Genomic DNA, 72,089 nt, shown 5'->3' with positions numbered 1-72,089 from the left:
CTCCTGCAGCCCAATATTCATTGAATATATCATGTGATATACTCAAGCTCCCACTAGCACATCATTGTTGCACTATGCTCACATCCTCTACAGCACACAGGCATTTGGTATATATACCCAACAGCCCTGTGCCCTATTGCAGATTCAAAACCCTTTGTAGCTATGTCATAACAGCACCTCATCATTAGTATTTGTGCACTTGTATTCTTCCACCATATCATGATACCTTCCTCATAAGTATCCTTCATTTTCACAAGATATAATACCTTCGGCAAATATATGTGGATTTATATTTAGCCCAAGGCATAGCATATGTCTCTCTCATGTATATTTCTATTATATGCATATGCGTGCATTCTCTCATTAATAGGGGTGCATCTATACATGCATTTTTCACGTTCGTGTAAATATAGCATTTTTGTACATATCTCATCTGGCGATAGGCCTATGAGTTTTGACCTAACATTTTTCACTGTCTCCTATATTCTACATTCACGTGCTAAACCTGTTTTGCAGGACAATATTGTTTCCTTCCTTAGCTTAGAATTATAATTTCAATTTCAATTTCAAGAATTGTAATAGTTAGATATCAATGAGAATTTATATTTCCTGTTTTAGATATAATGAATGAGCATTGTAAATTGCTTATTTTCATGCTTTTCACCTTTATTTTCCAAAATCTCACAAATGGAAACACGAATGGCACGTGCACCATTTCGTAGGAGGTAAATTAATCCTAAGTTGATGATTTACATCAACGGCCATAGTCGGGATGTAAACAAGACTTAGGATTTTTATCTTTTACAAAATAACACTGGATCCACACTGGATCCGTTTTCAAAATTCATCATATTTCCTCAAATATTTTCTTCTTTTATCAGAATTTAACTTAAAATTAATTCAACATATATACCAATGGCCATAGTCAGGGTATATTGAGAGTTATTTTCATTTTAAATTCTATAAAAGCACCAAATGTATTTCATTCTTCTCTTGAATCTAAAATATAGATTATTATATAATACATTCAATGACCATAGTCAAGGATGTATTATATTTTCAATCTTATTTTTAATTCATCAAAAGAATGAAATAGCTTTTCAAAATCCAATTTCAAATTCTTTAAATTCATTCATCATTTAGGATAGAATTGCATCATATTTTCAAAATTTTCTTTTTCAAAAATTCCAAGTGATGTAAATATTTTCCTCAATCTATCTATTCTTATAAAATCGAATCCATCCTTTCATTTTTTTTAAATTCTATTTCATTTTCAATCTCAAAGTTCAAATTAACTTTGATTTCAAATTCATTTTGTATTCAAAATTCAAATCAGATATCAAAGTTCAAATTAAACTTTGAGATTTCAAATTCATCTTATATTCAAAACTCCAATCAAACTCAAAGTTCAATTTAACTTTGAGATTCTTGACTGATTTTCTAAAGTTCCAAATTCTAAATTCAAAAGTCCAATTTTGACTTTGAAATCCATTTGTATATCCAAAATTCGAACTCTAACTTCAAGTTCAAAGTCCAAATTGACTTTTATATCCAAAATTCCAAATCCAAATGAAATTTCAAAGTTCAAATTAACTTTGAAACTTCTTATTCATCTTCAAATTTTAAAACCAAGTTCATCTTCTCAAATCCAAAATCAGATCAATTTGGATCCAGTCTTCTAAAATACAATTCTACTTTTGGATCCACTTTCTTCAGATCCAAATTCACTTAGGATCTAGAATCCAATTCTACTTTCTTCAGACCCAATTTCCTTATATAATCCAGAATCCAATTTCACCTTGGATCTCAGACTTCAGATCCAAAACTATCTTAGGATTCAGGGTCCAACTCTACATTGGATTTCAGACTTCAGATCCACAATCTATCTTAGGATCCAGAACCCAACTCTATATTGGATCTCAGACTTCAGATCCACAATCTATCTTAGGATCCAGAACCCAACTCTACATTGGATCTCAGACTTCAGATCCACAATCTATCTTAGGATCCAGAACCCAACTCTACATTGAATCTCAGATTTCAGATCCATTCCATTTTCGGATCCAGAACCCAAAAATCCATCTTAGACTCTAAAACCTTGGATCCCATTCTTTTTAGGATTCAGAATCCAATTCCAATTCTAGATTTCAATTCCATTTTCGGATCTAATCCGGATTTCTTAAATCCATTTCCATTATTAAATACCATTTGATTTTCTCAGACCCATTCTAAGATTCAAAGCTAATATCACTTTAAAATTTCATCTTCTCCTCCTAAATCCAAAGTTCAAATTCAAAGTCCCTTTCTGACTTTAAAATTTCATTTTCAAAAGTTCAAATCATTCTTTCTCATTTATTCTTTCAACTCTGATTTACTTCAAAAACTTAGAACTTCTCTGATCTATCTCAAGTTCTAAAGTTAAGATTCAAACATTTCTTCACTCCTTTACCAGGTTCATCTCAGAATACTTGGAATCTCTAAATCAATTTTCAAAAGAGCATATATACATTGCACAAGCATGATTCTTTGTGCATCTAGAGTTAGAATAAATTTTTAGATTATGTTTAAGCAAAGCAAAAGGCATAGATTCGATCCTTGGTTCGATTACCCCTGGTAAAGGCGCCAGGAACGGTTGATCCTCGTACCGACGAGCGAATCCCGTCTCTCCATTTTTCCCACGAATTTTCAAAACGGAGTTGAGTAATTTTCTAAATGTTTTCAAATAAAGGTCAAGTGAAAACCGCGCAAAAGAGTTCCTCTTCTCTTTCTTTCTCTCCTTTTCTCTTCTCTCTTTCTTTTTTTCTTTCTTTTATTCTTCTCCCTTCAAAAAGGAGGAGAATAGAGGTTAGAAAAGGGAAAAGAGAAGGAAGAGAGAGAAACCAATAAGAGAGAAAAAATTTTGCGATGATCACAGTTTTGGCGACCGTGATGGGACTTGTCTTTGTCCGGTCGAATTTGTGCCTTTGCTTTGCCTTTATATAATCTAAGTTTTTATTCTAACATATGTCAGCTACATTTTCATGCAAACCTTAGGAAGCCTAGATTTTGTCCTAAGCTGACATCATTGCATATAGGATCTAAGTATGGTTTGGTAGGACCATATTGAGGAGATTATCCATGTTCACATTAGACTTAGGTCTTAAATACAACTCTCCTCAATTTTAGGGATTGAATGCAAAACAATGTATGCAAGTGTATGCTTCTCTTTATTTAAATCTATCTCTTTAGGACCTGCATTAGAGCCTTCTGGTTTTATTTGCATGATTGATCATATTTTGAAAAATATCCCTACCTATATTATCCCGGTCTTCACGTTGCTGGGTTGTCTCACTGAACCATAGTTCGGGAGAGAGCCTCACAACTGGACCACTTATTTGGGTTCACGCCCCCCTACCACGTACCTAAGGGCCATAGTCTGAGGTATATCGGTAGGTGCTCAAGGATGTTGGGAAGCCTTTTACCTTAGAACCGAAGAGATATCTTATATGCCATGTACTTCGAGCTTCGGCTTGAGTATATCGGCGTACCTTGATTGGAATCAGATGATCTAAATCATAGAGTTAGGATTAAGGTCCTATCAGCCATTTCAAATATTACATATAGAGTCAGCCTTAGGGAATGTTGCTTGTACATCCTTGTTTGTATATCTGTGATTGTGTGATATTTTATATCTTCCTTATATTTTCCAAAACCCTGGGTATATGTTTCAAAATGTCCTCTTTATTTTTAAAACTCAGGTGTATTTTTCTTCTTCTTCTTCTAAAAATTCTTCCAAATTCTTCTGATCCTGCCTGCAATTCTTCAAATTTTTCTTTAAATACCCTCTTTCAAATTCTTTTGTGATAAAATAAATTTTTTCAGGATATGTCCCTTTCAAAATTAGATATTTGTTTATCCTTTTTTAGAAAAACAATGTGGTTGTCACAAACGTTTGGGTGACAACCCAATCCCTCGTAATGGGATATTTTCATCATCAAACCTTAATTTCTTTCTTTATCATATTTTCCTCCAAAAATTTTCTAAATATCCCATTCTTACCTTCAGAGAGGACATTGACATTTCATCATGGCTCGGGCAAGGACTGGAAAGGAAACAATGCCCCAACAAAGCGATAGTGAAGGAGAGGAAATGAACTCCATCAGGTCATCCAAGCAGCAGGGCCAAGAAGCAGAAAGCAATATCGATTCAGCTACATACAAGTTATTTCAGAAAGTGATGGCCAAAATGATGTCTGAACAGGTTGAGGAAAATCCTAAGAAGATATCTTCTAAAAACAAAGCCAAGGGAAAAGGCAGCAAGAAGCAGGTTCAGTATGATAGCACTTCAGAGTCAGCAGAGGAGGAGTTAGAGGAAGAGGAGCCGACATATTTTCACAATCCCTTGTATCGACCCAAGAAAGTCAATGAGGGGCACCAGTCAGCAAGCAAAGCCAAAGGTCAGATCCCAACAGAAGATCCGATGCAGGAGCAAATGAGAGAAATGACTCGTGCGATCAAAGACTTACAAACCCAGGACAAAGGCAAAAAGGTCTACACCGGCACAGATTTTTATGACGGCCTAGAAGGAGATGATAACTGGGAAGATCTTCCTCGTAAATTCATAAAATTTGATGGGACCGGCAACCCCAAGGCTCATCTGGCCACATTTTTCGCCGAGTGCAACCGATTCAGAAAGAACAATAGGGCTTTATTCTTATGCTTTCCACGCAGTCTAGAGGGAGTTGCAGCAAGATGGTATGCCGACCACATCAACCCGATTGAACTGCGAGAATTTGACAAAGTCATCAACTTGTTCATTGAAAGGTTTCTCTTCAATACCGAGGCTCCGCCTACCCTCAACCATATTTTCAACCTAAAGCAAAATGACAATGAGAGGGCAAAGGATTTCATTCATAGATGGAGATCCACCTGCAACAGGATGAAGGATCCAATATCAGAGGGGCATGCACTCTTAATAATTTTGAACAATTTCTCTCAACCTCTGAAGGGCCTGATCTCTACTTCTCCGTCTAAATCTTTCATCAAGTTAATAGAGCGAGTCGAATGGCTCGAAATTGGATTGGAGAATGGAACCTATCATGGCCTCACCTTGGCAGGAGGCAGTCAAGATGTGAAAAAGAAAACCAACTTTACATTTTCTACCAGTTCCTCCAACAACAATGGCAAAAACAAAAGAGGTGGCAGAAAGAACCACACTGGCGGGTCAGGCAGAGATGATTGTTTCAGTCAAAAGAGTGAGATCAGCAGGCAGAATGGCAACCCTCCCTCGAGCATCCAGTTAGAGTCTAAGCCCCAAGGGAAGCCGAAGCATGACGGTTGGGGATATGACCACGAGTTTACCCCCTTAGAGAAAACACTTGAGGAAGTTCTTGAGTATATGACAACAAAAGAGATGGTTAAACTCCCCAAGGTGGCAGATCCTCCTGTGACTATGGGAAGATTCAAAGATCAGTTCTGCAAATTCCATCGGGCGATGGGGCACGACATCGAGCACTGCTTTGTTTTCAAAAACATCGTCCAAGACTGCATTGATAAACATCTGCTGGTGGAAGATCGAAAAGAAGAGTAGCTACCCGTCCTGGCTTAGCTTCCTGAACCATGTCAATGTTTCTTTTTCTGCTTTCTCTCTTTTTTTTTTCAGTCACCTAATAGGGACAACTCAGTCCTAGTCTTTTGTGGACTTTGGTCAACAAGCTTGTAAATATTTCAGTCATTGTTATCAATGTTTTCCTATCAATGAAAATGTCAAAATTTTCTTCATACCTGTTGATATCAAATACCTCTATCCTTTGCCACGATGGGGCATTTATTTTAGAAAAATTTGTATTTCTCCTATTCTTTTAAATTAAGGGACAATCCTAAAAACATCATCATGAGAGAAATGATATTACCTATGAGGATTTTCAAAATCCTAAAAATCTTGAGAATTTCTGTAAAAACCTCTTCATGATCACCAAAAATTCAATATTTTGATCAAATCTTCTTCAAAATAAACTATTACATTGATGGGTTTTTTAAACCATTATCTTCAAAATTAACCCTCATGATGATCTCTCATGATGATTCTTTTTAAAAGGATCAGATCTCACACTGATCATTTTCCTTACAATGGACTTTCCCCCCAAAAATGATTTCTCACTTATCTTTTAAATAAACATTTTTTTTTTCAGATCCCATATGCAGGCAGGATCAGAAAAACTCCTTTTTCTCTTAAATCTTATAAATTTTCAGTTAAATTTAATATTTATATCAGTTTCATTCATTTTATTCATATTTTTATCAAGTTTATATCGATTTTATCAAGTTTTATCAAGTTTAGCAATATTTCCTCAATTCTATTAAAAAAAAATTCTATTCTTTACCCTTTCAGGTTAAGGGATAAATCTGATGCCTCTTTCTCATGAGGTATTTCCTTTATTCTTATTTTTCCCCCTCAGGTTAAGGGATAAACCTGACCCTCATTGTCCGAGGTGTTCCCATTCAGGATAAGGGATAATCCTGAGACCCCTCGTAGGAGCAATAACGCTACCTATGAGGATTCTTTTGTAAATACAAGTTTCGTAAACCTTCATTTGATTTTCTAAATTTATATCAATTTTTCTTCATTTAAATTCCTTAAATTCTTTTTCCCATTCAGGATAAGGGATAATCCTGACACCCCTTGTAGGAGCAATAACGCTATCTATGAGAATTCTTGTGTAAATACACGTTTTGCCAATCTTTATTGATTCTTTATAGATTTATATCAATTTTCCTTCATTGAATTTTCTTAAATTTTATTCTTTTTCCCACTCAGGATAAGGGATGATCCTGAGACCTCTCATAGGGGTAATGATGTTACCTATGAGAATTCTTTTTGCAAATACAAGTTTCATTAAATTGATTTTCTAAATTTATATTTTCTTAAATTCTATCCTTTTCCCTTTCAGGATAAGAGATAAAACCTGAACCTCGACATTCGAGGCATTCTTTCTCAGGGCAAGGGATAATCCTGAGAACACTCATGAGAGCAATAATGCTACTCGTGAGAATTCTCTTTACAACATAAATTTTCTCAAATTTTCTCCATTTTTGTTAATCTTTCATTAAATTCTATCTCCTATCTTCTTAAATTTTATTCCTTCTTTTTCCCGTTCAGGACACGGAGTTAATCCTGAAAATTGGACCGCACACAACCAAATGTGTTGGTCCGTCTAAATCCTAAATCCTAAATCATAAATCTTGTCTTCAAGTCTCAAGTATATCCTCAAAAATCTCCCTCTTCCCTTTCAGGTTAAGGGATAAAACCTGAATCATTGTCTATTATATCTTAAATTCTCACCAAATGTCTATCAATTTCATCAAATGTCTTTTATTATCAGGCCTTCGGGTTACAATTACATCAAATGTATATCCTTTTTCAAAGCCTTCGGGTTACAATTTCATCAAATGTATATCCTTTTCAAAGCCTTCGGGTTACAATTTCATCAATGTATATCCTTTTCAAAGCCTTCAGGTTACAATTTCATCAATGTATATCCTTTTCAAACCTTCGGGTTACAATTTCATCAATGTATATCCTACTCAAACCTTCGGGTCACAACTCTATCAATGTCAATCATTCTTCAAAAAATCCTGCTTTCGAGCTGGTCGGGCAAACAAATCCTGCTTTCGAGCTGGTACTTCCAAAAAATCCTGCTTTCGAGCTGGTCGGGCAAACAAATCCTGCTTTCGAGCTGGTACTTCCAAAAATCCTGCTTTTGAGCTGGTCGGTCAAACAAATCCTGCTTTCAAGCTGGTCGGTCAATTAAATCCTGCTTTCGAGCTGGTCGGTCAAACAAATCCTGCTTTCAAGCTGGTCGGGCAATCAAATCCTACTTTTGAGCTGGTCGGGCAACCAAAATCCTGCTTTCGAGCTGGTCGGGCAAACAAATCCTGCTTTCGAGCTGGTACTTCCAAAAAATCTTGCTTTCGAGCTGGTCGGGCAAACAAATCCTGCTTTCGAGCTGGTACTTCCAAAAATCCTGCTTTCGAGCTGGTCGGTCAAACAAATCCTTCTTTCGAGCTGGTCGGTCAATCAAATGTTGCTTTCGAGCTGGTCGGTCAAACAAATCCTGCTTTCGAGCTGGTCGGGCAATCAAATCCTGCTTTCGAGCTGGTCGGGCAACCAAAATCCTGCTTTCGAGCTGGTACTTCCATCAAAGTCCTGCTTTCGAGCTGGTCGGGCAATCAAATCCTGCTTTCGAGCTGGTCGGGCAACCAAAATCCTGCTTTCGAGCTGGTACTTCCAAAAAATCCTGCTTTCGAGCTGGTCGGTCAAACAAATTCTGCTTTCGAGCTGGTCGGTCAATCAAATCCTGCTTTCGAGCTGATCGGTCAAACAAATCCTGCTTTCGAGCTGGTCGGGCAATCAAATCCTGCTTTCGAGCTGGTCGGGCAACCAAAATCCTGCTTTTGAGCTGGTCGGGCAACCAAAATCCTGCTTTCGAGCTGGTGCTTCCAAAAAATCCTGCTTTCGAGCTGGTCGGGCAATCAAATCCTGCTTTTGAGCTGGTCGGGCAACCAAAATCCTGCTTTCGAGCTGGTGCTTCCAAAAAAAATCCTGCTTTCGAGCTGGTCGGTCAAAACAAAATCCTAAATATTCCTTCCCGAGTTTCAACTTAAGGTCGCATCAAAATCTATATTGAGTAATTATTTCACAAAGGATGCTCGAAAACCTTGCCAATTTGATAAAAATACTTGTTGATTCCAATATTCTTACTGCACAAGAGAATTACCTCGAATTACCTCTAGTATTTTCTTCATAAAAAGTAAAACTCTTTGCGAAAAAGAGGTAAAATTCAAATCTTTTTCCTGTTGATCAACCAAAAGGATGAAAGAAATATCCTTGGTATGATTAGTGAAATAAATATTCAATGATGTTGAAAAGCCAGAAACGAATTGATATTGATCATGGCTATGACACATGTTTAAAGACGGCTATCTGGCAATCAGGTAGCGGAAATATCCCGAGCGATAAAAAAGAATCCACTCAATCCATATCTCCTTATCCATTTTTTGAGCTGCAATCAAATATCGGCAAAGGGATCTCTCAATTGTCGTCAAGATGAAGGCGAATTAAGCGAGTAGACCCCCGGGGCCAAAAAAGATTTGAAACATCTCCAAGATGACGAAGTTTGTGACGGATCCTTCCAGGGAAAGTTTAGATCACCGTCGAGATGAAGGCGAGTGTGATGGACCTACCGACAAACCCTAAAAGATATTTGATTTCTGCTATCATCTAAAGACCTTTTGAGCCAACATCATCAATAGAATCCCTAAGATATAAGAAGGATCGAAACATCTCTAAGATGAAGGAGTTTGTGACGTACCCTTCCCTGAAGAAGAGAGAAAAGTCAGGACATCTCCAAAATGAAGGATGGTGTAAAGAACCCGAAAAAAACCCAATGACTCAAAAAGAGTGCAAAAGATCAACACTCAGATATCAAACTGCCTAAATTGCCAGAAGTCATCCTTTCTTATGCAAAATATCTGTTATCAATATCTTTTCTTTACTTGCTTTTATGAAATTGAGAATATTTCTTCTTTTCTCATGTCAAGGAAATGGATAGCTTCCTTGAAGAAAATTATCAGCGCTAAAATTTTGAATTTAACTCTTAAAACCAAGGAGTTGACCTCGTTGGAGGAAATACTCTAGGTAAAAGAGGGAATATCTTTGCACACATGTACACATTTTCAAGCGTTGAAGTCAACTATAAATTTATCTTATTTGCAAAATTTTCTAGATATTCTGAGGATGAAATAATTAGTCAATATCCTTTTTTTTTATGCAACCTAGCGTTGTTCATATCTTCCAGAAGAGTTACCCCATTCAGTTGAAGTATCTCTCCTGTCCCATCACGGTTTCAAGAAATCCGTATGGTTGTTCCCACTCAGGTTAAGGGTCAAAACCTGTACTCCCTGCGAGAGGTCATTAAATTCAAAAGTTGATTTAGTCTCAGCAATGAGACGTCCAAGTTCATCCCTTTTTCAAAAGCTTTAGGGAACCTCATTTCCTTCCTCCTTTCGCAAACCCCTTTCGGATTTGTTCATCCAAACTCCGAAGGTCCCATCATGGTCTCTTCACTCGAGGATTCCATATGGTCGTCCCCTTCAGGTTAAGGGTTAAGCCTGAACCTCGTACCTCGAGGTATCTTCCTTCTTCAGGTTTGGGTTAAACCTGAGTCTCGTTACGACGAGGTGTTTCTTCCTCCAGTCCCATCATGGTTCCTCTCATCAAGGAATCCATGCTTTGTATATCCATCCATAATAAAATCCTACTTGAGCTTCATCTCATGAGGTGTTTTCTCAAAAAATGTCCCATCAAGGTCATCATATGTTCCCTCCCCCATTCAGGTTATCTTGAGATATCTTCGTCCCATCCAGGTTAAGGGCTAAGCCTGAGTCATTCCAAAAAAAATTGATCTCGCCTCATTCATGAGACTTGATCGAAATCCTTTCATCATTTCGGGATCTTCACCCAAAGTCCCATCACGATTTCCTCATCTCTATCATTCAGTCATATCATTGCCAAGGATTTCGCCCCCCCCAAGCCATTCAAGGATAAAGTTTTAAATCTGAGAAACATGTCTTTTAAATCAAATTCTTCCACACCCAGTTCAGATCTGCTGACTGTGGCATTTTTCAAAATTTGGAGTGTTTTCTTTGCCACTAAGCTCAGCTTTCAATCAGCTTAGTAGCAAAGAGGGGCATCTGTGAACACCCCAAATTTTTCAAAATCTTTTAAATATTCCCCTTTTGCCCCTAAATTCATTTTTTGAGTAAATAAGTCACTTTAAATCTAAATTCCAGTTCATTTCTCAAGTTTTACTGAAATTAAATTCATTTTATATGATTACATTGATTTCGGATCTGGATCCATTGTCCAGATCCAAATCTGAGTCTCATAGTTCAAATTTTAAATTAAAATTATAGAAAATACCAAAAATAGCCTTTAAATAGCTCGGATAGTCCGTTTGACATCCGTTTGGGTCCATCACATTGTATTTCTCGATTCGAGTGTCAAAACTAGAACATTTTCTCAAAACCTGGGTCAAAAACCTATTCTTCTGAAGAAATTTCCCCGAAATGGTCTAAAATTCTCAGAAAAATACTTTTGTAAATATTCCTCAGAAAAATACAAAAATTTAGTGTTTAAAACTTTGTTTTCTTTTAAAACCTTAGTTTTCTACTATAAAAATACAAAAAATGGAAAAAGCAATATAAAACTAAAAAAAATTGAGGAAGGTAAATGGTTTTAAAACTTGAAAAATTGAATTTTTGCCAAAAACCTCCTTTTTAACCATTTTTTAAGAAAATTTCTAAAAAGGAGCCCCCCCCCTGGGAATTTTAGAAAATTTTCCAACACCTTCTCCCTCAATCGCACTCTCAAACCCTCTCACAATCTCAAACCCCTTTTGCCACCAAAACCCTTAACCGCAGGCAGCCATCTCCCGAACTCCTTCATGAAGCTTCCGCCGAACACCCCCATGTGCGATCTCTCTCTCCTTCGTCCATCTGCAACAAACCTCCATCTCTTCATCTTCAGCCTCTCATCCCCCAACTGAAACCTCCCTCTTTCCCTTTAAAAGAGACACACCGGGAACCCTAAATCCACCGCTTCTTCACCTCCCCATTTTCTTCTTCCCGATCCCTCTCCTTCTTCCTTCAGAACCACACAAAATAGAGGTAAGTCGCCCCTCACCTTCCCTCCTCTCGTTCATTGTCTATTCCCAAATTTTCTTTGATTTTTATAGGTTTTAGGGTATGTTTATAGTTTGATTTTTCAATCTTCCTCTGTATCTATCTTTTTTTTTTTTTTTTTTCTTTCTTTTTGCTGCTTTTAACCCCCATTAACGCACCTTCAATGGTATTGAGTTGCCGATAGCATCCTCAATCCAACTTCGTGCAACAGAAAATGAGTAACCCCAACATTTTATTGCTATGCTTCATCTTAACCGATCTCCTTAGTTTATGTAGGCGCAAACATCTTCAGATTCAATGCTCTTTTACTGTTTATAGTATCACTTTTCCCTTTGTTTTCTTTTTTTTTTTCTTCTTTCTTCCATTTTCATGTCTCCGGCTTAGTGTTTCACGATGCACAGCCAGTTCTTCACCACGCTCTGCACAGCATTCAATCCTCTGCATTTGTTCATTGACAATTTTAATCTGTCATCAGCAATTTTTTTGTTTTATTTAACATTATCGGCACCAAGGAAATGATCACTAAGTCGCCCCCCTGAAGTTCATGGTTGTTTCTTTACGATCTCCATCAACGAGAGTGGAGAGGATGACGATAGAACCGTTGTCTCAGAGGTTGATTTGATAAATGATTCTCCCTTTGTGATTCAAAAATTTAAGTCTGTCTTGAGGTATATAGAAGTCTATATCTGTTCATCTCTTAGGAAAATGGTGCAAGCTGAAGAAACCCTCCCTTGTTGGCTATATCATTGACGGTTAAAACCAGTCAGATAAAAAAAAAATGTTTGGGATTAACTTAGTATGCGCAGGGGTTCTGTTACCAGATTTCCACAAGTCATTTTAAAAACCACCATTAAGAAAAGTGGCATTGAAGACTCTTTGACGTGTTGACGCTCATAGATCAAGTAATTTCGAGGAAACTCCTTGTGAGGTCCATCGGTGTTGGTGATCTTTTAAGAACCTCGGTTGAGGGCTCAGCAGAATGATGGATGGCTCCTTGGCTTGCAACCTTTACATGTGAAAGTGAGGATGATGGAAAACTGTGTTTTAACAGAATCCAATGCTTTCAAACACATTGATTGCTGTATCTCCAAGTTTCTCCTCTCAATCTTCATCGGATCTTGACGCAGTGAAGTGTTTTCTTGGTCCTGGCATCATTTCATTACAACATATGCTCCTGCATTAACCTCACGGCCGCAGGTATCTCAGTATCCTCATCTGCGTATATATGCACATCCCTACAGTCAGGTTGATAGCAGCCCAAAGACGCCATTGAGAAATTTTCAATCAAGGATACAAAGCTCCTATTGTTATGAACAACAGTAAGTTTTATCGATGAGGTTGCCTTTCTGGAGGTCAGAAAATTCCTTTTCTCAAGTTTCCTTTTGGTTAAAAGAGAAGTATATATACATCGCCCATCCGCAAAACAGAGATACTCAGTTATCCTTGTCTAGAACTGTTGTTGCTAGATTCTTGCTCTTGTTGGAGATATACTTTCACTGATATCCGCTCCTCTGCACACTGTCCTGATCATCGGTCACCACCTCCCAGCCAGGTATGTTTGCTAGTTATGATTTTATATCTGTGTACAGGGTCATGGTAATCAGTCATTCTCAGGCCCTATACCTAAGTCATACCATGTTGTTTTAATCAAGTTTTACATCATTTTTCCATTAAGATTTCACTGCTATGGATCCTCTGAGAAGATGGGGGATCAGTCTCTAGCAAGTCATATGAAATTATGCTACTCAGATTCTAGTAAATGATTTTGATCTTCCAAAAGCAAGGAATATCCAGGCACCTATACATAAATGTTAATAGTCATGTTGGCAGATGTTCAACTCAGCTTGAATAATGAACAGTCCGGATCCAATTTGTTCAGGTAGCCAATAAGCTTTGTATAACTTATCTCAGCTTTGTATAATTTATCTTAGCAAAAAAAAAAAAAACTGAATTCAGGAGGCATTAAATAGTGGATGGGTCGGTCCCTGTCAAATAGACTGTACTTACATGAGTATGTGTTGATAGTTCATCCAGCACCAGTAAGTATCCATTGTTATCAAAAACCTGTATTGATGTTATCAAACCTTGTTAAGGTCATAAGCTATCGGTTAGCATGGGTATTGATAGTTAGCATTGAGCATGTCTAAGCATTTGGTATATATCGGCTCATTTCCCACATCCTTATGCACTCATCCTGCACTATACAACACTTGTACATTGCCACTTACCTACAATATTCATACTTACCTCCTGCAGCCCAATATTCATTGAATATATCATGTGATATACTCAAGCTCCCACTAGCACATCATTGCTGCACTATGCTCACATCCTCTACAGCACACAGGCATTTGGTATATATACCCAACAGCCCAGCGCCCTATTGCAGATTCAAAACCCTTTGTAGCTATGTCATAACAGCACCTCATCATTAGTATTTGTGCACTTGTATTCTTCCACCATATCATGATACCTTCCTCATAAGTATCCTTCATTTTCACAAGATATAATACCTTCGGCAAATATATGTGGATTTATATTTAGCCCAAAGCATAGCATATGTCTCTCTCATGTATATTTCTATTATATGCATATGCGTGCATTCTCTCATTAATAGGGGTGCATCTATACATGCATTTTTCACGTTCGTGTAAATATAGCATTTTTGTACATATCTCATCTGGCGATAGGCCTATGAGTTTTGACCTAACATTTTTCACTGTCTCCTATATTCTACATTCACGTGCTAAACCTGTTTTGCAGGACAATATTGTTTCCTTCCTTAGCTTAGAATTATAATTTCAATTTCAATTTCAAGAATTGTAATAGTTAGATATCAATGAGAATTTATATTTCCTGTTTTAGATATAATGAATGAGCATTGTAAATTGCTTATTTTCATGCTTTTCACCTTTATTTTCCAAAATCTCACAAATGGAAACACGAATGGCACGTGCACCATTTCGTAGGAGGTAAATTAATCCTAAGTTGATGATTTACATCAACGGCCATAGTCAGGATGTAAACAAGACTTAGGATTTTTATCTTTTACAAAATAACACTGGATCCACACTGAATCCGTTTTCAAAATTCATCATATTTCCTCAAATATTTTCTTCTTTTATCAGAATTTAACTTAAAATTAATTCAACATATATACCAATGGCCATAGGCAGGGTATATTGAGAGTTAATTTCATTTTAAATTCTATAAAAGCACCAAATGTATTTAATTCTTCTCTTGAATCTAAAATATAGATTATTATATAATACATTCAATGACCATAGTCAAGGATGTATTATATTTTCAATCTTATTTTTAATTCATCTAAAGAATGAAATAGCTTTTCAAAATCCAATTTCAAATTCTTTAAATTCATTCATCATTTAGGATAGAATTGCATCATATTTTCAAAATTTCCTTTTTCAAAAATTCCAAGTGATGTAAATATTTTCCTCAATCTATCTATTCTTATAAAATCCAATCCATCCTTTCATTTTTTTTAAATTCTATTTCATTTTCAATCTCAAAGTTCAAATTAACTTTGATTTCAAATTCATTTTGTATTCAAAATTCAAATCAGATATCAAAGTTCAAATTAAACTTTGAGATTTCAAATTCATCTTATATTCAAAACTCCAATCAAACTCAAAGTTCAATTTAACTTTGAGATTCTTGACTGATTTTCTAAAGTTCCAAATTCTAAATTCAAAAGTCCAATTTTGACTTTGAAATCCATTTGTATATCCAAAATTCGAACTCTAACTTCAAGTTCAAAGTCCAAATTGACTTTTATATCCAAAATTCCAAATCCAAATGAAATTTCAAAGTTCAAATTAACTTTGAAACTTCTTATTCATCTTCAAATTTTAAAACCAAGTTCATCTTCTCAAATCCAAAATCAGATCAATTTGGATCCAGTCTTCTAAAATACAATTCTACTTTTGGATCCACTTTCTTCAGATCCAAATTCACTTAGGATCTAGAATCCAATTCTACTTTCTTCAGACCCAATTTTCTTATATAATCCAGAATCCAATTTCACCTTGGATCTCAGACTTCAGATCCAAAACTATCTTAGGATCCAGGGTCCAACTCTACATTGGATTTCAGACTTCAGATCCACAATCTATCTTAGGATCCAGAACCCAACTCTACATTGGATCTCAGACTTCAGATCCACAATCTATCTTAGGATCCAGAACCCAAAAATCCATCTTAGACTCTAAAACCTTGGATCCCATTCTTTTTAGGATTCAGAATCCAATTCCAATTCTAGATTTCAATTCCATTTTCGGATCTAATCCGGATTTCTTAAATCCATTTCCATTATTAAATACCATTTGATTTTTTCAGACCCATTCTAAGATTCAAAGCCAATATCACTTTAAAATTTCATCTTCCCCTCCTAAATCCAAAGTTCAAATTCAAAGTCCCTTTCTGACTTTAAATTTTCATTTTCAAAAGTTCAAATCATTCTTTCTCATTTATTCTTCCAACTCTGATTTACTTCAAAAACTTAGAACTTCTCTGATCTATCTCAAGTTCTAAAGTTAAGATTCAAACATTTCTTCACTCCTTTACCAGGTTCATCTCAGAATACTTGGAATCTCTAAATCAATTTTCAAAAGAGCATATATACATTGCACAAGCATGATTCTTTGTGCATCTAGAGTTAGAATAAATTTTTAGATTATGTTTAAGCAAAGCAAAAGGCATAGATTCGATCCTTGGTTCGATTACCCCTGGTAAAGGCGCCAGGAACGGTTGATCCTCGTACCGACGAGCGAATCCCGTCTCTCCATTTTTCCCGCGAATTTTCAAAATGGAGGCGAGTAATTTTCTAAATGTTTTCAAATAAAGGTCAAGTGAAAACCGCGCAAAAGAGTTCCTCTTCTCTTTCTTTCTCTCCTTTTCTCTTCTCTCTTTCTTTTTTTCTTTCTTTTATTCTTCTCCCTTCAAAAAGGAGGAGAATAGAGGTTAGAAAAGGGAAAAGAGAAGGAAGAGAGAGAAACCAATAAGAGAGAATTTTTTTTGCGATGATCACACTCTTGATGCAGTTTCTCGATCAAAGCTCAACACTGAATGGCTGACTTCGGCTGCTTACTGTTGAATCTGAAAGAACTGGCCTTCGAAGGAACGTGTCGCAGGAACCACGACTGCAGGGCATAAGTGCATCCTTCTACCAGAATGGTCTCCTCAAGAGCAAATCGAGCCAAGCCTCTGTAAAGAAAGGCTAATGCAGCCATGGAGACTGAAAGCTGACGAGTCTGCTTACTTCTCCATCTTCGAAAGAGCTGGGCGACTTTGACATCTATGAAATTCTGACCATCTTGGAAGAAAGCTAACCCCACTGTGCACAGGATCATGGCATGCTAAATGCTGTCTTTCGCTGCTCAAGACAGAGTGCCAACCTCTTTGTAGGCTCCATACTTGTGATATAGTTCATATAGGTCGATGAATTGATTCCCACCAATTTCAATGAGAGGCCAGGATCTGCTCCCTGTTGCTCTGGCCAAGGCTTCTCGAATATCCACTCCTTTGATGTTGATCAAAAACTGCTGCTCGACAGGATTATCTGGCTGACCAGCTGGTTCGGGCAATCCCATAATATCATTGAATTCATCCATCAGTAGAGTCATCTCTCCCCAAGGAAACCAGAATGTGTAGGTATGTGGATTCCACCGTTCTGCCATGGCCTGGATCAGAGCTCTGTTGATAGTTCACTGGCCTGCCGCCGATGCCATTTTCAACCCACAATCATCCAAGTGGTCTGGGAACATATGTGAGAAGGTGGCGAACCAAGAATAATACCACCTAGGGAAGAAAGGACGAGACTGGATGACCCGCAGATCCGGGGATCCATCCTGAATCTGATAGAAGACATGATCTCGGGGAAAGACAGCATTGAGAGAATCAGACGCCATTGAAATGATACTGGGGCACAAGAAGAAATAAGGAGAATTAGATAGAATGCAGGACTTACGGATAGACTCTTTTAAAGAATCAAACCTGAAAATTTTGAAAAAGGTGGATAAAATTTTAAAGGAACTTTCCAGGGTTTTTAAAGAAAAATTTGATCTAAAAGAGAAGAAATGTAGGTAGATAGAAATATACGCCTGGGGTTTTTTGAAAATAGGGGTAGGTTTTGAATAATACACCCAGGGTTTTTGAAAAGGGTTTGATACATATATATGAAAGAATAAGAGAATTATCATACAACTAAAGCTGCACAAACAAGGATGCGTACATAGCACTCCCTAAAGGCTTACTCTAAATGCAATAGTTGAAATAGCTTGTAGGACCTTAATCCTAACTCTAGGGTTCAGATCATCTGATTCCAATCAAGATATGTCGATATACTCAAGCTGAGGCTCGAAGTACGTGGCATAGAAATATTTTTCCGGTTCTAAGGTAAGGGTTTCCCAACATCCTTGAGCACCTACCGATATACCTCGGACTATGGCCCTTAGGTACGTGGTAGGGGGGCGCGAACCCAAATAAGTGGTCCAGTTGTGAGGCTCTTTCCCAAACTATGGTTCAGTGAGACAACCCAGCAACGTGAAGACCGGGACAATATAGGTAAGGGATGTTTTTGAAAACATGTTCAACATGCAAGATAAATCAAATGGCTCTAATGCAAGTCCTAAAGAGATATATTAAAATGAAGAGAAGCATACACTTGCATATATTGTTTTGCATTCAATCCCTAAAATTGAGGAGAGTTGTATTTCAGACCTAAGTCTAATGTGAACATGGGATAATCTCCTCAATATGGTCCTACCAAACCATACTTAAATCCTATATGCAATGATGTCAGCTTTAGTACAGAGTCTAGGCTCCTAAGGTTTGCATGGAAATGAAGCTGACATATGTAGAATAAAGACTTAGATAATATCAAAGCAAAGTAAAAGGCATAAATTCGACCGGACGGAGATGAGTCCCATCACGGTCGCCAAAAACTATGATCATCGCAAAAATTTTCCTCTCTTGTGGGTTCTCTCTTCCTTCTCTTTTCCTTTTCTAACCTCTATTTTCCTCCTTTTTGAAGGGAGAAAAGATAAAAGAAAGAAAAAGAAGAGAGGAGAGAAAAGAAAAGAGAAGAGAAGAGAAGAGGAACTCTTTTGCGGGGTCCCACTTGACCTTAATTTTGAAAATATTTATGAAAATAACTCGCCTCCGTTTTTGAAATATTTGCGGGAAAACTGGGAGACAGGATCCGCTCGTCGGTACGAGGTTCGACCGTTCCTAGCGCCTTTACCAGGGGTAATCGAACAAAGGGTCGAATTAATGCCTTTTGCTTTGCTAAGAAATTATCTAAGAATTTATCCTAAGATCTAAATGCACAAAGAATCATGCTTGTGCAATGCAAAGATGTATGCTCTCTTTTGAAAAAAATAATTTTGAAATTTTCCAAGTGTTTCTGAGATGAAGATAGAGTGAAAAAATGGTTTTTAACTCAGAACTTAAGATTTAAAGTTCTAAGTTTTTGGAATAATCAAGAGCTTGGGAAAATAAATCTGAACTTTGAAAGGAAGGATCTTGAAATTGAGATAAAAAGGAGGAAAAAGGAAACTTCAAAGTTGTAGATGGACTTTGAATCAGAATATAGATGAAATGGAATTGAATTCTAACTTTTGAAGTTTGAAATCAGAATGAAATATGGGAAATCAAAGTAGAATTGAGAAGTAAGATTGATTTGAAAGTTGGGAATTCAAGGTAGAATTTGAATCCAAAGTCTGGATTTTAAATCGAGATCAAAATTTGAATTCTGGATTTGAAAATGGGGATTGGACTTGAATTTTGGGGTAAAATGGATTTGGATTTTAGAATTGGGATCCAAGATGGAATTTGGATCTGAAATTTTGAATGGAATTGGATTCAAGATTTGGAATCTAAGATGGAATTTGGATCTGAAATCTGAGATCCAAGATAGAATTGGACTCTGGACCCTAAGATGGAATTGGATCTGAAGTCTGAGATCCAAAGTAGAATAGGGATCTAGATCCTAAATGGAATTAGGATATGTAAGTTGAGATCCAAAGTAGAATGGGGATTTGGATCCTAAATGGATTTGGATCTGAAGCCTGAGATCCAAAGTAGAATTGGGTTCTGGATCCTAGAATGGATTTGGATCTGAAGTCTGAGATCCAAAGTAGAATTGGGTTCTGGATCCTAAGATGGATTTGGATCTGAAATCTGAGATCCAATGTAGAATTGGGTTCTGGATCCTAGAATGGATTTGGATCTGAAGCCTGAGATCCAAAGTAGAATTGGGTTCTGGATCCTAGAATGGATTTGATCCAAGATTTGGAATCCAAGATGAAATGTGGATCTGAGGTCTTAGATCCAAAGGGGAAGTTGGATTTATACTTGGAAATCTGGATCCAAGTTGAGATTTAACTTTGGATTTGGGCTTTGAAAGTCCAAATGGGACTTTTGAATATGGATCTGAGTTTTGAAAACCCAGATTGAATTTAAAATTTAGGAAAGGTCAAGCTTTTGAGATTCAGAATCAATCTCAAACTGTGGTTTTTGAATTTTGAAGATAAGAAGATGAACTTGATTTTGAGAATGAATCAAGAATTTCAAAGTTTAAATGGAACTTTGAAATTGAATTTTTAAATTGAATTGGAATTTTGGAGTTTGAATAAAATGGTTTTGAAATTCCAAAGTCAAATTGGACTTTGAAATTGAGATAGAATTGGAATAGAAATAGAAGCTTGAGGAAAGATGTTTCAAAATCACTTGGGTTTTTAAAAGGAAATTTTGAAAATATTGATGCAATTCTATCCTAAATGATGAATGAATTTAAATAACTTTGAAAGTGGATTTGAAAAGCTATTCCATTCCCCAGACGAATTAAAATAAGATTGAAGATATAATACATCCTTGACTATGGTCATTGAATGTATTATATAATAATCTATATTTAAATCCGGGTGAAGAATAAAACATATTTTTGTGCTTTTATAGAGTTTAAAATGGAATTAACTCTCAATATACCCTGACTATGGCCATTTGTATATATATTGAATTAATTCTAAGTTAAGCTCTGATAAAAGGTGAAATATTTGAAAATATGATGATTTTTTAAAAAGGATCCAGTGTGGATCCAGTGTTATTTCATAAAAGATAAAAATACTAAGTTTTGTTTACATTCTGACTATGGCCATTGATGTAAATCATCAACTTAGGATTAATTACCTCTTATGAAATGGTGCACGTGCCATTCGTGTTGCCATTTGTGAGAATTTGAGAAATAAAGGTAAAAAAAATGCATGAAAAACAAGCAATTCGTGATGTTTACAATGCTCATTCATTCAAACTAAAGCGGGAAATGTAAATTCTCATTCAAATCTAGCTATTACAACGAATAAAATTGAATTTACAACTCCAAATAATGACTTTATCTGCATATTTCCTGCAAAACACTTGATTAGTAGAAGAAAATATCGCTTTATTATTAAAGATGCGAAATGAAATGCTCATATGGACATATGACAAGTGATATCTGCCTATATACATATCTGTATATACATGCATATACATATATATGCGTGTATATACACATATATATAGGTATATAATGTATATATATATGGCCTAAATGTAGATGAAATGTGCCAATCATGCATATAATATAATCAAATGGCTAAGAAATCATGCAGAAGATTTTCAAGATGATGTCTACAACAATACAGTGGAGGGTGTATAGTGCATCATCATCAGAAAATTGATCCATAGTCTATAAATAGCAATGTTGGTAAGCTGCTGTAAATTAATTTCAGCAAACTAATCTGCCGCAAGGTTGATGAATCACTTGGTAATGAATTGGTCTATAATGAATGTGAGATGAAGGGTGTGGTGTCAATATATTGTTGTTGTGAAAGCAACACATAGATATGTTGTGCTTGACAAATGTAGTGCAGAAACTGAAGTAATAATGAATAGGCTGTGAGTGCAGAACAGATGGATGCTGCCGGTAATACACAATAGGGAAGGTACTGGTACTGATGGAAGATAGTGATATTTTGAAGGGGTGGATGGTAACTATGTGCTTGACAGTAAAGGGCTGCCATGGATCCATTGGTGAGAGGGTGATGCTATTACAAATTATGAGGATCAGACTGTAAGCAGCAACACCAAACGTGGTGGTGAGCCTTGACAGACGGGCAGGGACATGATGTGACCTTAAAGGAGCATGTGATAACAGAATATAGGGGAAACAGCAATACCAAACATTGCCACAAGTGGTTGCAGCGATGTAAAGTGTCGCTACAGTTGTTTATAGCCATACAAAATACTATTGTGAGTGCTTAGGTGGGAATATACAATAGAGGCTAGAAGCTAGTTATAGGATCGATCTATCAAGAGTAAGGATATACACCTATGTTGTAGCAAAGTAGAATCAGCTTCAAATTATTCTGAATCTAGGACCAGGAAAAAGGAATAGGGGAAATGGGAGCGGCGGATGATGATGTTAGTGTATGGACGATGCAATGATATGTACCAGCACAGTGATGAAATGAATTTTCAGAACATTAATGACATAACCCACGTCATGGAATCAACGAGAATGGGACTACCTAAAAGAACAAAACCCAAGTTACAGTAGCAGAATGTATAGCAAACTTTAAAGCAGAGAGCCCAACCTAGAAAACAAAGGCTATGAATGGATACACAGGATGATGTATAGATGTAATAATATGCATGGCATATATATGATGTTATGGTGGTGTTGTGGTAATGGTGCCGTGAGCTATGATGAGACTTCCAGCTAACATATAGTGGAGGCGCAAGGTTGCATATGATGACATGCGTGGGATCAATGACAGCATGGGAGGCACAAATTATGCAGGGGGATGAAGGATGCACAGTGAAGGCTGAAAGCAGTCAATAAAATTTCAGGTGATGCAACTTTAGATGAAGAATCACCAGATTTCAAAAGACCAGCAACTTCCAAAAGATACTTTATGGAAACAACCTGCATAAAAAAAAATCAGTGAACTTTGCAGGAAATTCGGAATGGTGAACGGAATTGAATCATTCTTTAAATAATCATTAGTGGATTAACGTCCCTATGCACTTTCTTCCCTTTTTTGAATCATTCTTTTACCCCCCCCATTGAAGAAGTATGTGATCTTACACATCATGAATATGAATTCAAGACATTCACTTCCTCATCAGGAGCTTTTCTCTCAAAATACACAGAAATATCAGTAGCCTTTCTTATACCATCGACCAATGGTAGGCAAGCTGTCGTGGGACGAAGCAACATAAGCAAATGTTCAGATCTCCAAATATGTGGAGGACTAATGTTAACAACGTGGCCATCTGCACTGTAGATGACCACCCTGAGGTTCATTACCTTTATAGAACTATTGCCTTATAAAGTTAGTATGTTATGGGCAACAAAAGCATTATTGTGGGAGATGGTGTAATCACATGATATCAGTCACCTGACAACACTACCATAAGAATGTTTACAACCCATATTTCTAAAGGAAAACATATAAAAAAATGGGTTTTCACAGATATAGGAACCTGAAGCAAACCCATGGCAGCATTGTGCAATACAATCCGACCAACTTGATGCAGAGGATTTCAAGTGATAACCTGTTCTTGTGATAAGTCCTTAACATTCCTAATGATACAGCAAATACCAAAGTAATGCTCTCAGAGAAATAGCACGGTAGACCCCATTTACCATAACTCTAATATAGGAAGGAAGAAAGAGGGATTCTACAGTGTTTAGAATGTAAACTGCTCTCAGTATGAATCTGATCTACATACATATACCCCTTTTTTTTTTAAAAAATTAAATGACAAACAAACCCAGACCCTTCCCTAGAAAATAGTGGGGGTTTCAGGTTGAATTCCGGAAATAAAGGTGATAAGAAGAAAAAAAAAATCTAAATTGTCTTTTGACAATAAAAGGAAAGGAAAGTTTGCATACATTCAAGGAAGAAGCTCAGTTCAAAACAACAGGGTAGTCATAAAATTTGAGAGCCGAGCATTGCTCAACCTGTAGGTATGTGAATGGAGTTAATGCACAAGATGCAGTAGAGGTGAATAAACTACCATGGACAGAAATGATACATATCGTAAAACCATATGCACAGACGATATGAGAAGTAAATGGGGAAACAAACACGTGATCCCCACCAAGTAATATGGTAATAAACAGGAGACTATTTGGATGAAAACTCATGAGCATCGTCATGACATATGCTACCAATAGCAAGAGACTGGAGGTCACCAAAACAGTGAATAGCAGAACTGATTAACTAGGAGGTTTTAGTGGGTCGTATCTCTCTTTTTCTTTTTCTTTTTTTTGAATGGGAGGTATGAAACATAGAACAACCTGATGACAATGTAAGCCACGCACGATTGACGATGAAATGTCAAATTGTAAAAAAAAAACGTGGAATATATCCTTGGTTCAGATGCAGCAGGATGTAATTGAAATGCTGGGATCCAGCGTGATATTAAATGAGGGATAGAAATGTAGGGCAAGCAAAGTATAATTGAACACCTTTGAAATGAGAATGTCTTGCAATTAAGATCAACAAAAGCAAAACAGAACGCTATGGAATATAATTGAAACGAGAAATCAACAAAAACAAAAAAAAATGAGATCGACAGAGAAATTGAAATCACACAAAATGCAGCAAACGCATGACGAAATATACCATATGCCTTGATGATGAAACAATGCTGATAAAAGGCGTTAAGGTTCCCCTTCTTTTTTTTTGCAACAAGTATCATTGAAGTCATTAAGAGACAGAGTGATGATACAAATATGTGTTCAGAAAATAGGGGTTATGTTCACATTAAAATGGAGATAATAGGGAGATATGTGACGGAAAAACCCAGAGGAAAACATGTGATTACAGAAATAAAATGTTGGAATCTGGAAGAATCCCATTTATTATCGCACGATAGGTGACCCGATCTTGCTTCAAGCAACATCAGGGTCACAGAAGTGCTTTGTTTAAGGAGGATAATAACAACAAAAGGAATCAAAGTAAATGAAAAGCTCAAAATTACAAAAGGAAATGAAAGGAGCTCTTACCGAGTTACCGGAAATTTCTGCAGCGAGATATATTTTCTTCCGTCGGTTGGAGAAAAGACTAGGGAAGATATCAATGTACACCGAATGAGGAATGTTCAGAAGTCGATTGCTGCAGGGGCTTGACAGACCTCCTTCGGTGTGAGCGTGGCTCTGCTTGATGATCGAAGGGACGTAAAATGATCAATGTGAAGTCCTTGATTAATGATGGTTGAAATGATTGATGGAAGGGTTTAATGGATGTTTGATCGATCCTCCAGAAGGAAAACCTGATGATCGATGGAGGAAATTGGTGGATAACGGATATCAAAGAAGAAGGACTGGATGATCAACCAAGGCGGATATTGCCTCTCGATGGAGGGAATTGATGGATACTTGAAGTGAAAAACCGATCTCAAGAAAAAAAAATGGATGCCGAGAAGAAGATTGGAGGCCTCTTCTTAAAGGGGAAATGGAAGCCTCGAGAGGGGAAAATCCGTTGAGGATTGAGGGTGGAGATGAGAGGGATTTGTTGGAGATTGAAGGTGGGGAGCCATCCTACGAACGAAGCTTTCAGAGGAGGAAATGCGCGGGAGGGGGCCGTTTGCATTTTCCTTTTTTTCCAAAAAGAGGATTCTTTTAAAGAAACTTTTTGAAAAATGGTTAAAAAAATGTGGTTTTCGGCAAAGTGGCTTCAAAAAGCTTAAAAATCCTTCGTTCTTCTTGTAGTTTTTCCCAATTCTTTGGTTTTTAGTTTATTTTTCCATTTTTTTTTGCATTTTTAGAATAAAATCCTAAAAGCTTACGAGAAGACGAAGATTAAAACTAATTTTTTTGTGTTTTTGCAAAAATATTTACAAAAGGGAATTTTTCTGAGAATTTGAAAGCTATTTTGAGAAAATTTCTTCAGAAATGGGTTTTAATCCGAATTTTGAAGAAATATGGATTTAAAACACTGGGTTCGGACCCGAAATTGAATTTGAATACATTAATATGGAATTTAATTCAGAAAATCTAAAGAATGACTGAAATTTGGCTTTGAAATTACTTTTATCTTCTCAGAGAATGAGGGCCAGGGCAAAAAGGTCATTTTTACAAATTTTTGAAAAATTTGGGGTGTTCACACGCGCACACTTCGTACATGTCGTCACGTGTCAAACTATGGAGTTATCAGATTAATTAGAACCCGCGTCATAAGCGTACATACAACCCCATAGGCTGCAGCCCAGAGGTCTGCTAACAAAGCTTAAAGCACTGCGAATGGAGGTAAATCCAGCTGCTGGGCGGAAGTCTGTCCAAAACAGACTCACCAACCGACCCGCCACTCGGTGCCAGGGGGCACCACGCGCACACAGCAGGCCCGATTGAGCAGCACTGCTGAACCGAAAGGTGAATACAGCAGGCTATGCTATCACACGATGCCAACCTAACCCTGTTACAAGTGCTGGAGCCCTTGACTAGGTGTGTCGAGTCTGGGGAAAAGTCTGCACACACACACACAGAGGTTGCGACTACTGTGAAAAATTGCCCAGGTTTGGACCGACTGGTCCAGACCAACTAATGGGCTGCTCTAACCTGAGCAGGGTCTGGACCTAATGTCCAGACCTGAGTTGGGCTTCAGCCCACAATGAAGGGAGGGGTGCAGGCCCACCTGCCTCCACACGGTTGCAGCCCACTGGCTGTAACCCGGTGCAGTAACCCCCACAAGGTGCCAGCTCCAGGTGGGCCCAAAGGCGAAGTAGCCTTAACCAAACTGAGTTCGGCCAAGGCCTCTGACAGGTCTGGACTAGATTCGGTCCAGACCACGTCAGGCCGACAGAAAAACCCCAGCTACCGGAAATGGACGCTGGCATGGGTTTGTGCAAAACCGAAGTGGGAAGAGAGAGAGAGAGAGGGACGCCCCAACCGAACCTTGTTCGGAACAGGCCTTTGACAGGTCTGGACCATATTCGGTCCAGACCATGTCAGGTCAGAGGTAAACCGGCCCACACGCACCCGAGTTGGTGGGTTCGGCCAAGGTTCACGCTGAACCAAAAGGGGAAAAGGGAGAGGCACCCAGGCTGACCCGTTTGTGGTCGTTCTGAAACGCACCTGCTGGTCACGTCCAGCAGGCTGGACTGGTCCAATCGAACAACAATAAAAGCAAATGGCTCATGGCGTCCATGGCCCAATGAACAGAAAAATGAATAAACTGAAAGGGAGAAACGGATGGTACATTGCATCATGGCTCGGCCTGCCTTTCCCAGACCAGCAGCTCCCGAACCCAAGAGGGTTGACCCAGCTGGGTATGGCTGTTGAGCATGGGGTCGGTGTAAGGCCTCCTTGCCACATGAGCATAATCTTGGCAGCACGGGTTCACTGCCATAACAGGGCAAAATCGTGGCTGCCATGAATCAAGCCACTGACCCTTAATTAGGGGACAATCTATATAAATATAATATAAACTTACCCTTAAATTTTTAGAAGTCAATTCGTTCAAAATTGGGCTCTTCTTACTCATGTACTGTACTTACGCGATTTCGGGTCGCGCGCATAAAGCAGAAATACAAGCATAATCAAATTTCATCTAATTACGTGTTATAACCTCATAAACACGCTAAAGCATACACTTCAACTATAAGCAAACAGTGAATTTCTCAAAAAAAATTGCGGGTCTTACAAAAAGCAAAAAGTATATTTTGTTCTTTTGAGTGATTATTCTGCTTATTTTTTAAAGAGAACATTCTGTGAGAATCTTCTAAAAGCGTGATATTTCATACGTGCATTCATCTTTTGCATATCATTTTGAAGGTTCTATAGGAAAGTGTTGTAACTTTCTATTGTAATATTGTTGCCTTCATGTAATTAAGAAGAAGACCTCTAGAAAGAGGGTGTTGTTTCCTTCTCGAGAATTAAGAAGAAGACCTCTGTGTAAGAGGGTGTTATACCTCCTGGTTTGAGAAGAAGACCTCTGTGTTAGAGGGAGTTGTTGCCTTCTCTGGAATTGAGAAGTAGACCTATGTGTTAGAGGGTGTTGTTTCCTTCTCGGCTTTGAGAAGAAGACCTCTGTAAGAGGGTGCTGTTTTATTTATCCTGTAACAAGGATTAAACAGTCGAAAGCTCAAGTGGTTTTACTTGAGGACTGGACGTAGGTCAGTAACTCGACTGAACCAGTATAAATCATGTGTTTATTGTATGGTGCCTATTGTTTTAGTTTTAATTATCGATCTATGCTCATATATCACTATTCACCCCCCTCTAGTGGTATTTCATTTGGTATGTCTGTGACGCCCCAAACCCCGACCTTGTAAAAATCCTTGGTTTTTGAGCAAAAAAAAATTTTGAAGGATATACAGAGTGAAAACAACTAGCGGAAGTAAAAGAGGGAAACAGGGGTAAAGCAAAGGCCGCAAGTCTGAGCGAGCCACAGTGAGTAAACCAAACCATAGTAGACAAGTAAAATATTCTTCATTTCCACAATAGTTATAATGATACAAAAACGAGACTGGGTACAAAAAGGGACAGTCTCACAAAAAGGAGAGGTACAACCCCTCAAACCCCAAAACCAGAGTATAGTCTTAATATCAAAAGTGGTGGCAAACTGTCTGCCCACCCTCTATTTGTCTTTGAATATTACTATAAAAAAATTGCTTTTTGGGCCAAATTTTATTCTTTTATTTTGTTTTATAAATGGTCACGATTCTAGTGACGACCTCATCCCGGGTAAATGGGACATTCCTCCTACTTCTTTTCAATATTTTTTTATCATGGTTGACGACCTCGCCTAGGTAACAAGGCATATTTCTCCGTTACCATAAAATGGTAACACAATTATCACAAGTCTTGTGGTGACCCAATCTCGGGTAATGAGTTAATCTATTAAAATTGTTTACCAAAACCCTTCATTCCTTTCTCAAAAATTGTGATTTTCAAAAAGCTTCTCCATACTCTAACCATTCCCGTATTCTGCAGGAAGACTTTGACATCCCAAAATGGTTCAGACTAGAGCTGGTAAGCAGACTATTCAGCAGCACAACGACAACGAGAAAGAAGAAATGAACTCTCCCAGGTTGTCCAGGGGATATGACTCAGGAGAAGAAAGCGATGTTGATCCTGCCATGTACAGAGTGTTTCAAAAGATGATGACCAAAATGATGGCTAAGCAGGCTAAGGCTGGTCCAAAGAAAACAGCTTCTAAAAGCAAAATTAAGAAGAAGCCCATGAAAAAGCTTGTCATGATCAGTAAGCAGAAAATACAATGTGACAGTACTTCTGAGAATTCAGAAGAAGACTCTGAAGAAGAAGAGCAATTGATGTATGTCCTCAAACATCTGCGACAGTCTAAGAAGGCAATTGAAGAACATGTGCCAGTAAGCAAACCCAAGTACTGGGCCCCCGCAGAAGATCCGATCCAGGCATTGACAAAGATAGTCAAGGATCTACAAATCCGAGACAAAGGGAAAAGATCATATACCAGGCAGGACTTCTACTTGAATTGAAAGGGGATGACAATCTGGAGAACCTCCCCCAGAAATTCATTAAGTTCGATGGAACCGACGATCCCAAGGCCCATTTGGCAATGTTTTTTGCAGAATGTGCTAGGTTCAGCGAAGATAATCGTGCCCTCTTCCTATGTTTCCCCCACGGTTTGGAGGGGATAGTTGCCAAGTGGTATGCCAAGCATGTCAATCCCATTAAATTGAGGGATTTTTGACAAGGTTGTTAACATGTTCGTTTAGTGCTTTCTGTTTAATACAGAAGCTCTGCCCACACTCAATCATCTATGCAACCTCAAGCAAAAGCCCAATGAAAAGGCCAGGGATTTCATTCACAAATGGAGAAGTATTTGTAACAAGATAAGGAATCCATTTCTGATGAACATGCCTTTCAAATCATCCTCAACAACTTCTCTCAGCCTCTGAAAAACCTCATTTTCTCATACCCATCCAAGTCATTTATTGAACTGACAGAACGAGCAGAATGACTCGAAATGGGAGTAGAAAATGGAATGTATGAAGGCGTCACTCTGGCAAAGAATGTCCAGGATCCGAAGAAGAAGGCACATTTCACTTATTCAGCCAACACTCCAGGCGACAATCAGGGCAGCAGCAACAAGAACGGCAATAGCAGTGGCACGAAGCCCGAGCAGAATAGAGAAAGAAAAGGAAAGTTCTTTAAAAACAATGATAAACCTCTTCTAAGCGGTCCTCAACAAAAAAGGGATCTTCAAGAAAAGCCCAAGCATATCAATTGGAGCATGGATCGAAAATTTACTCCCTTGGACTAGCCTTTGGAAAAAGTTCTGGAATACCTATTGTCCCATGGAATGGTGAAACTTTCCAAAGTTGCAGACCCACCAGTGATCATGGAAAGATTTAAAGAGCAGTATTGCAAGTTCCACAGAGCGATGGGGCATGATACAAAGTATTGCTTCATCCTGAAACATTTGATCCAGGACTGCATTGACAAGAGCATCCTCATAGAAGATGAAGAGGAAGGAAAGATGGAAATTCTAGCAGCTCCATTCCCAAACCATTCTGCATCAACCATTTCAGAACATTCATTTTTTCCACAAAGCCACATATATCTATGCTCTAGTGAAAACATAAGTCTCCAGCATCAGGTAATGGTTCTACATCGGGACCAGCCTATATCCCAGAAAATGAACATCTTCTCATTTTTGAACCAAATGAATGCATCAGTTGAGAGCGAAACAACTCAAGTTTTCCCAAAAAGATTCCTTAAGAAGGAAGCCTGCGCAGAGGAAGCAGAAACCTCTAAGGCAGCAGAAGAGCGTGCCAATAATCTCCAGAAGCCGATCACAGCGCTCTCCAACATTTCCATTTTTGAATTGACTCATGATTCTCCCAAGCATCAAGAAATGCTAGATGATTTGTTAAGGAAGATTAAGGTGAAGCCGGGCACTATGCCAGAAGACATGGCACAGATCGTGAATCAGGCGATGACCAATGCGCCTATCACCTTTTCTGATGAGGACTTGCCAAAGCTTCATTCATTCCATAACAATGCACTATACATCGTAGTAAGGACCAGGGGCATGACTGTCCCACATATACTTTTTGATGGAGGAAGCAGTCTCAACATTTGCCCAGAAATGACAGCGAAGGCCTTAGGATTGAAAGAAGAAGAATATGTGGCTGATCCTATCACATTCTATGGCTTTGACAATCACGGGCAGACTGCAAAGGGCAAAATCTTTCTAGAAATATTCATTAACTACTCAATGCATACAGTTTTATTCCATGTCGTCAACGTGCCGCCAACTTACAATCTTCTATTGGGACGAACATGGATCCACAACGCTAATGTCGCTCCATCAACCCTCCACCAGTGCATAAAATTATCCAAGGGAGGAATGATTACCACCATTCTAAGAGAGGATCCCGAAGAAAGGTTGCCACAACCTATGATTCCCTGTCCCACATTTACAACAAATATTCAAAGCATCCGAGAAAGTGATGAAATCAACCTCAGCGGAAGCTTAGAAATGCTGAAGCTGAATGTCAAATGGCGAGGACCCTATTTCTTCAAGTTAGGGGGACGTATCATGTAAAACCCATGAATTTTAAAGAATTTTCAATGAAATAAAAATGTGTGTTTACGTGAGATAATATGGTTTATGAGATATTCAATGTGATTTTGAGGCTTGCGGGCCAGTCGAGCGAACCCAAAAATGAATACTGGAAAGGGTACTTGGATCCGGACTTTGACGAGATCCGATGATCTGACCCGGTTCACGAGTCCAAGTAAGGAAACCCGATGGTTTCGGGATGATAGCGTGAGATCCAAAGCACATTTAAAGTAACCGAGTGCAAGTTTAAAACCAATGGATGAAAAATCCACTTGAAAATGGAAGAAATCCATCAACAAAGAAAAACGCCCCAATATGACATAAAAAGATTATTTTTGCAAAAGTAAACACCAAGTGATGGTGTGGTGTTGTGGTAAGACACACGGTGTGTGATACGACAACCCAAGTTCAAAACCCCCTATGAACAAATTATTTTTTTCACAAGAAAGTGATGATTTCTACCTTGGTGAAAAGGGTAAAAACGTGGGCTCAAATTAAACCCTACCTTTTTGGTCTCTCTCCACCAAAAACGTGAGCAACTCCTCTCACCTTACCAAAGATAGAGGAGAATCCCATGCATCAAGGGATGAGGGGTACCACAATAAGGAAAAAAGAGAGTGGAAGTTGAAAAAAATGACACATGGAGTAAAGGGCAAAATCGGAAGAGATGCTATCCCAACAAAAAACGTAAGATTTGGGTGAAGATTAAATGCTTTGAAAATTTGGTAACTTCCCCCTAAATAGAGGAGTTAAATGAGAGATTTTTGGTAAGGAGTTACATTAGACGCATATCTCTCTCTCTCCCTCTCTCTCTCACGGTGGTGGTCGACCTCCATTGTTGGACTGTGTGGACCTCCCTTGCTGAACGCGTGAACATCCATTATCGACGTGGGGTGCCGCTCTAACGAAGAGAAGGGGTTGCAGCCTTGCCGTCGTGAGACTCCAAAGAGGTAAGGAGCATTGCTATTTCTATGTAAGTGGTTGATGCCTTGTTGCACATCTATGTTGCAATATCATGGAGTTTACGTGACAAGCACCACCTATATGTAGGTATGTTTAGGGCCTTGAGACCCAGGTGGCATGAGTTGAAACACCTACTCGCCAATAGGTCAATATGTAGTGGTTCAGCCAATGGTTCTCACCCTTGGCCAACGTTGGGGCACTGTGGTGTTCTTGGTAAGGGCATTATGTTCCTATGTGTATGCCTGGTGATATGTAGTACTCATATCAAAACCTACAGTTCGAATCTATGTAGGAAGATGCATATATTTTTGGTGTGGGTGTTAGCCATGACGGATTCAAGATCAAAACAAAAAATAAAGTAGGCAAATGGCGTGGAACCTTACGTATCTTGGATTATTATTCATGAAATTATTATTTGGTTGTATTTTCTTGTTCAATACACCTTTCCTACTTTGTAGATTGAATGGTTTTAATCAAGTCTGAAGTTATGTATACGTGATTGCTATTTCACATCATGGTAAAATAAAGATATATCATTCCTATTGGGTAATTCGATTGGATTCGATGTTTTTGAGTGTGGAATGCACTCATATTTATAGTTGAAAGATTCCATACATTGAGGACGAAAGGGGTGGCAAAACAGTCCATTTAAAATGATCAAAATGTTTGAAAAATAAAAAGATACGCACTTTTAAAAAGTTACAGAAAAATGGCAAAATTAGTCGACTGAGACAATAGTTAGTCGACTGATAATATGTTCAGTCGACTGATAAAAACCTTCAGTCGACTGCTGCAAAAATTTCCAGAAAAGAGACATTCTGTTCAGTCGACTGATAAAACCTTCAGTCGACTGATGCTAAAATTTTTCCAGAAAACAGGCATTCTGATCAGTCGACTGATAAAACCTTCAGTCGACTGATGCTAATTTTTTTCCAGAAAATAGACATTCTGATCAGTCGACTGATAAAACCTTCAGTCGACTGATGCTAAAATTTTTCCAGAAAATAGACATTCTGATCAGTCGACTGATAAAACCTTCAGTCGACTGATGCTAAAATTTTTCCAGAAAACAGGCATTCTGATCAGTCGACTGATAAAACCTTCAGTCGACTGATGCTAAAATTTTTTCCAGAAAATAGACATTCTGATCAGTCGACTGATAAAACCTTCAGTCGACTGATGCTAAAATTTTTCCAGAAAATAGACATTCTGATCAGTCGACTGATAAAACCTTCAGTCGACTGATGCTAAAATTTTTCCAGAAAACAGATATTCTGATCAATCGACTAATAAAACCTTCAGTCGACTGATGCTAAATTTTTTCCAGAAAACAGATATTCTGATCAGTCGACTGATAAAACCTTCAGTCGACTAATGCTAAAATTTTCAGAAAATTGATATTCTGTTCAGTCGACTGATAAACCCTTCAGTCGACTGCTGCTAAATTTTTCCAGAAAACGGGCATTCTGTCCGGTCGACTGATAAAACTTTCGGTCGACTAATTTTATGATCAGTCGACTGATAAACCCTTCAGTCGACTGCTGCTAAACTTTTCCAGAAAACAGACATTCTGTCCGGTCGACTGATAAATTCTTCGGTCGACTAATTTTACAAAAAAAATAACATTTTTCTTAGAAGATTTGAAGCCAAAAAGGTTGGTCGACCGGTGAGCCTATTGGTCGACTAATAAACATGAAAAATTGAGTAAAGAGTTCTTCTAAAATGATTTTCATGAAGTGTTCTTTTAGAAAAGTTTTCTAAAGACTTTTTAGGTGAAATGCAACTGAAATATCTATGAAAAAAAATAGTTTTGATGGTAAACTAAATATGTGATTCACATATGGACTTTAGGATTATGTCCAATACATAGAACACACATGATAAAGTTGGATAATGCCATGTTGCGGCATATCCAGTGGGGGTACGGAACGTACACTCGAGCTCATAAACAAAACTAAAAATGCCGAATGTTTAAGTACTCGACACAAAGTTGAACCAGAATTATGAGAAATTTTGGTTGGTGTCTTTGAGGCATTTGATGGGTAATGTGCATATACTAAGACCAACCTGAGTATGAATTGGGGTTTTAAAAGTCCCCTGTGGTGCAAAGCCTTGCATATAAGAATAAATACACATTAAATATGGGATTCTGGGTATACCTGAAAGATGGTATATGTTACTGGTTTTCCCAAGGTTCTGGGTACATCTGAAAGACGATGTATGTTACTGGATCCAAACAAAACAAGAATGAAAATTATGCACATATATAATAATTATGGGATTCTGGGTATACCTGAAAGACGGTATATGTTACTGGTTTCCCGGGATACTGGGTATACCTAAAAACGGTATATGTTACTGGTTTCCCAGGGTTCTGGGTACACTTAAAAGAAAGTGTATGTTACCGGACCCTTTGTAGTGCGATAGCTCGCACTTGGTTATAAAGAAAATGTAAAATGAAATATAAAACCTTCGAGACTCTGGGTATACCTGAAAGACGGTATATGTTACCGGATTCTTCGGGCTCTGGGTACACCTGAAAGATGGTGTATGTTACTGGACCCATGGTTTTCTTTGGAGAGGGTAGGTGGTACGAAGTTCGTGGACGTTCGTGTTTTCGTGAGAGCTAGGCGTCTCACCGTATGGTCTTGGTCCGCTACGAGGTCTATGCCTGTGCGTACCCACATGGTAAAAGTAAGTTAAGCATTTGATAATTTAAGTTGACTGAAACTTATCTTTGAAGAATTATATATTGTTGATTTGGCTTTAGTGAAACTTGTGGAATCTATAGCTTGTACTAATGTAGATAAATATACCTTTAGTTCAATCATCTTTTGCACTGTATCATGAATTAGAAATCATAATTATCTTCTTAGAATGATATAAACTTTCATGCTAGTTATATCTGCAGTTGTTGCACATATTTGTACACAGGACACTGAGCACCACATATAAATACATTGCTTCTTACGCAGACAGGGGAGTCTGACCCTTCTGCTTTAAATGTTTTTCAGGCAACGCATAAATGGAGCATCGTGGCGTCACATTTGGAAGTAGTCAAGAAATCTCAGATTTTCAGCGTTTTCTGTTTGAACTCTGATTAGTAGATTTACATTTTTGTAATGGGATGTAATTAATGGCATTAATGCTTTAATTAATGAATAGTATGCTTTTTGGTACTTCTCTGTTTTACCCTGTAATGCACCCGACTTGTGTTTTTCGCACTTCCGCTATTTCAAAAAAAAAAAAAATTACTCCAAATTTTTCACTATAAAAAGTTGGGGCGTTACAGCTTTGGTATCAGAGCAGGACTGAAAAATCTGAGATCTTGGTTCTTCCAGCGACCGCGATGGCTCTGTAAGTATGTAGAAATGTGGTTTTCTTAATGTAGAGATAAAAACATATAATTGCATTATATATTTTCATGGAGTTATAACTAAGGTTAGAATGGCCTTTTACTTCCCAAACGAATGGTTTGGGTAAACCGTTGCAATGATTTATGGAGATGCTACATAAACTGGCCGAAGTGGTAGGCCGACAGACTGCTGCAATGCAGCTGATGGGCGACAAATTACATCATGTAAACCATTAGAGGATACATAGAAGATGAGTGCCTCCTAAAGTATGATATATATTTTTCTAGATGGGAAACGTGGATGCACCTGAGGGCATAGCTTCCCAAGTTAGTCTCGTGTCAACTCCTGTGAGAGTTGAAGTTCTGGAGCGAAACCCAGGGATTGCTCGCGTATTCTACCTTCTTGAAACTGATTTGGTGAATCATAACAAATATCAAACTTATTATCCCAATCGCATTGGAAACGATGATTTTGTTGAAAAGAGTCATCGGACGAGGCTCTAAATTAATGTTTTTCCTTTTTCCAACTTTGTTGGAGATGTTAGTGACTCTATCATTGATGAGGGGTACCCTCTCGAATAATCTTTCGAACAGAAGGTGAAAGCCTTGTCTGTGCTTGTTAAACCTTTGAGTTCCTCGTTGGAGGATGTTGTAGATCCCCAGTCGTTCTTGGTGATGAGAACGTAAATGATGTTATATGCTTAGCAAATGGCTTCTGGGTTGCCGATGATGGCAATCGACTCCTGAGAGGGTCATTGTTGGGGACTACATAACACCAGACTTCTGGGTGTTATGGTTTTTGAAAGAGCGTTGTGGAAATTCTTGTTTCCCAACCACAGTTGAAAGGGATTGTGGTGAGTTGAGTTGGCTCAGGTGGTGATCCCGGGTAATGCCAACGTTGTCATTAGGGTGGTGATGCTCTAATGATGTCATTAGAGTGGTGATTCTCTAATGAAGGTTGCTGGAGTGGTGATTCTTCAGCGATGTCGTTAGAGTGGTGATTCTCTAACGATGCCGCTAGGGTGGTGAATCCCTAACGATGCCATTAGAGTGGTGATTCTCTAATGAAGGTTGTTGGAGTGGTGATTCTCCAGCAATGCCGTTAGAGTGGTGATTCTCTAACGATGCCGCTAGGGTGGTGATCCCTAATGATGCCATTAGAGTGGTGATTCTCTAATGAAGGTTGTTGGAGTGGTGATCTTCCAGCAATGTCGTTAGAGTGGTGATTCTCTAACGATGCCGCTAGGGTGGTGTGATCATCGCAAAAAATTTTTCCTCTCGTAATGTTCTCTCTCTTTCTTCTCTTTTCCTTTTCAACCTCTTATTTTCCTCCCTTTTGAAGGGAGAAAAGATAAAAGAACGGAAAGAAAGAGAGAAGAGAAAAGAAAGAAGAGAAGAGGAAATCTTTTGCGGGTCTCACTTGACCTTGATTTTGAAAATGTTTGAAATAACTCGCCTCCGTTTTTGAAATATTTGCGGGAAAACTGGGAGACGGGATCCGCTCGTCGGTACGAGGTTCGACCGTTCCTGGCGCCTTTACCAGGGGTAATCGAACCAAGGGTCAAATTAATGCCTTTTGTTTTGCTAAGAAAATTATCTAAGAATTTATCCTAAGTCTAAATGCATAGTGAATCATGCTTGTGCAAATGCAAAGATGTATGCTCTTTTTGAAAATGTCTTGAAGAAATCCCAAGTGAATCCGATAAAGTGAAGAAATGTTTTCTAACTTAGAACTTAAGATTAAAGTTCTAAGTTTTTTAGAATAATCAGGAGCTTGGGAAAATAAATCTGGAATTTGGAAATTGATCTTGAAGTCTTGAAATAAAAAGAGAATGAAGGAAATTTTCAAAGTCATAAATGGACTTTGAATTTAGAAGTTTGAACTTGGATGAATATTTGGAATGGAATTGGGACATGAAATTGGAGATCCAAGATAGGGTTGGGCCCTAGATCCTAAGAGGGAATTGGATCTGAAGTCTGAGATCCAAAGTAGAATTGGATTCTGGATCCTAAGAATGGATTTGGATCTGAAGTCTAAGATCCAATGTAGAGATGGACTCTGGATCCTAAGATGAAATTCGGATCTGAAGTCTGAGATCCAAAGTAGAATGGGGATCTAGATCCTAAGTGGAATTTAGATCTGTAATTCGATATCCAAAGCGAAATAAGGGTTTGGACCCTAAATGGAATTTGGATCTGTGATGGGAGATCCAGAGTAGAATAAGGATTTGAATCCTAAATGGAATTTGGATCCGTGATTGGAGATCCAAAGTGTAATGGAGTCCTATACTTGGAAATCTGGATCCAAGTTGAGACTAGGATTTGATATTTTGGATTTGGGTTTTTGAGAAGTCCAAAATAGGACATTTAAAGATGATCTGGGTTTTTGAAGATCCAGATTTGAACTTGAGAAGGTTTAGGTTTTTGAGATTCAAAGTCAATCTTAACTTTGATTCAAAACTTTGAAGAAAAACTGGATTTAGAATCAGAAGATGAATTTAGGAACTTCAAAGTTAAATTGAACTTTGACATTGAGTTTTTGAACTGAGTTTGGAAATTTGAAGTTTGAAAATGATTTTGAAATTTCAAAGTCAAATTTGGACTTTGAAATTGAATTTTTGAATATTGAAATGAGATAGAATTGGATTTGGATAAGATTTGATTTAAGAAGAAGAATCACTTGAAATTTTGAAAAGGAAGTTTTGAAAATATGATGCAATTCTATCCTATATGATGAATGAATTTAAACCTTTGAAATTGGCTTTTGAAAAGCTACTTCATTCTTTAAATGAATTAAGAATGAGATTGAAGATATAATATATCCCTGACTATGGTCATTGGATATATTATATAATAACCACATTTAAATTCAAGTGAAGAATGTAATACATTTTGGTGCTTTTATAGAGTTTAGAATGGAATTCACTCTCAATATACCCTGACTATGGCCATTGGTATATATATTGAATTAATTCTAAGTTAAACTCTAATAAAAGGTAAAATATTTGAAGAATATGATGATTTTTGAAAGAGGATCCAGTGTGGATCCAGTATTATTTCATAAAAGATAAGAATACTAAGTCTTGTTTACACCCCGACTATGGCCGTTGGTGTAAATCATCAACTTAGAATTAACTTACCTTTTATGAAATGGTGCACGTGCCATTCGTGTTTCACCATTGTGAGAATTTGAGAAATAAAGAAAAAATGCATGGAATAAACAATTCATGGTATTCTATGATGCTCATTCATTCTACCTAAAGCAAGAAATGAAAATTTCTCATTCAAATCTAGCTATTACAACATGTAAGATCAATTTTACAACCCCAAGTAATAATATCTTCTACATATTTCCTGCAAAACAACCAGATTAGTAATAAAAGAGAGGGAAAATTGCTCCTATGTTAAGATGTACGAGAAGATGAAAGAGGGATATATATATACCTATGTTCATACACATATATGTACATACGTATATCTTAGATATATACATGCATCTATACACATGATTATATACATATACATACGCATATATATATACAAGTATGTATACCTTATATATGTATATGTATATATGAGGGAACTGGTAAATACGAGGGATATATATATCTATTATTCATCGATTTCAACTGAGATAGGCAATGAATAGCTGGTAGGATCCAGCTTCAGCATGAACAGTGGTGATTTGTTCACCAAGGTTCTTATCCAAGATCCCATCAAACTGAGAGACACTCCAATTTCATAAATTAGGGCAGGATTTTCAGACTTGGTAAAATGATCAATTATACACCCAAGAACTCAACATTCTCTCAGCAAGTGGAGACATGAAGCTCAATACTTGGTTGATTTAAAATATTTACAATGGACTTGGATTGGCCAAAAACATGAACAATTTCGTCTGCAGTTTCAAAACCAGAATGACGAGGTAAAGTACCCTCAGATGGCAGCAAAAAAAATGTATCTCTAGCCTGATGTATGTTCAAATGAGAAATACTGCCAACAATGTGCAGATGTAGGCAACAATGAATATCAATGCCCATTAGATGTAGGGCCTTCTAGAAATTTTCAGAGGGTCAGACATCTTTCCCATCCAGGGAACAACGCTATGCTGGGAAGCACAGCTAATGGTAGAAAGTAGGCTTCGAAATTCCCCAGAAATTTAGAATTGAAAAATTTATAAAACAGAAAACGCGAACAGAAATATTCATGCATCTAAAACGAAAGAAAATTAACATTCAGATGTTTCTTAAAAAAAAAAAAGAATCTGGTAAAACTTGGGATAGAATACAAGAGGCTTGGAACTGATCACAAGTATTAGGTTTAGACCAAATGTTTTTTTATTGGGTATGAAAAATACACAGTAAGCCGATATCCCTAAGGCTCTCTGTTGTATCAAACCAACAGGTGTCTAAGAAAATATACATCAGAGTTGGATGATTCAAGTTGGTCAAACAAAGAGCTTTACCCCTTACTAAAGTAATATAAACAAGACTTATACAAAACACCTAAGAGACTATGTATGAAGGAATGGAAATGATGAGAAATATATGCTAAGTCAATATTTTTCGATACCCATGTGAGAATGACCATAGCTATATAATATTTTGAATAGATGGCCTTTTAGCAATCACCAAAACAACCTCTGTACCAACATCCCACCTCATTTGAGATGAACATCACTGACCAAGAAACCTCATAAGCGACTCCGATGGATTTGAATTAATTCCAGGTTGGATGTGATTCAGCTCAACATATCAGTGTTTGGCTGTTGAAAAGATGAACTCCCAGGTATGATGAACCACCAGCGTGGATCAAATAGGGTATGTAGGGATCGAGTGATCTCTTCTGTCTGCTGCAAAGAAATGGAAGGGGACAAACAAATACTATTTACATGAATACTTTCCAGCAGATGCGGGAATCTACGAAATTAACACTCAGCATTTTCTGGATTAAACCCTCACTACTACAGGAATCTGGTTTAGATGAGGGTGAGATCCTCATATGAATTTGTTGGAGAAGAAGCATGAAACGATCTCACCTTGCCAAGCTTGGTATGTGCTTAAAACGTGTCCCTCTCAGAAATATAATCAATCACCTTTAGAAAACAGTCATTAGTCACAAGTAAGACTAATCAGAGGTTCCATATCATCCTTTTGTGATTATGAGAATCACGGTATACAACATTTTTTTTTTTTACTCTTGTTCCATCAACAAGAGCTGTAGTTGGGAATTTCATCATAAACATATACCCTCTTCCAGACGGGTCTTGGTGTATCCTAATTTTGTCTTAACGTTGATGATTTAGGAGACACCAATAAACGTCAGTCCTGCAAAGAAAATCATAAGGCAAAGAACCCAGCAGTTGAAACAGAGATGTCCATGATAGTGCACGAAAACAAGGAATTATGTACAACATCAAAAAAAAAAATATTAATGATCCGAACGTCATCATGACAAAAGAGAGTCTCAATACTTCTGATGCTTTATCAACAAAATTCTGAGATGAACAGAAAATGTGAATCTATTACTGCTCAGGTTCAAACAGTGAATGATAAGCTCTCAAAATTTATACCCCTTTTCCTTTTTTTTTAGGAAGCCGAGAGTGGGAGGATGGTAACCCCAATTCAATACTCTATTGTTGCTGAAGGGTCAGAACCACATACAGCAATGCAAAGGGCTACATTACCCTGTTTCCTCATTCCACCGAAGGGTTCACAGCTGAAGCAAGGAGGGCTTTTAGGAAACACAAAGCTTGTTATCGTGACAGGGAATCTAATCATGGTGGCGTTAGGCAAGAAGGCAACATATGTCATTGACACAAGGGAGGGGGAAATCTTACAGGAATTGCAAAATACAGATGAAATACATTGAAATAGCATGCGCAAACTGTGATACAAGGGGAAGAAAACATGAATTCGAAAATCTTGAAACAGGAAATCAATCGACTAAACAAAACAAACAACAAAAAAATAAAAAAAATGCAATGTTGCGGATGAAAACACAGATACATAATAAACAACATGAGCTAAAGACTATTACGACAAGGTATTGAGCATAGCATGAACGTGGAAGCAAAACTGAAGGGACCCACGGAGGAATTAGCAAAGAGGAAAAGATGTTGGAACATGATATTCCTTTGTTATAGCACAAGGGGATGTTTGGCTTGCTATAGGCAACCGAACATCCTCCATGGTGCATTAATAAGGGGTAAAAATAGAAGAAACAAGGAAAAGTTCAAAGAAAATCAGAGAGAGGGGAGGGAGTTTACCGCGATCGAAGGTTCGGGATCAACTGGACTCCGAGTTGTTGCTGCAACCTCCGTTCCCTTCGGTCGACTATGCAGAAGTGGAATAAGACAGTGGAAGGGAAGAAGGAAAGGGAGCCGTGGAAGGTTGGTTCGCGATGATGGATCCTCGAGGGAGCCTTCCTTCAGACGACTGCAAAGGAGGTGCTCTGAAAGAATGCTTCCCTATTTTGTTCTGCAAGGAGACCAAGGCCGATCACCAGAGAAGAGAAGAAGTAGATATAGGAATTTGATGATATGGAGGGTGATGCGAGGTGGATGTCCGATCTTAATGAAAATAATGGATGCCCTACAGAAGCGATGGAGGCTCATTCTTAAAGGGAAACAGAAGGTTCGGGAGGAAGAATTGGTTGAAGATCAACGGTGTGGAGAAGATGGGTTTGTTGCAAATTGGATGGTGGTGAGAGAAGGGAAGAACGTGCGGGAGAGTTCGTTAAAATTTTTTCCAAATTTTCAAAAAGGTGGTCCTCTTTTAAAAATATTTTTTTTTTTTGAAAAGTGGTTCAAGCTGAGGTTTTTGGTAAAAATGGTCCAAAAAGTTTGAAAATCATCCGTTTTCTTCGTAGCTTTTCTCGATTTTTTTTTTTTGGTTTTTTATGTTATTTTTCTATTTTTTTGTATTTTTAGAATAATCCTAAAGCTTTACGAGAAGTTAAAGATTTAAAACTTTTTTTTTTTGTGTTTTTGTAAAAATATTTACAAAAGGGAAATTTTCAGAGAATTTAAAAACTATTTTGAGAAAATTTCTTCAGAAATGGGTTTAGATCCGGTTTTTGAGGAAATATGGATTTAAAGCACCGGATTCGGATCCGGAGTTGATTTTGAATATATCAATATGAATTTTAATTCAGAGAATCTGAAGAACAGATTTGATTTCCTCAGAAAACGGGGTTAGGGGCAAAAGGGTCATTTTTACAAAACTTTGAAAAATTTGGGGTGTTTACAGGTGGTGATTCCCTAACGATGCCATTAGAGTGGTGATTCTCTAATGAAGGTTGTTGGAGTGGTGATTCTAAAGCAATGCCGTTAGAGTGGTGATTCTCTAACGATGCCGCTAGGGTGGTGATTCCCTAACGATGCCATTAGAGTGGTGATTCTCTAATGAAGGTTGTTGGGGTGGTGATTCTCCGGCAATGCCGTTAGAGTGGTGATTCTCTAACGATGCCGTTAGGGTGGTGATTCCCTAACGATGCCATTAGGGTGGCGATTCCCTAATGAGGTTGTTGAAGTGGTGATTCTTCAACAATATCGTTAGAGTGGTGATTCTCTAACAAGGTCATTAGAATGATGATTCTCTAATGAGGGTTATTGAAGTGGTGATTCTTCAGCAATGCCGTTAGGGTGGTGATTCTCTAACGATGTCATTAGGATGACGATTCTCTAATGAGGTTATTGAAGTGGTGGTTCTTCAACAATATCGTTAGAGTGGTGATTCTCTAACAATGTCATTAGAATGATGATCTTCTAACGATGTCATTCGAGTGATGACTCTTTCTTTATGATATTGGAGTGGTAATTCTCCGGATAGTGTGTTAGAGCGGAAGTTCTCTAACGTGAGTCGTCTAGAATGGTGATTTTCTGACGATAGCGGCCTTATGCGATGTCGCTTGAGATCGTTCGAAGAATATATGTATAAAATGAGTTATTGCACCAATAAATTTTATTGTGACACTGTTTGAATTGTGTATCGTACATTTGAGAACTATGAAAGATTGCTAAGGATATTACTTAGCAAGCATAATTGTGTAACCTAACGATTAACGTTTATTATGCTTCTGTCCTGATAGATGGCATGGGAGGCTAGGTGCAACGACATCATGGACACTGTGAACAACCTTGCCGAGGTTGTGCAATAGCAGGTGGTTGCAATGCAACAAGTGGGTGCAAACCTTCAACAGGTGGCCCAAGATAGGCAGAATATAGGTGTAGTCACTTACAAGCGCTTTATGGAAATGGATCCTCCTGTTTTTAAGAGCAAGATGGATCCTGAAGCGGCTGAGACGTGGATATGTGAGATTGAATGTATTTTTCGTGTTTTGAATGTTCCAGAGGAACAAAAGGTGAACTTTGGTACTTATCGTTTGAAGGACCACGCTGAGAAGTGGTGGGATACAATCTATGCGGTCAAGTTCCAGAATGAAAAGGTTACTTGGGACGAGTTTATTGAGGTTTTTAACTCTGCATATTTCCCTAAGCATGAACGTAGTAAGAAAATGCAAGAATGTTTAGACCTACAACAAGGGGAAACAACACTGGCGGATTATATCACTAAGTTTCATTGTCTGGAACGATATTGCCCAAATGTATACACCGTGGAAGAGGATCGAGCAATGAAGTTTGCTCGTGGATTGAAGCCAGCTTTGAGAACCAAGGTGTTCACCCGAGGGCCAAAATCACTCGATGAGGCCATCAAAGTAGCGACCCTATTGGAAGAAGACTGTGTCAAAGAGCAAAAGAACCAATGGAATAAACCCGAGCAACAAATCAAGGTTTATGTGAGTACTAATGAGAAAAATCCTAGTGAAAGGGAGTTCACACCACCTATAAAAAAGAGAATGCGGCAGGAAGGCTACCCGAACCGCCAACAGCAAAGGAAATCACAACAACCAAAGGTTCAACAAATTTGTCAACGGTGCGATGAGGATCATCTCTTCGGAGTTTGCCCTCTCTATAATGGCAAGTGTTTCAAATGTGAGCAACCAGGACATATTGCTAAGTTTTGCCCAAAGAAGTCTACTGAAAATTTAGTTTAAGCTGATTCGACTCCATTGGAAGAAAAGACGTGCCAATAAGTAAGAAATACCATAACCTTTTTGTCGAGTGATGTTTGTGATTTCGCGGACGAAATCCTTTTTAAGGAGGGTAGGATGTAAAACCCATGAATTTTAAAGAATTTGCAATGAAATAAAAATGTGTGTTTACGTGAGATAATATGGTTTATGAGATATTCAATGTCATTTTGAGGCTTGCGGGCCAGTCGAGCGAACCCAAAAACGAATACTGGAAAGGGTACTTGGATCCGGACTTTGACGAGATCCGATGATCTGACCCGGTTCACGAGTCCAAGTAAGGAAACCCGATGGTTTCGGGATGATAGCGTGAGATCCAAAGCACATTTAAAGTAACCGAGTGCAAGTTTAAAACCAATGGGTGAAAAATCCACTTGAAAATGGAAGAAATCCATCAACAAAGAAAAACGCCCCAATATGACATAAAAAGATTATTTTTGCAAAAGTAAACACCAAGTGATGGTGTGGTGTTGTGGTAAGACACACGGTGTGTGATACGACAACCCAAGTTCAAAACCCCCTATGAACAAATTATTTTTTTCACAAGAAAGTGATGATTTCTACCTTGGTGAAAAGGGTAAAAACGTGGGCTCAAATTAAACCCTACCTTTTTGGTCTCTCTCCACCAAAAACGTGAGCAACTCCTCTCACCTTACCAAAGATAGAGGAGAATCCCATGCATCAAGGGATGAGGGGTACCACAATAAGGAAAAAAGAGAGTGGAAGTTGAAAAAAATGACACATGGAGTAAAGGGCAAAATCGAAAGAGATGCTATCCCAACAAAAAACATAAGATTTGGGTGAAGATTAAATGCTTTGAAAATTTGGTAACTTCCCCCTAAATAGAGGAGTTAAATGAGAGATTTGTGGTAAGGAGTTACATTAGACGTATATCTCTCTCTCTCCCTCTCTCTCTCACGGTGGTGGTCGACCTCCATTGTTGGACTGTGTGGACCTCCCTTGCTGAACGCGTGAACATCCATTATCGACGTGGGGTGCCGCTCTAACGAAGAGAAGGGGTTGCAGCCTTGCCGTCGTGAGACTCCAAAGAGGTAAGGAGCATTGCTATTTCTATGTAAGTGGTTGATGCCTTGTTGCACATCTATGTTGCAATATCATGGAGTTTACGTGACAAGCACCACCTATATGTAGGTATGTTTAGAGCCTTGAGACCCAGGTGGCATGAGTTGAAACACCTACTCGCCAATAGGTCAATATGTAGTGGTTCAGCCAATGGTTCTCACCCTTGGCCAACGTTGGGGCACTGTGGTGTTCTTGGTAAGGGCATTATGTTCCTATGTGTATGCCTGGTGATATGTAGTACTCATATCAAAACCTACAGTTCGAATCTATGTAGGAAGATGCATATATTTTTGGTGTGGGTGTTAGCCATGCCGGATTCAAGATCGAAACAAAAAATAAAGTAAGCAAATGGCGTGGAACCTTACGTATCTTGGATTATTATTCATGAAATTATTGTTTGGTTGTATTTTCTTCTTCAATACACCTTTCCTACTTTGTAGATTGAATGGTTTTAATCAAGTCTGAAGTTATGTATACGTAATTGCTATTTCACATCATGGTAAAATAAAGATATATCATTCCTATTGGGTAATTCGATTGGATTCGATATTTTTGAGTGTGGAATGCACTCATATTTATAGTTGAAAGATTCCATACATTGAGGATGAAAGGGGTGGCAAAACAGTCCATTTAAAATGATCAAAATATTTGAAAAATAAAAAGATACGCCCTTTTAAAAAGTTACAGAAAAACGGCAAAATTAGTCGACTGAGACAATAGTTAGTCGACTGATAATATGTTCAGTCGACTGATAAAAACCTTCAGTCGACTGCTGCAAAAATTTCCAGAAAACAGACATTCTGTTCAGTCGACTTATAAAACCTTCAGTCGACTGATGCTAAAATTTTTCCAGAAAACAGGCATTCTGATCAGTCGACTGATAAAACCTTCAGTCGACTGATGCTAAAATTTTTCCAGAAAACAGGCATTCTGATCAGTCGACTGATAAAACCTTCAGTCGACTGATGCTAAAATTTTTCCAGAAAATAGACATTCTGATCAGTCGACTGATAAAACCTTCAGTCGACTGATGCTAAATTTTTTCCAGAAAACAGATATTCTGATCAGTCGACTGATAAAACCTTCAGTCGACTGATGCTAAATTTTTTCCAGAAAACAGATATTCTGATCAGTCGACTGATAAAACCTTCAGTCGACTAATGCTAAAATTTTCAGAAAATTGATATTCTGTTCAGTCGACTGATAAACCCTTGAGTCGACTGCTGCTAAATTTTTCCAGAAAACGGGCATTCTGTCCGGTCGACTGATAAAACTTTCGGTCGACTAATTTTATGATCAGTCGACTGATAAACCCATCAGTCGACTGCTGCTAAACTTTTCCAGAAAACAGACATTCTGCCCGGTCGACTGATAAATTCTTCGGTCGACTAATTTTACAAAAAAAATAACATTTTTCTTAGAAGATTTGAAGCCAAAAAGGTTGGTCGACCGGTGAGCCTATTGGTCGACTAATAAACATGAAAAATTGAGTAAAAAGTTCTTCTAAAATGATTTTCATGAAGGGTTCTTTTAGAAAAGTTTTCTAAAGACTTTTTAGGTGAAATGCAACTGAAATATCTATGAAAAAAAATAGTTTTGATGGTAAACTAAATATGTGATTCACATATGGACTTTAGGATTATGTCCAATACATAGAACACACATGATAAAGTTGGATAATGCCATGTTGCGGCATATCCAGTGGGGGTACGGAACGTACACTCGAGCTCATAAACAAAACTGAAAATGCCGAATGTTTAAGTACTCGAAACAAAGTTGAACCAGAATTATGAGAAATTGTGGTTGGTGCCTTTGAGGCATTCGATGGGTAATGTGCATATACTAAGACCAACCTGAGTATGAATTGGGGTTTTAAAAGTCCCCTATGGTGCAAAGACTTGCATATAAGAATAAATACACATTAAATATGGGATTCTGGGTATACCTGAAAGATGGTATATGTTACTGGTTTTCCCAAGGTTCTGGGTACATCTGAAAGACGACGTATGTTACTGGATCCAAACAAAACAAGAATGAAAATTATGCACATATATAATAATTATGGGATTCTAGGTATACCTGAAAGACGGTATATGTTACTGGTTTCCCGGGATACTGGGTATACCTAAAAACGGTATATGTTACTGGTTTCTCAGGGTTCTGGGTACACTTAAAAGAAGGTGTATGTTACCGGACCCTTTGTAGTGAGATAGCTCGCACTTGGTTATAAAGAAAATGTAAAATGAAATATAAAACCTTCGAGACTCTGGGTATACCTGAAAGACGATATATGTTACCGGATTCTTCGGGCTCTGGGTTCACCTGAAAGATGGTGTATGTTACTGGACTCATGGTTTTCCTTGGAGAGGGTAGGTGGTACGAACTTCGTGGACGTTTGTGTTTTCGTGAGAGCTAGGCGTCTCACCGTATGGTCTTGGTCCGCTACGAGGTCTATGCCTGTGCGTACCCACAGGGTAAGAGTAAGTTAAGCATTTGATAATTTAAGTTGACTGAAACTTATCTTTGAAGAATTATATATTGTTGATTTGGCTTTAGTGAAACTTGTGGAATCTATAGCTTGTACTAGTGTAGATAAATATACCTTTAGTTCAGTCATCTTTTGCACTGTATCATGAATTAGAAATCATAATTATCTTCTTAGAATGATATAAACTTCCATGCTAGTTATATCTGCAGTTGTTGCACATATTTGTACTGAGCACCACATATAAATACATTGCTTCTTACGCAGATAGGGGAGTCTGACCCTTCTGCTTTAAATGTTTTTCAGGCAATGCATAAATGGAGCATCGTGGCGTCGCATTTGGAAGTAGTCAAGAGATCTTAGATTTTCAGTGTTTTCTGTTTGAACTCTGATTAGTAGATTTACATTTTTGTAATGGGATGTAATTAATGGCATTAATGCTTTAATTAATGAATAGTATGCTTTTTGGTACTTCTTTGTTTTACCCTGTAATGCACCCGACCTGTGTTTTTCGCACTTCCGCTATTTCAAAAAAAAAAAAAATTACTCCAAAATTTTCACTATAAAAAGTTGGGGCGTTACATCTTTGGTATCAGAGCAGGACTGAAAAATCTGAGATCTTGGTTCTTCCAGCGACCGCGATGGCTCTGTAAGTATATAGAAATGTGGTTTTCTTAATGTAGAGATAAAAACATATAATTGCATTATATATTTTCATGGAGTTATAACTAAGGTTAGAATGGCCTTTTACTTCCCAAACGAATGGCTTGGGTAAACCGTTGCAATGATTTATGGAGATGCTACATAAACTGGCCGAAGTGGTAGGCCGACAGAATGCTGCAATGCAGCTGATGGGCGACAAATTACATCATGTAAACCATTAGAGGATACATAGAAGATGAGTGTCACCTAAAGTATGATATATATTTTTCTAGATGGGAAACGTGGATGCACCTGAGGGCATAGCTTCCCAAGTTAGTCTCGTGTCAACTCCTGTGAGAGTTGAAGTTCTGGAGCGAAACCAAGGGATTGCTCGCGTATTCTACCTTCTCGAAACTGATTTGGTGAATCATAACAAATATCAAACTTATTATCCCAATTGCATTGGAAACAATGATTTTGTTTATAAGAGTCATCGGACGAGGCTCTAAATTAATGTTTTTCCTTTTTCCAACTTTGTTGGAGATGTTAGTGACTCTATCATTGATGAGGGGTACCCTCTCGAATAATCTTTCGAACAGAAGGTGAAAGCCTTGTCTGTGCTTGTTAAACCTTTGAGTTCCTCGTTGGAGGATGTTGTAGATCCCCAGTCGGTCTTGGTGATGAGAACGTAAATGATGTTATATGCTTAGCAAATGGCTTCTGGGTTGCCAATGATGGCAATCGACTCCTGAGAGGGTCATTGTTGGGGACTACATAACACCAGACTTCTGGGTGTTATGGTTTTTGAAAGAGCGTTGTGGAAATTCTTGTTTCCCAACCACAGTTGAAAGGGATTGTGGTGAGTTGAGTTGGCTCAGGTGGTGATCCCGGGTAATGCCAACGTTGTCATTAGGGTGGTGATGCTCTAATGATGTCATTAAAGTGGTGATTCTCTAATGAAGGTTGCTGGAGTGGTGATTCTTCAGCGATGCCGTTAGAGTGGTGATTCTCTAACGATGCCGCTAGGGTGGTGAATCCCCAACAATGCCATTAGAGTGGTGATTCTCTAATGAAGGTTGTTGGAGTGGTGATTCTCCAGCAATGCCGTTAGAGTGGTGATTCTCTAACGATGCCGCTAGGGTGGTGATCCCTAACGATGCCATTAGAGTGGTGATTCTCTAATGAAGGTTGTTGGAGTGGTGATCTTCCAGCAATGTCGTTAGAGTGGTGATTCTCTAATGATGCCGCTAGGGTGGTGATTCCCTAACGATGCCATTAGAGTGGTGATTCTCTAATGAAGGTTGTTGGAGTGGTGATTCTAAAGCAATGCCGTTAGAGTGGTGATTCTCTAACGATGCCGCTAGGGTGGTGATTCCCTAACGATGCCATTAGAGTGGTGATTCTCTAATGAAGGTTGTTGGGGTGGTGATTCTCCGGCAATGCCGTTAGAGTGGTGATTCTCTAACGATGCCGTTAGGGTGGTGATTCCCTAACGATGCCATTAGGGTGGCGATTCTCTAATGAGGTTGTTGAAGTGGTGATTCTTCAACAATATCGTTAGAGTGGTGATTCTCTAACAAGGTCATTAGAATGATGATTCTCTAATGAGGGTTGTTGGAGTGGTGATTCTTCAGCAATGCCGTTAGGGTGGTGATTCTCTAACGATGTCATTAGGATAGCGATTCTCTAATGAGGTTATTGAAGTGGTGATTCTTCAACAATATCGTTAGAGTGGTGATTCTCTAACAATATCATTAGAATGATGATCTTCTAACGATGTCATTCGAGTGATGACTCTTTCTTTATGATATTGGAGTGGTAATTCTCCGGATAGTGTGTTAGAGTGGAAGTTCTCTAACGTGAGTCGTCTAGAATGGTGATTTTCTGACGATAGCGGCCTTATGCGATGTCGCTTGAGATCGTTCGAAGAATATATGTATAAAATGAGTTATTGCACCAATAAATTTTATTGTGACACTGTTTGAATTGTGTATCGTACATTTGAGAACTATGAAAAATTGCTAAGAATATTACTTAGCAAGCATAATTGTGTAACCTAACGATTAACTATTATTATGCTTCTGTCCTGATAGATGGCATGGGAGGCTAGGTGCAACGACATCATGAACACTGTGAACAACCTTGCCGAGGTTGTGCAACAGCAGGTGGTTGCAATGCAACAAGTGGGTGCAAACCTTCAACAGGTGGCCCAAGATAGGCAGAATATAGGTGTAGTCACTTACAAGCGCTTTATGGAAATGGATCCTCTTGTTTTTAAGAGCAAGACGGATCCTGAAACGGCTGAGACGTGGATATGTGAGATTGAATGTATTTTTCGTGTTTTGAATGTTCCAGAGGAACAAAAGGTGAACTTTGGTACTTATCGTTTGAAGGACCACGCTGAGAAGTGGTGGGATACAATCTATGCGGTCAAGTTCCAGAATGAAAAGGTTACTTGGGACGAGTTTATTGAGGTTTTTAACTCTGCATATTTCCCTAAGCATGAACGTAGTAAGAAAATGCAAGAATTTTTAGACCTACAACAAGGGGCAACAACACTGGTGGATTATATCACTAAGTTTCATTGTCTGGAACGATATTGCCAAATGTATGCACCGTGGAAGAGGATCGAGCAATGAAGTTTGCTCGTGGATTGAATCCAGCTTTGAGAACCAAGGTGTTCACCCGAGGGCCAAAATCACTCGATGAGGCCATCGAAGTAGCGACCCTATTGGAAGAAGACTGGGTCAAAGAGCAAAAAAACCAATGGAATAAACCCGAGCAACAAATCAAGGTTTATGTGAGTACTAATGAGAAAAATCCTAGTGAAAGGGAGTTCACACCACCTATAAAAAAGAGAATGCGGCAGGAAGGCTACCCGAACCTCCAACAGCAAAGGAAATCACAACAACCAAAGGTTCAACAAATTTGTCAATGGTGCGATGAGGATCATCTCTTCGGAGTTTGCCCTCTCTATAATGGCAAGTGCTTCAAATGTGAGCAACCAGGACATATTGCTAAGTTTTGCCCGAAGAAGTCTACTGAAAATTTAGTTTAAGCTGATTCGACTCCATTGGAAGAAAAGACGTGCCAATAAGTAAGAAATACCATAACCTTTTTGTCGAGTGATGTTTGTGATTTCGCGGACGAAATCCTTTTTAAGGAGGGTAGGATGTAAAACCCATGAATTTTAAAGAATTTTCAATGAAATAAAAAAGTGTGTTTACGTGAGATAATATGGTTTATAAGATATTCAATGTGATTTTGAGGCTTGCGGTGTAAGATCTACGATTCTAATTTTGATGTATGTTGTGTAATTATATGGAATCGATGAATTTTTATGTCTTGATAATTTTCTAATGAGTTGGTGGAATTAAATTAGCATTTTAATGTGTTGGATAAGCATTCTTTAGAGAAGTATACTATATGCGATATTGGATTTGGATGCGGGGCTACTAGGAGATCCAAAACCCTGGGACGACCCTACAGTGGACGTCCATGTCCTTGGTTGACCAGCTGGTCAAGGGCTGACCAGCTGGATGGTATTTTTTGAAATTATCTTGCATGGCTTTAAAAGAATAGGCCTTCATTGGCCATGGGTCTTTCCAACACCCTCATGATGAAGCCTAGGCTCCATCATGAGGGGCGCCATTTTTAAAAAGAGAGCCATGGGGTGGCGCCCCATGGCAGATTTGTGATTTATTTCTAAGGCATTTGAATCCTTTCAATCCATTGGGCACGATGGGTGGCAGCCAAGGGCGCCCTCTTGTAAAACTTTAAACTTTTAAGGGCATTTAGAGATGGCATTTTCGAGATTTTTGCAAAGCCTTTTAGAAGGCTTGACATGCATTGGTTGTTGGGGTGCGTGGAGCTCCCCAACCCTCCATCTTGGAAGGATTTAATCCCAGCCGTTCACCTCTAAGCCTACTTCTATAAAACCTTTACAAAAAAAATCGGGTCCCTCTTATTTTGGGCGATTTTCCTTTCTCTTTCTCTCTCTCTCCTCTCAAGCTCCTCACTCCAGCCGTGTGTTTCCTCTTGGCGTGAAGAGCTGCAGCACCTTCTTCACTAGCAAAGGTGAAGAATCACCCTTCTTGTGCACACTTCCGCGTGGAAAGGAAGCCGGTGGGGCTTTGCATCTTTGCATGCAAGTCCATACGGTGGATTAGCTCCAAGTCTTGTAGTTGCTATCTTGATTCATCGTGGATTTCATTATCATTTTTGTAGCATGCAATTACAGTCTTGCTTTGCTCTTCCTTTTGATTTCATTTCAGTTTTTATCGATTTCTATGCTTGTTGTGATCTTCCCTCTCAAAAGAAAGGAAAAGAGGTTGTTATGGTTCTTTTGTTTTTCCTTCTCGCTGGGTTCACAACTATTGTAATTATCTTCGGTTGTGCGGGACTGAGCTGGGCTTGTCCAGCCCACCCCCATTCCGGTTGACGTGATCTCGGATTGCTGGAACGCAGGTTGGTGCATTTTGGTCACCAACATTCTTTCTTGGATGGTTGTTTCAGTGGTGTTGAGCTCAATCCAGTCTCCATACGTTGGGACTGGTATTGCAGCAGTGATCTGGGCTTGGGTCACAACGTGACCAGCCTTGTTTGAGCATGGACTCTTGGATCTTTCTTTTAGCAGCAAGGTAAGGTTTGCTTGGTTTTATTATTCATTATTTTCGACATTTTGGGCTTCTCGGCCACCTTTCTTTTTAGCCCTTACTCATGCTGATGGAAAGAGCATCCGACCTGGTCCAGTGGACCGAATCTCTTGACCATCCAGTTTTCGCCCTAACCGAAGTTGGACGCCATGCGGGTAGTCCGCGCGCCCAGTATAAGTATCGGTGAGTTTCTTCTTCTCTTTTTTTTATGTTGGAGGTAAGGGTGGTAGTATCACGTTCTTTTCTTCCTTTTTGTTTTGGACAGTTGCCGGTCTGAACCATGGGTTTAGACCAGCACTGCAGTCCGTCTTGTTTTCAGTTGAGTGCAGGTCTGAACCAAGGTTTAGACCTGATGGATTGTCAGCCTGGGCGTGGCACAAGGTGCCAGCCGTCCAACCCCCTTTCGTGGGAGCCGGATGGAGCCTAGTGGTGCCAAGCACTCAGGCCCTTTTCATTTGGCTATTTGGGTTGCATGCAGGACCGAACCGAATGGTTCAGACCTGTGCATGTATGGAGAACCAGGCCGGCACCGGGTGCCAGCCGTAGTTCTGTTTTTGGACAGGTCGAGTGCCAGCCGTGTGGTGCTGGGCACCCGGGTCCCTCGTGCTGATCCCCTTCGGGTCCGGGTCAGACCAGTGAGAGTTGGGTTCATACCCCCTACTGGCCAACCACAGCCCGGTCTCATAGACCAGACCAACTGGGCCCAGTCTTTGGGCTCATATCCGCAGGTTTAGCCACAGTTGTTTTTGCCGGGGCTGGAAACAGCCCAACCAAACCCTTGACAGGTAGGGTCCAGTTCCTGTGTCGGTCCAGACCTTGGAGGTAGGTCCGACAGTCTGGTCCGTAGGACCAGACCACCCTTAGCTAGAGCTTGTTGGCACGAGTGCGAGTGGACTTTCGTTTCGCCACACTCGCGGCCCTGCCACACCATTATGTTTGGCCGATAGGAGGTTACTCCATCAACACTAGCTTGCACCTACTTCGAGTCGAGCCCGATTAGGTTCAAACCAGCCTTTGTATTTCCCTGCACCTCCTCGCACTTCAGTTAGGTTCGGCATGAGTGCATGCCTTGGGATTTCACCGGGTTCGAGTAAGCTTTTCATATATATATATATATATATATATATATATATATATATATATATATATATATATATATATATATATATATATATAAATATGTAAATGGGATTGTATGCATATGTATATAAGTATACATATAGGTATGTGCCTCGCAGAGTATGTTTGACAGGGTTGATATATACATGTATACATGAATATATGTATATATATAAGGGTATTAAAACTTATGACTCGCATGTCCCGTTCAAGCATTTTCTCAGATGATTCTATACTCCGAGCTCCGTATGAATTCCATAGCATTGTCCTATGTTCGTTTTGGAAAAAAGGTTGTTTAGGGACCGCGGGCGCGGCACCCCGAACCGTGGTAATGCCAATGTTATTCCCATTAGATGGGTTAAGTTAGAAATCACCTTTGACACGTAAGTATGTCGTACTGCGTAAGGAAAATCCTTATACCTTGATTTTTGTGCAACTACTTAGTTAAGTATACAGATGAGCACTATTGCAAATCCGCATACTTGGGAACTACGTTGAATCACAAGCTTTGTTTCATTGTCTTTGTTTCGGGTCCGCAGGCACGGCACCCCACACCATGGGAAAGGTTGATGTTGTTTCCATAAGTCGGGTATATCTCAGATTTTCACCATAAACATGTAAGTGTGTCAACCATGTATGAAAGCATAGTAAATGCAATATTCACACTGAAGTATACAAGGTAATTATTTCATATTATGCAACTGCCTCTGTTGTTTATGCTTGTGCAAAAGATAGAAACATACACTTCGCACTTGGCACATCCTGACACTGTTACTGAGTAGTGCGTACCTTGGAAAGGTATATTGCTTGAGGCATTAGTAAGTACACCACGTGCACTTACTACAAGAAAGAAAAGAATGAAGATAGGGTATGAACAATGAAATGACTTGTTATGGGCTCAGTTGGAGTCCTTGGGCAATGACCCTTGCTTAAAGAGATGGACTCTTGTGTGATATACCCTAAACAGAAATAAATCAATAAGGTATTTCGACTGCTTTCACAAGCAGTGTGCTCCGTTGGCCGTGTGAGGCTGAGCACGTGGATGGGCAGGCCAAGTCCTCATTTTGCGTACTCTGCGGGGACCACGAGGCAAATTCCTCGTGAGAGGTGTGTTGAACATGAGCCTTAAGAAAGATAAACCTGCTTCGCCCCATTCACAAAATGGTTCACCTCGGGAGAGGGTGGATGGTACAACCCTGAGTGACTTGTCGTTACTACGACACGTGTTTGACAGGAGCTGTAGCGCCCTTTGGCCTCCAGTCACTCGGAGTCAAGGAGGTCGAGGTTGCCCTTTTAGGACCTCACTACTGCAGTAATATGGATTGCAATTCTTGCCTATGCGAGTGTTTTCTCCTAGCCGTGTGCTGCTCGCATAAGGTCGACTCAGTCTGTAGCTTCCCTGGTTACCACACTAGAATTTAAATAACAGACGCCGGGTGCATGTCTCACAGAATGCGAGGTGCCTTCGCGTACCCGAAGGAGTAATCAGAAGAACTTAAAAACTAACCAAACAGCTGACTTAAAGTAGTTGTTGCTTTACTTGTGTTGTAGACTTACTTTAGTTGTTACTTTAGTTACTTGCTGCTCAGTTTGCTTATACTTCAGTTCGTTGTTTCAGCTACTTGCTTTCCTGTTGACTAGTACTTGTCACTTCACACTTACCAGACACAGATACTTACACTTGTCAGCTTGTTCCTGCTTTCCTGTGTACTTGATATATATATATATATATATATATATATATGCACATTGCTTGTGGTTGTTTCTTCACCACCTTGAAAAAGGATTGACCCCGTTTTATGGGGATGTAGGTGACGAACAGGCTTAGTGCGGATGCAATGATACATGATGGAGGCTCTGAGGACCCACACACTTGACCTGCAGATCTTGTACCTGGTGGTTTTTGGGTTTTTGGTTGTTGCTGGGATGTATTCCCTATTTTGTACCCTTTTGTACTTACGGGTTGTAAACTCTTTAAAACTGTTGGGGTGTTTCCCCTTTTTACTTCATAGTTACACTTTTGGTTGCACTTAGCTGTGGCGGCCGCCCAGACTTGCGGCTTTGTTGTTTTCCCACGTTTGCTTCCGCTAGTTTCCTACTTAAACCTTTCAAAAAAAAAATCCATAGAAATCCCTAGTTTTCCCAAGGTTGGGGTTTGGGGCGTCACAGCGATTGGTATCAGAGCAATGTTTAAGTGTGTGGTCAGAGCTTCATCGTGCATCATTCATCGCACTGTAAGTATAAGATTAGCTTCTTCTTCTTTTTGTTTTCCTTCTTTCCTTCCTTTACTTCCTGCTTTTAGATGGTTTGTGTTGTGGTTCTGTGTATATCATAGATGTCGACAAATCCGACCTACGGCAAGATTTTGGAGGCTCTCCAAAACCTGACTCAAGGCGAAGAGGCCCTGAGTGGAGTTGTGCGACATTTGGCACGTAATGTGCATATGTTGGCACCTTCGTGTGCAAGGTGTTTGGGAGATCATGTGGGACAGATCTGTTCCCGTGAGTTGGCTGAGTGCCCCTACTGTAGCCTTCGTGGGCATGTCGAAGAGGAATGCCAGACGAAGCAGAGGGATGAGCTGTGGAAGAGCAATGCGGAAGATATCCAGGATGTTTCTTCAGTCTCTGGACCCTTGGTTCTGGAAGTGGATAGCCAGGACGGAGAAAAGCGAGGAGCGATCGATTCTCCTCAATATTCTCCCGAGTCCTACCCCTATGGTGTTTCTTCGGGGTACGTGCCGCCGATTTTGGGAGAAGTCCAGGAGATCTCGGACACGCCACTGAGGGAAGTTATTTCTCCTCCACGTGTTAGGCCGAGGCGCTGTGGTAGTCGGAAGGACTACAGGGACTTCTACACCAGCAAGTCGTGATATTTGCGATGTAATGATTAGATGTTAGAAACACTGAGTCAGTGTTTCGTTTTTGCTTTTGTCGTGCTTAAATTGTTGGCAGCACTTGTTTAACCCTATCTTGATGAAGGGTACCCTTGTAATGTTTCGGTTTTCCTTGTTAAGGAAATGGAAATTTTTTTTTTTCTATCTCTGTGTATTTGTTGGTTGCTTATGTATAGAATGTTGCGTATTTAGATGGCGTGGCGCGCCAGGTGTGACGACCTGATGGAGACTCTGAACAACCTTACAGAGGTTGTAGGACGACAAGCGGAGACCATGAGGAACATGGGCGAACACATCCAACAGACCGCCCAGGGACAGGGAACACCTGCCCAGGTTCCTGTTGCGACAGTCCCATATAAGCAATTTATGAGCTTGAACCCTCCCTCGTTTGATAGAAAGTCATCGCCTGAAGCGGCCGAGGATTGGATTAGAGAAATTGAACGTATTTTCCGAGTGTTACGAGTTGGTGATGACCGGAAAGTAGATTTTGGGACATATCATCTCAGAAAGGACGCGGAAAGATGGTGGGCAGCTACCTGGGAGATAAAATTCGACAACCAGCCAGTTGATTGGGAGCAATTTGTGGAAGCGTTCTACGCAGCCTATTTTCCAGCTCACGAGAGGAGCCGGAAAATGCAAGAGTTTCTCGACCTCCAACAGGGTAGTTCTTCTCTCCCGGATTATGTCACGCATTTTCGAAGCCTAGAGAGGTTTTGTCCGCACGTATACACGACAAAGAAGGAGCGAGCACTTAAATTTGCTCGAGGTCTGAAGCCAGTCTTAAGGACGAAGGTGTACACGCGTGCGCCTATGACGGTCGATGAGGCTTTAGAGACGGCCTCCTTGCTTGAACATGATTGGACAGAATCGCAGAAGACCCCCGCACCACGTCAACAACAACAGAATCCTGGCCAAAGGAGTTGGCCAAAGAAGAGACAATTCCAGAGGAATCAAGATGGAAGGAAGTTCCATCCTCAGACAAAGAAGCAGCGTAACAACAACGGCAGCAACACCCGCCAGAATCAGTATCAGAATCGTAGGCCCCAGTTCAAACAACGCCAGCAGCCGCAGCAGAAGCAGCTTACTGCAGCTAGTTGTCCAAAATGTACTACAGATCATCCAGGATGACCCTGCCTGCGAGACACCGGCGGATGCTTATATTGTGGAAAGATGGGTCACTATATCAGGGATTGTAGAAAGAAGCAAGCAGACGACCAGCGCAGGAATATGCCGGGTACTTCTCAGCCGACACCGCAACGACAGCCAGCGACGCAGCAGCAGCAGCAGCCGTCATACCCACCTAAGACAGCAACCCAGAAGGTCATTGCAGGTCGAGCATACGCAACATCAGTCGAGCAAGTGACCAAGGCAGAGTTGGTCCAAGGTACGATTTCGATATCCAGACATGAAGTACTTACATTGTTTGATTGTGGTGCTACTCATTCGTTCATAGCAACTAGATTCGTTCGTACCTTACCTTTGGCAGTTGAGTCTTTAAACTTTCCGTTGGAGGTTCGCACTCCAACTGGAGAGCGATCTTTTTGTGACTCATATGTTCCGAACATCGAGGTGTCAGTGGCAGGACAGAACTTATCCGCTGACGTTATCCTGTTAGACATGACAGAGTATGATGTCATTCTGGGCATGGATTGGCTTTTTGAGTATCATGCTCAAGTCTTCTGTTGGGAAGGCAAGATCGTTCTTTCTCAGCCTGATCGTCCTATTCTGGAGATCAAGCTTCCGCGACCTTTGCGCGATAGTCGCATGATTTCTTCTTTCAAGGCTCAGAAATATCTGCGAAACGGGGGTACTGCATTCTTAGTCAGCATTGCCCCAGTTGAACCCGAGATGGTTTTGATCGAAGACTTGGATGTAGTCCGCGATTTTTACGATGTGTTTTCGGAGGAACTACCTGGGTTACCTCCGAGGCGTGAGATCGAATTCGGTATCGAGTTGTTGCCTGGAACGACACCAATCTCCAAGGCACCATATCGTATGGCTCCGGCAGAGCTTGAAGAGTTAAAGCGTCAGTTGGAAGAACTCCTTGATCAAGGTTTTATTCGACCTAGTGCTTCACCGTGGGGAGCACCAGTGTTGTTCGTACGGAAGAAGGATGGATCCCTAAGGTTGTGCATCGATTATCGGATGCTCAACCAAGCGACAATTAAGAACAAGTATCCGTTGCCGAGGATCGAAGATCTTTTCAATCAGTTACAGAAGGCGAAGGTCTTCTCGAAGATAGATCTTAGATCAGGTTACCATCAGCTTCGTATCCGAGAGGATGATATTGCGAAGACAACTTTTCGGACGAGATATGGGTTGTATGAGTTTGTGGTGATGCCTTTTGGCCTCACGAATGCTCCAGCAGCATTCATGGATTTGATGAACCAGATTTTTCGTCCATATGTGGACTCGTTCATGATAGTATTTATCGACGACATCTTGATCTATTCGAAGAGTCCGGAGCAACATCGAGAGCATTTGCGGATTGTGTTGAGTACTCTTCGCGAGCATCAGTTGTTCACCAAATTCTCTAAGTGTGAGTTTTGGCTCGAGCGCGTCATGTTTCTTGGTCATGTGATATCAAGGGACGGAGTATCCGTCGATCCAGCGAAAGTAGAAGCAGTTTTGGGCTGGAAACAGCCTAAGAATGTGTCTGAGATTCGTAGCTTTCTTGGATTGGCCGGTTATTATCGATGTTTTATCCAAGACTTTTCAAGGATCGCTTTACCTTTGACGAAGTTGTTGCGTAAAGGTATTAAGTTCGTGTGGAACAGTGCCTGTGAGGACAGTTTCCAGATCCTGAAGTTGAAGTTGACTACCTCGCCAGTATTGGCTTTACCCTCAGGCAGAGGTGGCTTTGTGGTGTACACAGACGCCTCTGGTACCGGTTTAGGTTGCGTGCTTATGCAGCATGGCCGAGTTATTGCCTACGCCTCCAGACAGTTGAAGACTCACGAGCGAAATTATCCGACGCACGATTTAGAACTGGCAGCAGTCGTGTTCGCTTTGAAATCATGGAGACACTACCTGTATGGGGAATCGTTTGAGGTCTTTTCCGACCACAAGAGCCTCAAATATCTGTTCTCTCAGAAGGAGTTGAATATGAGGCAGCGACGATGGCTTGAGTTCATCAAGGACTATGGTTTCACATTGTTGTATCATCTTGGTAAGGCGAACGTTGTGGCAGATGCGCTTAGCCGCAAAGCGGGTGGCGTTCTGGCTAGTCTTGTGTGGAGCCAGAAGTTTATCGAAGATTTTGTTGCATGGAAGCCTTTTTCTGTTGGTGGTGGTTCGATCAGGTTGTCTAGTCTGACCATTCAATCTACGTTTTTGCCAAAGATCGTAGAGGCTCAGAAGCTTGACGACCAGTATGGTAAGTTTCTAGCCTTGGCTGAGCAAGCAGATTCTCCTTTCAGAGTGTCTAGTGATGGCAGCGTGCATATGAGAGATCGCCTTTGGGTTCCGAGCAACCCTGAGGTGAAAAGAGAGATTCTTGACGAAGCTCATATGTCTAGATATACGATTCATCCCGGAGGAACAAAGATGTTCAAGGACTTACAGCGGAAATTTTGGTGGAGTGGTATGAAGCGCGAGATAGCGGCTTACGTTGCGAGATGCTTGACGTGTCAGCAAGTTAAAGCGGAACATCAACGTCCCGGTGGTACCTTGCAGAGGATTGAGATTCCTCAGTGGAAATGGGAAAATGTTACAATGGATTTCGTGGTAGGATTACCACTGTCTAGGCGTAAACACGATGCGATATGGGTAGTTGTGGACAGACTCACCAAGTCTGCCCATTTCCTGCCAATCAGGATCAATCAGTCTCTTGAGAGCCTAACTGACTTGTACATTAGAGAGATCATTCGGCTTCATGGTGTGCCGAGGTCTATTATTTCCGATCGTGATCCCCGATTCACGTCGCGACTGTGGGGTCAGTTGCAATCTGCTTTGGGGACGAAATTGAAGTTTAGCACAGCCTTTCATCCTCAGACGGATGGACAGTCCGAGCGAACGATTCAAACGTTGGAAGATATGTTGCGAGCTTGTATGCTTGATTGGAAGGGTGAATGGGATTCACACCTATGTTTAGTAGAGTTTGCGTATAACAACAGTTACCACGCTAGTATCGGGATGGCTCCGTATGAAGCGTTGTATGGTAGACCTTGTCGGTCGCCATCTTATTGGGATGACATCAGCGATAGAGCGAGCGAATCGCCGATTGTTCTTCAGCACTACACGCAGCAAGTGCAGAAGATTCGTGAATGTTTGAAGGCAGCGCAAGATAGACAGAAGAGTTACGCCGATAAGAGACGTCGCGAATTGTCTTTTAATGTTGGAGACATAATTTTTGTCAGAGTGTCGCCGACTAAGAGCGTATTTTGTTTCGGAAAGAAAGGGACTCCATCATGAGGGGCGTCATTTTTAAAAAGAGAGCCATGGGGTGGCGCCCCATGGCAGATTTGTGATTTATTTCTAAGTCATTTGAATCCTTTCAATCCATTGGGCACGATGGGTGGCAGCCAAGGGCGCCCTCTTGTAAAACTTCAAACTTTTAAGGGCATTTAGAGATGGCATTTTCGAGATTTTTGCAAAGCCTTTTAGAAGGCTTGACATGCATTGGTTGTTGGGGTGCGTGGAGCTCCCCAAACCTCCATCTTGGAAGGATTTAATCCCAGTCGTTCACCTCTAAGCCTACTTCTATAAAACCTTTACAAAAAAAATTGGGTCCCTCTTATTTTGGGCGATTTTCCTTTCTCTTTCTCTCTCTCTCCTCTCAAGCTCCTCACTTCAGCCGTGTGTTTCCTCTTGGCGTGAAGAGCTGCAGCACCTTCTTCACTAGCTAAGGTGAAGAATCACCCTTCTTGTGCACACTTCCGCGTGGAAAGGAAGCCGGTGGGGCTTTGCATCTTTGCATGCAAGTCCATACGGTGGATTAGCTCCAAGTCTTGTAGTTGCTATCTTGATTCACCATGGATTTCATTATCGTTTTTGTTGCATGCAATTACAGTCTTGGTTTGCTCTTCCTTTTGATTTCATTTCAGTTTTTATCGCTTTCTATGCTTGTTGTGATCTTCCCTCTCAAAAGAAAGGAAAAGAGGTTGTTATGGTTCTTTTGTTTTTCCTTCTCGCTGGGTTCACAGCTATTGTAATTATCTTCGGTTGTGCGGGACTGAGCTGGGCTTGTCCAGCCCACCCCCATTCCGGTTGACGTGATCTCGGATTGCTGGAACGCAGGTTGGTGCATTTCGGTCACCAACATTCTTTCTTGGATGGTTGTTTCAGTGGTGTTGAGCTCAATCCAGTCTCCATACGTGGGGACTGGTATTGCAGCAGTGATCTGGGCTTGGGTCACAACGTGACCAGCCTTGTTTGAGCATGGACTCTTGGATCTTTTATTTAGCAGCAAGGTAAGGTTTGCTTGGTTTTATTATTCATTATTTTCGACATTTTGGGCTGCTCGGCCACCTTTCTTTTTAGCCCTTACTCATGCTGATGGAAAGAGCATCCGACCTGGTCCAGTGGACCGGATCTCTTGACCATCCAGTTTTCGCCCTAACCGAAGCTGGACGCCATGCGGATAGTCCGCGCGCCCAGTATAAGTATCAGTGAGTTTCTTCTTCTCTTTTTTTTATGTTGGAGGTAAGGGTGGTAGTATCACGTTCTTTTCTTCCTTTTTGTTTTGGACAGTTGTCGGTCTGAACCATGGGTTTAGACCAGCACTGCAGTCCGTCTTGTTTTCAGTTGAGTGCAGGTCTGAACCAAGGTTTAGACCTAATGGATTGTCAGCCTGGGCGTGGCACAAGGTGCCAGTCGTCCAACCCCCTTTCGTGGGAGCCGGATGGAGCCTAGTGGTGCCAAGCACTCAGGCCCTTTTCATTTGGCTATTTGGGTTGCATGCAGGACCGAACCGAATGGTTCAGACCTGTGCATGTATGGAGAACCAAGCCGGCACCGGGTGCCAGCCGTAGTTCTGTTTTTGGACAGGTCGAGTGCCAACTGTGTGGTGCTGGGCACCCGGGTCCCTCGTGCTAATCCCCTTCGGGTCCGGGTCAGACAAGTGAGAGTTGGGTTCATACCCCCTGCTGGCCAACCACAGCCCGGTCTCATAGACCAGACCAACTGGGCCCAGTCTTTGGGCTCATATCCGCAGGTTTAGCCACGGTTGTTTTTGCCGGGGCTGGAAACAGCCCAACCAAACCCTTGACAGGTAGGGTCCAGTTCCTGTGTCGGTCCAGACCTTGGAGGTAGGTCCGACAGTCTGGTCCGTAGGACCAGACCACCCTTAGCTAGAGCTTGTTGGCACGAGTGCGGGTGGACTTTCGTTTCGCCACTCTCGCGGCCCTGCCACACCATTATGTTTGGCCGATAGGAGGTTACTCCATCAACACTAGCTTGCACCTACTTCGAGTCGAGCCCGATTAGGTTCAAACCAGCCTTTGTATTTCCTTGCACCTCCTCGCACTTCAGTTAGGTTCGGCATGAGTGCATGCCTTGGGATTTCACCGGGTTCGAGTAAGCTTTTCATATATATATATATATATATATATATATATATATATATATATATATGTAAATGGGATTGTATGCATATGTATATAAGTATACATATAGGTATGTGCCTCGCAGAGTATGTTTGACAGGGTTGATATATACATGTTTACATGAATATATGTATATATATAAGGGTATTAAAACTTATGACTCACGTGTCCCGTTCAAGCATTTTCTCAGATGATTCTATACTCCGAGCTCCGTATGAATTCCATAGCATTGTCCTATGTTCGTTTCGGACAAACGGTTGTTTAGGGTCTGCGGGCGCGTTACCCCGAACCGTGGTAATGCCAATGTTATTCCCATTAGATGGGTTAAGTTAGAAATCACCTTCGACACGTAAGTATGTCGTACTGCGTAAGGAAAATCCTTATACCTTGATTTTTGTGCAACTACTTAGTTAAGTATACAGATGAGCACTATTGCAAATCCGCATACTTGGGAACTACGTTGAATCACAAGCTTTGTTTCATTGTCTTTGTTTCGGGTCCGCAGGCACGGCACCCCACACCATGGGAAAGGTTGATGTTGTTTCCATAAGTCGGGTATATCTCAGATTTTCACCATAAACATGTAAGTGTGTCAACCATGTATGAAAGCATAGTAAATGCAATATTCACACTGAAGTATACAAGGTAATTATTTCATATTATGCAACTGCCTCTGTTGTTTATGCTTGTGCAAAAGATAGAAACATACACTTCGCACTTGGCACATCCTGACACTGTTACTGAGTAGTGCGTACCTTGGAAAGGTATATTGCTTGAGGCATTAGTAAGTACACCACGTGCACTTACTATAAGAAAGAAAAGAATGAAGATAGGGTATGAACAATGAAATGACTTGTTATGGGCTCAGTTGGAGTCCTTGGGCAATGACCCTTGCTTAAAGAGATGGACTCTTGTGTGATATACCCTAAACAGAAATAAATCAATAAGGTATTTCGACTGCTTTCACAAGCAGTGTGCTCCGTTGGCCGTGTGAGGCTGAGCACGTGGATGGGCAGGCCAAGTCCTCATTTTGCGTACTCTGCGGAGACCACGAGGCAAATTCCTCGTGAGAGGTGTGTTGAACATGAGCCTTAAGAAAGATAAACCTGCTTCGCCCCATTCACAAAATGGTTCACCTCGGGAGAGGGTGGATGGTACAACCCTGAGTGACTTGTCGTTACTACGACACGTGTTTGACAGGAGCTGTAGCGCCCTTTGGCCTCCAGTCACTCGGAGTCAAGGAGGTCGAGGTTGCCCTTTTAGGACCTCACTACTGCAGTAATATGGATTGCAATTCTTGCATATGCGAGTGTTTTCTCCTAGCCGTGTGCTGCTCGCATAAGGTCGACTCAGTCTGTAGCTTCCCTGGTTACCACACTAGAATTTAAATAACAGACGCCGGGTGCATGTCTCACAGAATGCGAGGTGCCTTCGCGTACCCGAAGGAGTAATCAGAAGAACTTAAAAACTAACCAAACAGCTGACTTAAAGTAGTTGTTGCTTTACTTGTGTTGTAGACTTACTTTAGTTGTTACTTTAGTTACTTGCTGCTCAGTTTGCTTATACTTCAGTTCGTTGTTTCAGCTACTTGCTTTCCTGTTGACTAGTACTTGTCACTTCACACTTACCAGACACAGACACTTACACTTGTCAGCTTGTTCCTGCTTTCCTGTGTACTTGATATATATATATATATATATATATATGCACATTGCTTGTGGTTGTTTCTTCACGACCTTGAAAAAGGATTGACCCCGTTTTATGGGGATGTAGGTGACGAACAGGCTTAGTGCGGATGCAATGATACATGATGGAGGCTCTGAGGACCCACACACTTGACCTGCAGATCTTGTACCTGGTGGTTTTTGGGTTTTTGGTTGTTGCTGGGATGTATTCCCTATTTTGTACCCTTTTGTACTTACGGGTTGTAAACTCTTTAAAACTGTTGGGGTGTTTCTCCTTTTTACTTCATAGTTACACTTTTGGTTGCACTTAGCTGTGGCGGCCGCCCAGACTTGCGGCTTTGTTGTTTTCCCACGTTTGCTTCTGCTAGTTTCCTACTTAAACCTTTCAAAAAAAAAAATTCCATAGAAATCCCAAGTTTTCCCAAGGTCGGGGTTTGGGGCGTCACATGCGGGCTAGTCGAGCGAACCAAAAAACGAATACTGGAAAGGGTACTTGGATCCAGACTTTGACGAGATCCGATGATCCGACCCGGTTCACGAGTCCAAGTAAGGAAACCCGATGGTTTCAGGATGATAGCGTGAGATCCAAAGCACATTTAAAGTAACCGAGTGCAAGTTTAAAACCAACGGGTGAAAAATCCACTTGAAAATAGAAGAAATCCCTCAACAAAGAAAAACGCCCCAATATGACATAAAAAGAATATTTTTGCAAAAGTAAACACCAAGTGATGGTGTGGTGTTGTGGTAAGACACACGGTGTGTGATACGGCAACCCAAGTTCAAAACCCCCTATGAACAAATTATTTTTTTCACAAGAAAGTGATGATTTATACCTTGGTGAAAAGGGTAAAAACGTGGGCTCAAATTAAACCCTACCTTTTTGGTCTCTCTCCACCAAAAACGTGAGCAACTCCTCTCACCTTACCAAAGATAGAGGAGAATCCCATGCATCAAGGGATGAGGGGTACCACAATAAGGAAAAAAGAGAGTGGAAGTTGAAAAAAATGACACACGGAGTAAAGGGCAAAATCGAAAGAGATGCTATCCCAAAAAAAACGTAAGATTTGGGTGAAGATTAAATGCTTTGAAAATTTGGTAACTTCCCCCTAAATAGAGGAGTTAAATGAGAGATTTGTGGTAAGGAGTTACATTAGACGTATATCTCTCTCTCTCCCTCTCTCTCTCACGGTGGTGGTCGACCTCCATTGTTGGACTGTGTGGACCTCCCTTGCTGAACGCGTGAACATCTATTATCGACGTGGGGTGCCGCTCTAACGAAGAGAAGGGGTTGCAGCCTTGCCGTCGTGAGACTCCAAAGAGGTAAGGAGCATTGCTATTTCTATGTAAGTGGTTGATGCCTTGTTGCACATCTATGTTGCAATATCATGGAGTTTATGTGACAAGCACCACCTATATGTAGGTATGTTTAGGGCCTTGAGACCCAGGTGGCATGAGTTGAAACACCTACTTGCCAATAGGTCAATATGTAGTGGTTCAGCCAATGGTTCTCACCCTTGGCCAACGTTGGGGCACTATGGTGTTCTTGGTAAGGGCATTATGTTCCTATGTGTATGCCTGGTGATATGTAGTACTCATATCAAAACCTACAGTTCGAATCTATGTAGGAAGATGCATATATTTTTGGTGTGGGTGTTAGCCATGACGGAATCAAGATCAAAACAAAAAATAAAGTAGGCAAATGGCGTGGAACCTTACGTATCTTGGATTATTATTCATGAAATTATTGTTTGGTTGTATTTTCTTGTTCAATACACCTTTCCTACTTTGTAGATTGAATGGTTTTAATCAAGTCTGAAGTTATGTATACGTGATTGCTATTTCACATCATGGTAAAATAAAGATATATCATTCCTATTGGGTAATTCGATTGGATTCGATGTTTTTGAGTGTGGAATGCACTCATATTTATAGTTGAAAGATTCCATACATTGAGGACGAAAGGGGTGGCAAAACAGTCCATTTAAAATGATCAAAATGTTTGAAAAATAAAAAGATATGCACTTTTAAAAAGTTACAGAAAAATGGCAAAATTAGTCGACTAAGACAATAGTTAGTCGACTGATAATATGTTCAGTCGACTGATAAAAACCTTCAGTCGACTGCTGCAAAAATTTCCAGAAAAGAGACATTCTGTTCAGTCGACTGATAAAACCTTCAGTCGACTGATGCTAAAATTTTTCCAGAAAACAGGCATTCTGATCAGTCGACTGATAAAACCTTCAGTCGACTGATGCTAATTTTTTTCCAGAAACTAGACATTCTGATCAGTCGACTGATAAAACCTTCAGTCGACTGATGCTAAATTTTTTCCAGAAAACAGGCATTCTGATCAGTCGACTGATAAAACCTTCACTCGACTGATGCTAAAATTTTTCCAGAAAATAGACATTCTGATCAGTCGACTGATAAAACCTTCAGTCGACTGATGCTAAAATTTTTCCAGAAAATAGACATTCTGATCAGTCGACTGATAAAACCTTCAGTCGACTGATGCTAAAATTTTTCCAGAAAACAGATATTCTGATCAGTCGACTGATAAAACCTTCAGTCGACTGATGCTAAAATTTTTCCAGAAAACAGATATTCTGATCAGTCGACTGATAAAACCTTCAGTCGACTAATGCTAAAATTTTCAGAAAATTGATATTCTGTTCAGTCGACTGATGAACCCTTCAGTCGACTGCTTCTAAATTTTTCCAGAAAATGGGCATTCTGTCCGGTCGACTGATAAAACTTTCGGTTGACTAATTTTATGATCAGTCGACTGATAAACCCTTCAGTCGACTGCTGCTAAACTTTTCCAGAAAACAGACATTCTGTCCGGTCGACTGATAAATTCTTCGGTCGACTAATTTTACAAAAAAAATAACATTTTTCTTTGGTCGACCGGTGAGCCTATTGGTCGACTAATAAACATGAAAAATTGAGTAAAGAGTTCTTCTAAAATGATTTTCATGAAGGGTTCTTTTAGAAAAGTTTTCTAAAGACTTTTTAGGTGAAATGCAACTGAAATATCTATGAAAAAAAATAGTTTTGATGGTAAACTAAATATGTGATTCACATATGGACTTTAGGATTATGTCCAATACATAGAACACACATGATAAAGTTGGATAATGCCATGTTGCGACATATCCAGTGGGGGTACGAAACGTACACTCGAGCTCATAAACAAAACTGAAAATGCCGAATGTTTAAGTACTCGACACAAAGTTGAACCAGAATTATGAGAAATTGTGGTTGGTGCCTTTGAGGCATTCGATGGGTAATGTGCATATACTAAGACCAACCTGAGTATGAATTGGGGTTTTAAAAGTCCCCTGTGGTGCAAAGACTTGCATATAAGAATAAATACACATTAAATATGGGATTCTGGGTATACCTGAAAGATGGTATATGTTACTGGTTTTCCCAAGGTTCTGGGTACATCTGAAAGACGACGTATGTTACTGGATCCAAACAAAACAAGAATGAAAATTATGCACATATATAATAATTATGGGATTCTGGGTATACCTGAAAGACGGTATATGTTACTGGTTTCCCGGGATACTGGGTATACCTAAAAACGATATATGTTACTGGTTTCCCAGGGTTCTGGGTACACTTAAAAGAAGGTGTATGTTACCGGACCCCTTGTAGTGCGATAGCTCGCACTTGGTTATAAAGAAAATGTAAAATGAAATATAAAACCTTCGAGACTCTGGGTATACCTGAAAGATGGTATATGTTACCGGATTCTTCGGGCTCTGGGTACACCTGAAAGATGGTGTATGTTACTGGACCCATGGTTTTCCTTGGAGAGGGTAGGTGGTACGAACTTCGTGGACGTTCGTGTTTTCGTGAGAGCTAGGCGTCTCACCGTATGGTCTTGGTCCGCTACGAGGTCTATGCTTGTGCGTACCCACAGGGTAAGAGTAAGTTAAGCATTTGATAATTTAAGTTGACTGAAACTTATCTTTGAAGAATTATATATTGTTGATTTGGCTTTAGTGAAACTTGTGGAATCTATAGCTTGTACTAATGTAGATAAATATACCTTTAGTTCAGTCATCTTTTGCACTGTATCATGAATTAGAAATCATAATTATCTTCTTAGAATATATAAACTTCCATGCTAGTTATATCTGCAGTTGTTGCACATATTTGTACACAGAACACTGAGCACCACATATAAATACATTGCTTCTTACGCAGACAGGGGAGTCTGACCCTTCTGCTTTAAATGTTTTTCAGGCAACGCATAAATTGAGCATCGTGGCGTCGCATTTGGAAGTAGTCAAGAGATCTCAAATTTTCAGTGTTTTCTGTTTGAACTCTGATTAGTAGATTTACATTTTTGTAATGGGATGTAATTAATGGAATTAATGCTTTAATTAATGAATAGTATGCTTTTTGGTACTTCTCTGTTTTACCCTGTAATGCACCCGACTTGTGTTTTTCGCACTTCCGCTATTTCAAAAAAAAAAAATTTACTCCAAAATTTTCACTATAAAAAGTTGGGGCGTTACATATCAACTACACCTCCTTCAAAGATCATCCCTTATTTCCTCGGTTTTCCAAAGCCAGAAAAGGATTCGATCTGTTGATAAAACATGAATACCAGCCATTCTGGGGCATGGAAAGAAATGAGGACAGCATAATGGAGCCTATCATTCCTGTTCAGCATTCAGACAGTTCAGGGTTGAGGTTCACCGACCAAGATTCTAGCAAGAAAACAATATTTGTCCAAGAAAACAAATGAAAAGATGATGCCTTAGTTTTCCTGCTTTCTTCTCTTATTTTTCTGTTAATCTTGTAGGGACAACACAGTCCATCTTTTGTCAAAACTTGTAAATATCCCACTTGCAATCAATGAAAGATCAATATTCTCTTTATATTTTGGGCATCTATCATTCTTGCTTACATTTTGTCTGTGCCATTATTCTTTGCTTTATACAAAAAGCTTGTTTTGGGCTTGTACTTTCTCTTAAAAACCTCTTCTTGGCATTTTCAGGATCATAACTCCTGAATCAATGAAGAAATTCATTATCAATCCCAAATATTCAAAATTGGCAAGGATTCCTAAGATAAAAGTCAGAGCAGAGGTCAGCCAGGCAGCAGAGTAGACCGAAGAGCCAGCAAAATTTGATTCAACTATCCAAGAACTGCCAGAATTTGCTCACATTCAAAAGCAGGATGAACCATTGTCTTTGGTTCAAGATCCAACTGAAGATATCAACATTGGTTCGGAAGATGATCCAAAAATCCTTAAAATCGATTCAGGTCTAAATGAAGTTGAAAAAGCAAGGCTCGTTCAATTCCTTAAACAGCATCAAGAAGTATTTGCCTGGACTTATGAAGATATGCCAGGATTAGATCCCAAGCTGGTTGAGCATCGACTCAAGTTGAAACTAGATTCCAGACCAATCAAGCAGAAACTGAGGAAATTGGACCCTCGAGTTGAGCAACAAGTTAAAGAAGGACTTGAAGATTTATTAAAAGCAGGCTTCATCCGAGCCATTGATTATCCAGACTGGTTGGCAAATATCGTGGCAGTTCCTATAAAGAACGGGAAAGTACGGATCTGCATTAATTTCAGGGATCTCAATAAGGCTACCACGAAGGATGATTATCCACTCCCCAACATTGATCTGTTGATCGATAGCACAACGGGTCATGACATGTTTTCTTTTATGGATGGATATTTCGGTTATAATCAAATCAAGTTGGTCGTTCGTGATCAGTCGAAAACTTCATTTACTACACCATGGGGAACCTTCTGCTATACAGTCATGTCGTTCGGGCTCAAAAATGCCGGGGCAACCTATCAAAGGGCAATGACTGTTATCTTTCACGATCAGATGCATAAGAATATGGATGCATATGTGGATGACATTTTGGTCAAGTCTAAAGAAGAAGAGAATCACCTCGATGCTCTTGGTCAAGTCTTTGAAAGACTTATTCTTTACAAGTTGAGACTTAATCCTCAGAAATGTGTTTTCGGAGTAGAGTCCGACAAATTGCTCGGCTTCATAATCAGCAAGAAAGGAATAGAGGTGGATCCAGCTAAAGCAAAAGCCTTTATTGATATACCACCTCCAACTAATCTCAGGGAACTGCGAAGCCTTCAAGGGCGTATTCAGTCTATTCAACATTTCATCTCCAATTTGGCCATGAGATGTGAACCTTTCAATCATTTGCTAAGAAAAGGAGTTAAATTTGA

Source organism: Nuphar pumila, chromosome 10 (assembly GCF_984573655.1).
Source record: "Nuphar pumila chromosome 10, dmNupPumi1.hap1.1, whole genome shotgun sequence".
In the NCBI taxonomy this organism is placed as follows: Eukaryota; Viridiplantae; Streptophyta; class Magnoliopsida; order Nymphaeales; family Nymphaeaceae; genus Nuphar; species Nuphar pumila.
This window is presented reverse-complemented; position numbering follows the sequence as displayed.